Raw genomic sequence first — 69,870 nt, 5'->3', positions numbered from 1 at the left:
AGTCAAAAAAATGTAGTGGAGCAAAGAAGTACGATATTCCTTTCTTATTATTCTGGAGTAAAAGTACAAAGTGAAATCCAATAAAAGTACTCAACTTAAGTACAAATACTTCACAACTTTACTTACATGAGTAAATGTACTTGTATATGTATGTTCTTCATAGCACTTGCCATAAAAGTATTCGTGGACAGCCGCCACACAAAGGGGTTAACTTGGATTATTTGATGGCAGTATATATGATGAATAAATTAGCAAAAAACTGCAATACATTGTTCTTTTCGATCAATACACTTCCAAAGTAGGTTAGGTACTGGTGATAGATGGTAATTCATCTAATCTTTTCCAAGTTTTTCACAGTGGTGCATTCAATTTGAAATCATAGATCACAGTCGTAACTCCTTTCTTTTATTGCTTTACGCAGGTGACAAATACAGTCTAAATTTCAAACTGCGTTAACACTGAAAGGCAACAATAACCCTCCTTCCATAACAATAGCTCATTCTACGCAGTCGCTTGCGTACCAGCACTCGTGTCTCGTGATTAACATCTTTCAATTGTAAAAACAGGTGCTTGTTAAAATCCAGTTGATCCTGTATTGCTGGTTCTTCACGGGGTTTTCCTTTGGAACTTACGCACTCTGGTCCGGTGGCTCAGAGCAGCAGGAACTTATTTCACTCACATAAGTTACAAATCAGCGCACAAACAGGACAGAACCAAGAGGAATAGACATGTTGCACTTGCTGGGAGTAAGTAAAAACATCTTTTTACATTATCTTAATTACTTCATGTCAACTAATCAACGCTTTTGTTGACTGTTGACTGTAGTTTATGTTATTTTGACCAGTGTTTTCTTTTAACATGCTCAGGTCGTTGCTGGCCTTATCTTCATCATAATGTGCTTTTCAAAAGGACTCAAAGAGGTGAGTTTCTCTTGTGTATGATTTTCTGTTTAAAAATGTAATTCAGATAAAGAATTTAAAAGACAGGAACAAACAAAAACAGCACCAGAGCTGCTCGAGGAAGTGACCAGTGTTAGGAAGAAGGAAATAAAGTGTGATTCTCGGCAATGATGCATTATTTCCTTTGACAGGGAATTAAACCTCAAAAACTACTATCTGAAACATCTACCAACAACAAGAAAGTGAGTAACCATCCGAAGTTAAATGCTGGAATCATTTGGGATAATTGAGATGGTATATTTTACATTCATCTTTTCAACAGAAGGATTTGACAGAAGAAGATGTGCATTTATTGGCCAAGATCCTTTCAGTTGGATTGGTGGATGCAGATCCAAACTATCTCCACCATCTTAAAGGCTTCAGAGACCTGCGTGGTGCCTGATTCAACACATCAAAAATAAGGACATTAACAGAAATGGATGGACAGTACACATCTGGAATTTTGATGGCATCCAAATTCAGCATTGTGTTTTGGATTACCACAAGTCCAGTTATTCCTGCAGCCCGCAGATGTTTCATCATTAATGGAAAAATATGCACTTTATTACAGGTCAAGCATGACATTGGTAATGAATCACAAAAGAACTCCCTTTTGTGCAGAGAGGAACTCAATAGTGCTTATTATCGAGGGGATAATGTTGATGTTGGATCCTGTCTGCTTCCTGTATTGCTGAGTGGGTCATTTGTGGAAAAGAGCCTCTGATTGAATTCAACCTGCCTCTTTTTAAATCAGGAACTGCTTAAAATGAATATGATAATAATAATATAGAAAGGAGGATTACTTGCTGTTGCTGTCAGTGGTACTTGCTTTATTTGGCTTACTTTGATGTTTAAATTGCATTATTCAAGTGTTTGTGCAATGCAAATAGCCCACTCCTTTATTGAGCTGTAAAACTACACTCTAATATTTACATCGAAGTATAAGTGTTACACGATATAGCTGTTGGATGCAGTTTCATGACAGATTAACTCCTTTAAAGTGAAACTAAAACTCTGTAACATTTGTTTAACAGCCACTACTGTGGATAATAATGGAGTGAAAAATGATAGCTAATTTTAGCTGAATGCTAAACCGTAACGTTAGTTTACTGCTTGCTAAATAGGAGTTACGAACTACGAAGCTACTAATCATAGACCAACAAAGGTTGTAGCATCAAAACCCCTGAGTGTATTTATTTGAGCAATGTGGCCTTTTATTGCCTATAATTCTAACTTTTCATCTGAAAGAGGAAGATTGTGTTACTTCCTCTTTTAAAAGTTACATAGTCATAGTTTAAGGGATTATGCCTACTGTTTGATGATATTTATGTGGCAGAGATGCTGAGTTACTTTGCTTTTCTTGTCATGTTGTTCATGTCCTTACCTAGAGTAAAGGAGACAAAAGAGAGAGAAGGAAATGAGACACAAATTAACATGCGATCCTATGTTTGTACCCAGTGATTAATTCAATGCCTCTTACTCCAAACATGGCTGTTGAGCTGGTCTCCTAGCACGTAGAGCAATGTCACCACCGTCATGTTAAAAACGAAGAAGCCCACCAGACCAGCAGTGCTGAAGTACGCCAGAAGGGGGTACACCCAAATCCCAACTGACAAGTACACCCATATAATCCTGCAGAACATGTTTAGAGAGAAATAAATAAATAGTATCACTGTATCTGTCTGAGCATCTTGTACTGTCTTGTCTGTCTCAACGGCACATAGTTTCCACCCATTGGCACTGAGGACACAGATTATACTATTGTAACAGCAAAACACACAGCACAAAGAATCTCCCCCTGAACATCAGGTATATTTATGGTTTGTACCATCAGACACACAAGGATCTGTAGGCAGCATTGCAGTATGTGAGCCAACTATTGAAGGTTCAAAGGAAGTTTTTATCCCTCAAGCTTTTTGTATTGTGAAATAATAAACACTGCTGTACTGAACTAGTCTGGACTAGTTATAGTAAGAACATAGACACATTTAAACACTCATGTGCTTTCAGACACGTTATGTCAGAGATTGATTTAATCTATTTATGAACTTATATCTTTATTTTATTTATTTATTGTATTTATTTATAATTAATTCTCCAGTCCTCTTTATGTTAGTGTTTCTTAATTCCTTTTACCCCTGTTTAGGCTTTACAATTTGTTATTTTTTAGTCAAAGACATCTTTCAGTTTTATAATACTGGCTTATTTTTTTTTAAGTTTGAAGAGGTGCTGCACGTCTATCAATCTGCATCCATTATAGTGATGTCGAGTGACCTCTTATTTGTGCTTTTTATTGGTCTGTCATATTATTGGTACACCCCACTGACCAGTCCTGATGCAAAGGGTTTTGTTTCATGACTTTTACTCAGTGCAGTGCTGCTGATCAGTATTTCTACATCTCTCCGATTCAAATAATATTAGAAATTTGATCCCAAAAAATGATATATGAAAGATCCAGTCAGTTTCAAATGAGCAATATTAAATTAAGAAGGATTTCATTGTTTTAAAATGCTGTGATATTTGTATGTCAATTATATACATGAAAATTAAATGTTTCGTCATGATTCTGCTGCATATGCTGACTCGACACTTACCAAATTAAGTATGCCGAGCCCACACCTCCTAATGCTGCCAGTGCATATTTCGTCTGTGGGTAGATGTGAGGCTGCACCAGCACTTCTCCAAGTAAAGCAGGAAGGACAAATGTGTGCTGAGAAAACAGGATGAGAATAACTCATTATGAGTGATGGTTTATGACAGGAGAATTAGGATTATTACATTTTTGGCACATGTTTGTTGAAAATGCAGATTTACAAACCATAGCATGGTTTATCCAGGGAGGAAAGAAGGTGTCAATTGTAGCTGGGTAGACTAATTCTCTGTCATAGGCAAAGAGCGTCCAGAAAAGTAGAACAACAAACTAAACGAAATACACAGAACATGGAGTTAACGTAAAATTCTTATTTAATGATTAAAAAGATGTAGCATTTTAAAACATTTTTTTCTCACCGTGCCCACAGGGAAGGCAAAGACCGAGAAGAGAAGGTCTTTACATCTGTTTAGAGTATTCTCTGAATGTTTCACAGCTTGTAGATCATTCAGGGCCGCCAGTCCAAAGAATGACATTTGTAGTAACTAAAATGTTACAAGTAACATAATTGTTTTCCATTTTCCATTTTCAATTCTGCAATATACATTATTGTAAACTATTACTACTATTATTATTAGGTAATATGGTTGATGTTCTCACCAAATTCAAAAAAGTAAGGTACTTCCAAGGTCCTCCATAAACAAAGATTCCTGGTGGCAACTCCTCTCCCTCCTTCGCAATGAGACTCTTCACAACAAATGCATACCAGCTGAATGCTGCTACGTGGTACACTCTCCTCAGGGTTGAAGTCATTCTAGTGTACAACAAACAACCCAACAAAAATAGTTTAAACAATGGCAAAAACTACTCTTCTTGAGTTTCCCCCTCAAACTGAGGTACAGGGAAGGCAGTGAAGGTTATTTAAAGATTAGTGTAATTCAGCACAAGCTTAAGGCATTTTCAAGCAGCGGAGACAAGAGGCCCACTGTTTCTTATGAAGCATAGGAGTCCTTTCATAATCAAAGCCATGTAGCATGTGACTGGAGGCAATTTAACTTAGAGTGAAAGGATAGTGTTTTGCAAGAGAAGTCGTGCCACGTTAAGTAAGCTAATCAGTCCAAGTTAAGTAAGAAATGAAGTTCAAGTGAAGTGAATCATGATCATTTGACAAATACACTTGAATTGATCTTTACAGAATAGACTAGACTAGAAGGTGTGAAGCTTGTCAAAGAACGGGAAACATTTACCCAGAGTTGATTCTGAGCAGTCATAACATGTCCTGAAATCCTCAAGTGTCATTGAGCAACATACTGAATGTCCGCCAGCATCAGGTAGGCTGTTTAAAAGTTGACCGTGATTTTTATTTGTCAAATTGTGAAATTGAAAAAAAATGACAGCCATGACATGTATAAATCAGATCATAAGATACAAATACCATATCTGTTATTTGACAGATGACAAACAGACTCAATTTCGCTTTTTTTTAAGATCCAAGAGAAGAAAAATTGTTACATTTGTTTTTTTTGGATTTTGTGTTCTGGCAAGTATTAAAGTGTTCAGGGATTTGCATGATGGTCATGACAGATAATTGGCCTGAGGGTGGTTGTTAAAAAGGGTGTCTGTTGCTTCAGGGCTGTGTGGACTAAGGAGCAAATCACTGGCCAGCAGAGGGCGCTCCTCCTGATTCCTGTGAAGCAACAAAGAAGAACAAGACCAGCTTGCTAAAAGCATAAAGAGTAGCCAGGACACAAAGACAGGCGCTGTGTTTAACATTTAGAGCATTAATAAAGCCGCAAACAACGATTTGCTAAATAAAGATATAGTGGAGAAATGTCTACCGAAGCAGGGAATGTAATATGCTTACACAGTTCTTTTTTTCTGTTATATCTTCATGTTTATGAATGCAGCAAGTTAGAACAGTGTATTATAGTAAGATAGACACTAAGCTGGAGAGGCATATGTTATGTTTATTAAAGAACTATTATGTATATCATAGTAACATGCTGTATGTTTTGTTATCTGTATACATATTCCTATATTTTTGTATTGTTTATGGTTCTTTTCACAAACCACACGTCCCATTATTACAAGTTATATGCACTTTAAAATGTGAACTGCTCTCTGTAAAGGCAAACCCAGAGTTCTGACCAGACTTTCCACAGCGACTTCAACTATCCAATCTCCACCAAACACTATTTCTCAGTGATGCTAAAGGAAAGGTCATTGTGGTGAGACACAGTTAAGGGATGCCTTGTGTCGGCTTGGGAATTGCATGGTAAGTAAGTCATGCTTTCATTAAGCGGAAAAGAAATACATGCTCATTAATCCACATTGGACAGCTGATTTTCAATCACTTTGTCAATCAAAAAACATTTAAAATGTCATTCCTGTCTTATTTTGGCAGATGTTTCAAACCTGATGACTCACAAAACTGATGTTTCCCGGAAGTAATGTCTTTTGCGGAACATAACATTCAAGATGGAATTTTAAGGACAGATTAGAAAAAAAGAATGGGTGTTTTTCACAGAAGACATTTTGACATGTCACAGCAGGAAAAGCAGAAGTGTAAGTAATAAAATGAATGATGGCTGTATTCCATTTAGCTGCTTCTTCAGGGTCCTGGTTGTGTTCATGCTGCCTCACGGTCACACTGTCATGGCTCACTGGTACACTTGAACACCTGTACTTTTCATAGTATGACAAGTCAAAATGTCTGCTTTACAAAAATGTCTATATATCTAGAGAACTTTCTTTTACAAAGTCAGGCACACAAAAGCCAGAGAACACATTTTGAAAGAAATTTGCAAGTGTATTGTATTTGCAGTTTCGAAATTTCTTATTTCAGTGTACAGCTATGACGAGTTTTCATTGAAAAAAGCAAATAACTATGTAGTCAATTACCCCTCTGGCATCTAGTCAATCAGGTAGCTTTGGCTTTAAACTCATAAAAAGTAACATCTTTCCTTATGTTTGTTTGTTTCACAAATCATCAATTTTGCTGCAGTTCTGTTCATATTTTTTAAATTCCATGTTTGATTCAGATTACAAAGACTTAAAGCTATAAAGTATTTACACCAGAACACCACCAGTCCAGCATGCATAGAAATTTATATATTCACTGGCTTCACAAACACGTGCTATTAACGTCTTTGCTTGACATGGTTGTGAAATTCTACAATATAAACAACAGCATATTACAGCTTGATAAACTCTTGACTACTTTAGATGATCTATTACACGTTTACATCACATTTTGTCTTAAAAACAGTTAACATTAATGCAACAGCTGTCATTGCAGTAAAAAAGGCAAGGTCAGACCTCATCACAGACACAAACTGCTGCACACATTGCACTTGACCCATGCAGTCAGTAATACCATATTTGATCCCTCAGTCCAGATACTTTTCACACCGGTAGCAACTTGTTAAATCACCCACGGGAAGAAGCCCTTTGTTGGTCATAACACATGTAATCATGACATCAGGCTTGAATTCATTTATATTACCGGTAGTTTTACACTTTAAATTTCAGCGCCACCGATACAGGTCCCCTGTGTTTCTTCCTCACGATACGTCTTGTTTGCGGAGAACAAGTGGAGAGATCCTATTTCTATTAAATGTCTTTGGTGAGAAAATGTCTTCAGGTCATCATTTCAGCCTTCAATTGACTTTGCTTCTGTCTACACACACTATGCTTTGCAACTTTCTTTGGATCCCCATTAAGGTGCCATCTGTGAAAATAATGGAGACACAAAATGAGTTACAAGGGAAACACAAAGTAAATTTAAATAGGTAATGGTAAGGAGGTAATGTTAATGTCTTCATACCTCAAATCGGCTGTAAACTTTCCTCTCCTTCCTCATGCTCTGAATCCGCTCCAGCAGCTTGTCACGCTCCTCACTTGTCTTAGGCTGCCCTCTGTTAAGTGACCTGATCCCTCTTTCTTTCTCCCTTTTGGCATTTTTGTCAGCTTCGTCTTCTTTCTCGTCATCGGTGACAGGAGACTCTTTAGCAGCTTCGATCCGGCTTTGGCTATTAGCAGAAATTTGCTCCAAAAGCAGCTTTGTATCATCTCTGAGGTTGCTGCTTGACAGCACGTTGGCTGTTGATGATTGGTAGCGAGACTGACTTGATTTTGGCTGCTTGGACTGTGGTGATGCAGGAACAACTTCATCTGATGTGATCTCTGGCGGTTTGGAGCAGTTATTTTGCCCTACTTTTTCAGTTGTTTCCTCATTGCAGACGGACTCCTGTGTAGTAGTTTTATTTACCATATTTGTGGCCTCTGTATCACCAGTTTTTATCTCATCAGGGTCAGGCTTTTCAGGCTCTTTGTTCACTTCTTGTTCATTCTGTCTGTCCAGATGAGTATTTTCAGCAGATACAGGTGACTTTGAAGGGTGGGGTTCAAAAGTCACAGATTCAGGTGTTTTGCTAGGCATAGGGGGCTCTGTTGGGACTTTTGAGGTCAGCTCAGTTGGGCTAGACGTTTCTGTTGATGGAAGCATTGGAGTTTCAGTTGAGTCTGTTGCAACCTGCTTGGGAAGACTTTCAGTATCTGAGGTGCTGTGCAATGCAGTCAATGTTTTTTCAGTCTCAGGGGACAAAACTGATCCAACTGACTCTGTTAGAGGAGAAGAACATGATACGGTTTCAATAGGAGTGGGAGAGACAGATCCTGTCAGGTTAAGTTTGGAGGGAGGGTTCGCTTGTCTTTTTGACTGGGAAGCATTAGGAGTAAAGTCCGGGAGGACAGGAGAGCTTGTTTTTGCTGCACTATGCTTGGGTGGAATGTCTGCTGGGGAGGGGGTCGAAGTAATAGTCTCATTTTGAGCAGATATGGATTTACTTTCCAGCTCAGCTGCATCATGTAAACATGATTCAGCCAAGGAAGGGCTAAGGCTAGAAGGTGTGCTACTAGCTTTCGCATTCTTTGATGATCCAAGATCCTGAGATTCCTCTCCAACACCATTTGGAGCAGAGCCGTTTTCTGATTCAGGAGCATCTTTTTTTGAAGGTGTAGGACCACAAGATTGTTCGGAGTCTGTCTTTTCACTGGACTGTGATGAGGAGGGTGAAGGACTTGGATTGATCTGTGAACCAGAATCTGGCACAATGTTATTAGCGGAACAGCTTTGGCCTGATGGGTTAGAAGAGCTGAATTCTGATTCAGTGTCTTGTTCAGGTAGCAGAGGAGGAGAGGAGATGCTGGTTTCTAACTGAACTGATTCAGAATTTGGGGTGTTAGAATACAACGCAGCAAATCCAGAGGATGACGGTTCCTCCACTGAACTGGGAGTTAGTGAACCAGACTTCTTTGAGGTACAATCAAGGCTTGGGCTTTCATTTTCATCAGTACCTTGTGCAAGAGAAGGAACACTAGCAGGAGTAGCGATTGGTGGTGTGTTGTGTATGTGTGGTGGTGTAGGTGGAGGACTGGGGTTACTCTGTTTTACAGCAGGATTTGACAGCTTTGGCTCTTCCGGTGGTTTGCTCTGAGTTGCTTCCGTTTGTGCAGAAACAGGCAGAGTTTCTGCTGATGGACTGTTCTTCAGCTCTATCTTCTCTGTATGAGTTGAAACTCTGGTTTGTTGTTGTTTACAGCTTTGGGATGTATTGGGATCAGTCTTGACCAGACTGTTCTGCTTGTTAGCTTTATCACTGGCATCTAAAGATGGACTAACTGACTTGTATGGCTCTGTGGATGCTGTTTTCCCTGAGTCCTCTGCTGTAGCATTTTTAACTAATAAACCCTCAGATGTTGAAGTGTCAGTCATCTTTTCAGAGGTGTCTTTTAGTACAGGCTCCTCCTTTATAACAGCAGTATTGCTTTTTAGTTCAGTTGGTGGTCTCATCGGAGCCTCCTCTTTGCTTTTTTCAGCTTCTGCAGCCTTAGCGGCTTTGCGTTTTGCTGCCAACTCTTTGAAAAACAGGAGCCTTTCATCAGGATCACTCATATCTACATGTAAGGGAGTGGTGAGCAAAGATGTGGGTGGCTGTTCTGGCTGAACAGTGCTGGGCAACTTGGCTTCAAACTCCTTGGATCGGGGCATGCATGGTGAAGAAGTTGCTTGCTCTTCAGCTTTGACACCAAAGGACTTTTTGTCCTTTGGTGAATCTTCATCATCATGTTTACTGTTTCCATCATCTGGTTTGGATGGGTCTGTGGCAGAGTTATCAAAAGAGGCTGACTTCATGTAACGGCTCCATTCAAAAGGTTCTCTTGCTGAAGACCTCCATTGTCCTATACCCTGAGAAACAAAAGGTAGTTTTGTCTGTTCTGCCTCATTTTGGTCACTTTGATCATCCTTTTGGTCGAGAGCAGTTTTGGTATCTTGAGAAGTATGCTGCTTTTCCAGTGAGCTGAATATCAGAGAGGATCTTAACCTAGAGGTCCTTGGTACAGCTGCATTGTATATCCTACGGAACGATTCCTCCCTTCGAAGACCAGCAGTTTTGGGTTCCTTTTGTTCTGCCTCTATCTTTTCCACTTCGGTTGTGGATGATGATTCTGAAGGTGTTGGTGTTGTTTTGGTTTCTGTTGATACTGCAGTAGGTTCCTCAAGGAATTTCTTTGGCGGTTCTCGTGCATTGGTTTTGGCATAACTTGGCATTTGACTTGCCCTGGGTATTGCAGGAACCCTAAACTCCCTCACATTAGGGATTTTAGGGACTGATACATGTATGCCTGGTGTTTGCTGTATGGGGTTAGAGGGCTCTTCAAAAGTATCTGGTGCATCAAGTGGTGTCGATGGCAGGCCTTCATCTTCTGCATTATCATATGCACTGAGATATGAGCTAAGCCTCCAGTTTCTTAGCCCCCGTTTCACCGTAGGATCCTTGCGGTCAACGTCAGGCTGCTGGAAAAACTGCTTTTGATCAGTTACATCTGAGGGGGCGGGAGATGTTTGACAAGCATTTGGCTGGCCTAAATTCATTCTTCTAGGGTGAGATGACCCATATGGTAAATTTGATGCAGGTAGTAATTTCTCTGAGCCCTGGTCAAAGTCTGCATGTCTGGTAGATGGTAAATAGCTAAGCACAGGGTCAAAGTTATCAAGTGGTTCCATTTCTTGTGGTAAACCAGGTTCAGAGTACTGATCTGCTGAATAAAAGTCTTGGTTCCAGAACTTGTCATAGCCGCTGGAATCTGCTTCTTTTCCTGGACCTGGTCCAGGCTGCTGCCCCCTCTGGGACTGCCTTCCCTGGTTCTCAGGCTCTGGCCTTCCCTGCTGCAAGAACGGATAAGAGGATCTACCATGAGCGTCTTCAGCATAACTGTGACGTTTGAAGGCAAGGTTTTCCATCATAGGCATCTTCGAGGGACCCTGATCAAAAGACGGATCCATGCGAGATTGCTGGGATGTAAATCTACTGTACAGATCTGCAGGGCCGTGCGTGGACTCCGGCTTTTTAAGGGGCATCATTCTCCAAATGTCCCCGCGTTTATCATTGGAATGTCTCGTCCATTCCTCTGGATGAGCGGTGTCCATTGACTGAAATTTCTTTGGCTCTCGATACAGTGTTCTATCACCTGGATATTGCCTCTTTTTTGAAAGGCTAAACTCTTCCATTGGAGTGAAATCTTCAATCATCAGCGGATCGGACTGAGCGAACAGAATCCGAAACTCTTCATCAAAGGTAGATACAAGCTGTCCAAGGAAAAGGTGTGCCATACAGCGGTGGAGCTTCTCAAAAGACCACATGAAGCTGGACAAAGACATGACAATAATTAAGAATGAATAGAAGCACTTAATTCATGGCATACTTGTGTCTGTTTTTTTTATGCAAACAGATACAAACTAAATATTCATAAATTCACAAAGTGTGGAGGTATTTTTTGGCTTTCTATGGCAACATTAAATGTGTTCACCTGTAGTTCCCACTCAACACAGCCCTGCAGTCTGTCAACAGGAAGCGATCCATCATCTGACCTTTGAAGGATTTCCCTGAGCAACACTGATACGTGATGCCGGACACTGTTCTCACGCGTAAAAGCTGAAAGACAAGCAACAAATCACCCACAAATTAAAATGAATTAAATCAATGTTTTAATTGCAATCCAAGCTAAGTGTTGGTATTGCGCGAGCAAAAACCCTACCAAAACAGAGCATAGAAATAGATAGAAAAGATACCTTTCTATATGCAGTTACTATGATTTCTATCAATAGGAATTTCTATCTTTAACGTTATATCAATGAAATGACATATTATGTTAATTAACATCAATATGATAAAAACAAACAGGTAATATACAGCATGTAAATGATTAACAAGGAAAAACCACACACAAGGACAAAGCAAGATGAAGAAGTTTTAAAATATCTCGAGGACTGTTGTTTGCTAAAAAGCTTCCCAATAATAGTATATGCAGTTCACTCAAGTCAGTTAGGAGTGCAAGCCAGCCATATAATGTTCGGAAAGAAAATGACTGATAACTTTTCATCGTTTGTTTGATGGAGTTGCCCCTAGCAACAGCTGCACTGTACCTAACTGTACTTCTGCTTTTCTTCACAAGTTTGGTTAATAAGGACAGAGTGAGACTGTTAAAGGATAAGTCTGGCGATATTCTATACTTTTGCCAACTAATCCCATGACTCAAATCTTTGTGACTTCCCTATTCTGTCTTTGGCTCTCAGCCCCTAAGCCCATACATTCCTACTGAAGAGGTAAATCTTTAAAAGAAGGTCATAAATAAAGACAGGATATAGCTTGGCACTGTAGTTTTTAGCAAATGTTAATCAATCAGGAGTGCATTCGTTGTGGACTATTTTCAGCTGCGGACTATTACACAGTGAGTATTCACAGCAGCAAGACAGTGACTCAAAGTAACCTACGTGGTTATGTTAATCGGATAAAAAGAGAACATGACGCACAGTGAAACATTGTGCCTCAATATTACGTTTTCAATCGTTTTTCGAGCTCAATATCACAGAGGAATAAGCTTTAGATACACAGACAGTACTGTTTGTCGGATGAACTCATTGGTGTTTTTGGTCGTTTAACTAGATGTGTTGACAATAAGAGAATACAGAATATCACCAGACTTAACCTTTAAGAATTCAAAAGAAATGCTATAACATTGCATCAGCAGGTTTTCCAGCTTTTAATGTAAGCAGCCTTATCTGTTGTATAGATTTTTCTGAGGAATATGTACTCACTTGAATGTTCTGTAGATTGACTCTGCAGTTGGACACCATGTGGACGAAGTGATGTGCGTTCTGCTTGTCTAAAATGACGTAGACGGCAACATTCCTCATGGCAGCATCGAGAATATCAGCAAACACGTCAACGTCAGTAAACATGTCCATCACTATAGCAATCACCTGAAGAGACAAAAGCCACAAACAACACCAAATTTTAAATTGCACTGTCAGGAGAATGACACTTCTTTACTAGTTTAGCATGAGGTCTCCCTCTGTCAAGAAAGTGAAAGATCTACCTGCTGTGCATTCTTGATAAGTCGTCGGGCCTGCTCCTTAATACTCGGCATTTCAGGCTCAGGGGGGTTGACCAGAGTTGTGACCTCTGTCGGCCCAATGAAGGGGTGCTGCTGAGGCCAGCCGAGGTCCAAGCCCGGGGCGTCCTGGTCAGAGTGCATCGGCCAGTAAGTGTCTGAGGAGTTATCTCCTCCGAGCTCCGGAAACTGTTGCTCAGGGTTGTAGCTCTGCTGAGGGACCTGAACCGAGCTCTGAATAAACTCAATTTCAGGTGAGGACAGGAAGTCCACCACATCTGCATTTTGGAGGAACTGATAGTATCCCTCCAAGTCCTCCTCAATCAGTGCGTCAATAGCCACGCGGTACTCTTCCCGATAATGAGGGGGGAGGTAGTTGGGGTCCAAGGGGTTATCCCCAGCAGAGGAACACTGAGAGCGATGTGCCATTCTGTAGTCTAAAGAGAGGGCGATGGCAAAAGTAGTCATGTGATGAATAGTGTGAATCATCCTTTCCCCAGCTAGATCATTCTGAATGATCACTTACTTAGAGCTAAAACAATTGATTCAAAATGAACACTTTTCATAATTAGTTAACTGTTACGAAACACTTTTCAACAATCCCCAGATTTCTCTGGTTCCAGCTTCTCAAATGTGAATATTATTTTGTTTGTCCTTTTTGATAGTAAATTGAACACCTTTAGTTTTGGGACAGTTTATTGATCTTTTTTTTTTTTAACCAAACAATCACCTGATGAGAAAATAATCATCAACTGGAGCCTATCAATTTAGATCATTGTTTATCATCTTTCAGATAAATCATGTTACGAGATTGATCACATCCTGTTGTCATTTTACATAACTATAAACTCCATGTGACTGAATACTGCTGCTTTTGTTTTACATGTTGAAGTTGAAGTCTCAGAGCACAATAATGGTTCATTGGATTGTGCATCATTTTGACTTCTTCATATGTGGACTGATTTTTCCAGTCCAACCATGCCACCCAGCCCTACGGCTAGCTCTAGCACACTAATCTTAGATTTGCGTCTGTAAACCTGTACAAGCCACAGCACAATGAATGAGGGCAGAAGGAATCCAACCACAGGATAGATTAAGGTTATAGGGTGTGGCTCCTCCTTCTGGACAAATGCACGGCAAAGTCTCCATTTGCAAGTTCATGTAAAGTCACCTAAATGAAGTGCCGACAAAACAAAACAAACAAACAAACAAACAAATCTAAACACGACTGACATGACGGAATAAAGTTAATACATTTGACCCATTAAACGGCTTTCAGTCACTTTAAGTGTTGAAAGTCCTCTTCAGAATATATTTACGAACGTTTTCCGCCCACTGAGACCGATATGGCATATCAGAGAAACTTCAGCAAAGCCAGGTAGCACTGCAGAACAATATGCGATAACAAAACGTTGACGTCAACATGGTAAACTCCCGAGTAATACAGGCCACGACGGCATGAACTTACCTCACTGCTATTTACTCGTCACTCTTCATGTCGGTTAAACTTTAAACCCGTCATCTGCTCTTCGTCGCCTTGTTTTCCGAAACAAACTGCGACCTGCTTCTAGTCCAGGAGTCGAAACTTTTCTGTTTCATTACTTTTCCTCCCGGTCACCCAGCTCAACCAGTTTATTGTCACGCTTGAGGCATGTTTGCGAAGATGTTTGAGGCAGCACTCAGAGGAGCAAGACTTGCTGTCGACAAAGTTTCGCCCCGCCTCGACTTCAGCTCCACACAGACTGTTCCCTGCACGGCTCTGCTGCGTCCATGCTTGTCCTGAAGCAGCTCAACTCTGCCCATATGTGGACTCTGCACGTCTGTTATCTGGCGAGAGCCGAGTAACTACTGCTGCTATCAACTGTGGCGATACTAATTAACGTTGTATATCAGGCAATGGTTGGCCGTTCCATAAACCCCCTATTACACATTGTTTAAAGCATTTATCATAACTCATTGACATATTACTCTACATGCAGACAGTCTGGCTTGTTGCCGCCCTCCTTAAAATGATGTGTCACCCAGCTACATTTTGTAAAAGTCAATATGGTTTCATTCTTTCAAATTAAATAAAAGTTTAGACGGATATGAGTATAGAGCTTCACTGTCATAAGAGGTGACCAAAAGGGTACCACTTTCTAATGGGGCACCCTGTAAAAGGTTATAATAGCTGTAACTAATGTCTTAATTAATGGTTCATAAATAATTTCCTAATGTTTTTTAGATCAATTATTATCTATTAATGAGTCAAACTTGGGTTACCAGGTTATGAAAAATCATTATTAAAGCCAATACTAGATTACCAACAGGCTATAGGGCGCTATTGTCCCGGGGCCCCCAGATCCTGAAGGGGGCCCAAAGCCTCCACGTTATATGGCAAAAACGTTGCGGTAGTTTGACTAAGTGCAAATGTGTGTGATAATATACTACATTACATTACAGTCATTTAGCAGACGCTTTTATCCAAAGCGACTTACAATAAGTGTATTCAACATCGGTTTCCGAGAGAACTACTAGTCTACTACTACTAAAACACAGTGTAAACTAAAATAAGGTGACTAATCCCTTCTTGTAGAGAGTTTTAAAGCCTTTATAATTCCAGTTTATATTTTGCTTACATGGTGCATATTCCTAAAGATAATTTTGCTTAGTCAAATCACCAGAAGATAATTACTAAACTTTGCATATGGAAAAAAAAAAAACTGGGTCGTCAGTAGGGGCCCACGGTTGATTGCTTAATCAGTGCTGCTTAAATGTTGACTTATCGGATAGTATTTTGAAAAAGGGTGGCAGCTAATTATAAGCAGTAAGAAAGTACACCTTATGATAATTAGATTTTGTGAAGGAAGAAATATATCAATAGATAATTAGAATAGAATCATTAGGCTATAATAGACATCATTATTGTTGCACTGGAGATGTCAATGTAACTGGAGTTACTGGAAACAGTGAAAAACAGGTTACACTGTATGAGTCTCTGAATTTTTGCCAATTTATTACTCAGCCGATGACAGCATAGGGCCCATAGACCCTGTGCCATCTACTTATCATTGCATGGGGCCATGGCTAACCAAAACCTGATCAGATCGTCAAAAATAACAAAAACGAATAAGATGCCCAGAAGTGGCTAAGTAACAGCCACATAGTCCTCTGTGAGGCTTAAATGCCTGGAGGGTAACAAAGAAAACCTTCTAATGTATTAACCTTTGACAATTTAATGTAATGAGGAAATCAACAAACAATTGAGGTACTGGGTGAGGATGATTATTATAAAGACTGCATTGCCATCCTTTGATGAAGGTGCGGTCTGGTAACACAAACAGAAGAGAGGAGCAGCACAAGGTGGCCAGGACAAAGCATCCAAGTCCGCCAACATTCATTCTTTTGTTGCTTTGCATGGTTCGTTAACAATCCCCCTTCCCCTATACTAGCAATACTGTCCACAGACTGAAATGACATTACCTCACCAGACAGGCTGTGATGTAAATCTCCTGTGGTTTAGTGACTGTGCTTTGAATTTGGAGGAAGGCCGTCAGCATCTCCAGGATAGGACGTTGTAGCACATGTTTTGTTAAACCCTGAAAGGAGAGAAAGACAGACCAAATACAGTGATTTTCCTTTAATGGTTGCTTCGCTCTAGGACTTAAAATAGCCTCGGCAGCATGAAATCTGATGACTGAAGTAACGGAAGTGATGCAACGTGACTGATCAAGTGATGACTTGAAGACAGTCCCTCATTGTTTCCTTTGGGCACCACCCAAGACACACAGAGGAGCAGTTGTAATAGAAACTTCGAAAATGAATGTTCAATGATAGATAGTTGCAACACTACATACCTCTGCACTCCTAAAAAACTTTGAAAAATGTCGTGACTTGTTGGTTTTGTGTCTGACAGGTTGTAACACATGGACTTGGCCATTCACTGAACTTTGGCTGAATCCCTCCCCCTTCATTAAACACCTCCAGCAATGTATGAATCAAACACACAAAGTGTAACTGCTTTGATTTATGTGATAACACAATCTCCATCGAAGTGAACCGATTATTGCTGAAGGTGAATAAAGACGCAGTATCCTTTCTGGTAGAAACACAACAGAGTAGATTCGATTATTAGCTACTGATAACCGTGTCCTCATGGAGGCCTTCCGGAATAAGACTTGTTTACTCAAAGTATTAAGAGATACAGTTCATAACGTGTAAGCCTTTTGGGCAAAGTCTTATACACATGGGGTTAGTTTACAGTGTAAACAGTACATGTTATCCAACTGAAGGCTGAGCTTCCATTATGCCACATGCACTGTAGAAAAAGGCTACGACCCTGCTGCAGATGTGACAGATGCCAACCTTCCAGTGTGCCATGTCTGAAAAGCAAAACAGAACTATGAAACTCCCATGTAGCTGCTGTAAAGAGGTCAGTGGTAGATAGCACACTGTTCAGGTGAATGAACGGTAATGTTTGATTTTCAGCATGAGAGCAAACACAAGGATAACCGTATGACGTCTAAGCGATAGCTCACCACATAATGCTTTGATGGTGAACACTAAATGCATAACTTTAGTTGGAGGGTGGGGTTGAACAGGTGACAGCAAGTCTGTTTTTAATGTGGGCAAAAAAGGAAGAAGAAAACAAAGTTTAGTTTGTTTAGCCCTGCTAGCTGCATGGCTCTAGGGGGTAGAAAAAAGAAATTTCAGTTGGTTGGTCTTTGGTTCGGACTGAACATTATTAACAATGTGGTTTTGAAATTAAATGTCTCAACAAGTGGATTGATCGCCATTAAATTTGGTATCCACATTCATGTCCCCCTCAGGAGGAATTATAACAAAATCTTTGTGAACATATTAGCATGCTGATGTTAGCATTTAGCACAGCAGAGCGGACTCTATCTACAGATTATCAATGTGCAAATTGTAAACATATAATTGTTTGTATCTTTGGTCAGTATAACCACTGGAACAGCTGCTGTTAAAGTACTTTTATTCTGCAGTACCACCGCTTTTCTTTTGTTTACCTTCGGAAAGTACATGTTCATCTTTTGTTTAGACGATGTCTCAACGCTTCTGTCATTCTGATAGGGACAGAGCAGGAGGAGGAAGATTGTCACAGGAGAAGGAAGGGGATGGGAAAACAAAGGGAAAAGGACAAGCAGCAGCTGCAAAAGCCATTTGCATCATTTGATGGAGCGAACAGGAAGTCTTGGCAGTTCGCAAAGAGGTGAGATAATGCTTGCCTACAAGGTTGATGAAGGCGGAATTAAAGGGTCGCTACACCACGACTGGACTATTACTCGTAGATGGTGACTGGCCATGACACACTGTCCGTAAACACACAATCTACCAGCGATTCGGTTGAGATTATAAAATTCTTCGACATGATTTTAAAAAGTAGAGGAGAACTCATCTAATTTGATTCTAGATTAGTTATCAATGTGTGAGGAACCACATTTATCTTTTGAGGAAAATCGGGCTGCTCTATATTTGTCACTTGGAGAGGCCATAACAAATTCCACAGGTGATTATATTCCCATGTTTTGTGTCGCTACGAGATACTGACAGACCCCGTGTCATCGGGTCTGATGGCAGTGATCACTCCGCACAGCTTTGTCAAAGGATGGTGGGGGTGTCGAGCCAGGCGACACAAACACACAGGTGAGACAAAACCACAGCAGTAGCGACAACAGGCTCTTGTCAGTGTGGAATGTATAGACACACAGCACCATGGAGTTGTGGAATGGTTCCAGGTCCTGTGGAAACTAAAGTTGCATTTTGGGTGAGTTTTAAGCTGTATTTGGAGGCCGTGTTGGGGCAACTGGGTGCTGACATCGTTTCACACAATGTGCCAACTGCTGAGCAGCACGTGTACATTTGCATCTGATTTTGTATGCATGCGTTCATGCATGTGTGCACCTGTAATCACAGCAGCGTGCGCGCTTGTGTGTGCCTGTCATTGTGTATGGCAGGTTGCTACAGGAGTGGCAGTCGCTGCACTTTGAAAAAGTTGCCATCCAAGTTTCAGTGAGAGGAGCCAGAGAAATGCTACAAGGGGAGTAGGTGCAAAAGAAACATGAGGCCTTTACTGACTTGTGAGACACGCAAACAGTTCTGACCCCACCCAGACTCTTAGTAGTTAAAAACATTGTTTACAGTTTCATCCTTTCAAAGAGTACATTTACACAGATGGAGAATAGTTACCTACAATGATGTCATAATGGCTGCCAAACAATAGAAAAGAAGTAGAACAGGGAACAGCAACTTTTACTTACATTTTGCAGTGTTGCCTTCCTCCAATCATCTTTTTTTTATTTGCATAATTTCTTTCCAGTTCTATTGTATTGTATCCTGTGTCACATCCTGCTGCTACAGCACATACTGGAATGTCCTGCATTGACTCAGGGACACATGTCTCAGGATAGACATCACCTGCTGCTGAACTACTAAACCGTGCCAAGTTAGCTGTCATGGCTGCCTGGTATATGCTTATACGTTTGTATAAAATGTGGTACAGTTTCCCCTGTTCATGTGCTGCCCTGAAATATGGTAGGATTATTAGGATCACAAAGGATAACAGGTCAGAATTATGATGTTACTGCATGAGAGAGTGAGCTTAGTCTGTTTCTCACGCTGAATTTCAAACTTTTAAATAAGCTGTAGATATACTTGTCTGGTGGAGTCTTGTAACAAGGCTCCAACACCTCTCTGCTCCGTGGGGCCTGAAAAAGTGGCAGCAGCTTTCAAAGGGGCACACAGATAATGATGACAGCACCTTCACTTTTTACCCTCACAATCTCCATCCCTACAAAACTTTGCAATGTATAAAGGGGGACTAGGTAATCAAATTAAATACAATTCCAATGGTTTTATCAAATACACACAATAAATATATATTATTTTCTGTTTTATTCTTAAATATAGACTGGTAGAAACTGAACCAAGATATTTTTTTTCACCACCTGCCCTTTGTTTATTTGTTTTCTTCATACAGGTATTTATGTGTTCAGGTTGGACTGCATTGAGAAGATCTCCCTGATCATGAAATGCAAACAGCGCCACTCCCCGGACAGCCTACTCACAGCATTTCATTCTGTTGAGGTCATCCTCCCTGAGGCCAACGTTTAGCAGCCTAGCAACATAGTTTAGGCAGCTATTGTAACAATCACAGAGGCTAAGAAGAGCTTCGATTAGTTTTTATTAAAAAAAAAAAAGTGGTCCGGCCAACTATGTGCACAGTTGAAGATTGAAGATTACAGCGAGTAAGGAAAGCAATGCAAAGACAATTAACTGTTTCACGAAACATATCTGGAGTTTTTCATGTTTTTCAACTTTTTTAAAACAGTTCTGCCATGTTAGGCAATTCAATTTTGTAAGCATTTTTTTCTGCCCATGCTAAAGATAATAAACAATGGGAATTACCATAATGGGTTACATTTTCTGGTGGGAGTGAATCCACTTTACCTACAAACAATTTGGTTAGAATGTTGTACATGCTGTGTAGAGTAATATACCTGGAATCCAGACGTTTCATTGTGATGTTTTATACTAAATTCCTCAATAGTTCACAATTGAAAGATACAGTAAAACATTAACAATACCTGGACAAAAAAAAATGACTCACATTTTAACTGTACACACACACACACACACACACACACACACACACACACACACACACACGTTTGTACCTTTGTAGACCTTTGTAGATTAGATATTACAAGCTCATGATTATAAGATAAGATAAGATAGACTTTATTGTCCCGAAGGAAATTTGTCTTGGAAACATACATACAGTGTCTGCTGTTAAAACAATACAAATAACATATTGCATACATACATTACATACACAGACTGTCGCCAGTCCACATACCGCACACACAGTACCTACAGTACATGCAAAAGACTGCCACCAGCCAACAAATATATAATATTTTGGTATTTTTATACTGTGCCAGTGCAAAACATGCCTGTTCAGAATGGGCTACATGCTTGGAATGTGGTGCGGCAGCTTGCAGCTTTCTCGAAACACTGGTGTAAACGGCCTCTAGCCCTTGTGTTGTCCTGGGGTCATTTTTGACCCCAGGATAGCACAAAATGTTCTAAATAAATGAGACATCATATTTTTGGTTTAATATTGAATGACTTTTCCTAATTTAGTGGGGACAACTGGGTAAACACAAACTCAACATGTTGATATGTAAAGTTTTATGTAAAGCCATTAAAACACCCAAAAAATATCTCTTTCCAATTTTAGGTCAATCAGTGAGATTTTATGGTGATCTGCATATTTCTCCATAGTCCCGTAACAGGGATTCTGGATGTATACGGGTTTGGGTGTCGGGGGGGTTGTTTTATTTAAAGGGCTATTTAGGTAGTCAACAAAAAACTAAGTACCTGACACATAAACTTGTGTAGCAATTTTAATTACAATAATGCTCTGCAGGTTCAAATTGCTGGGGTCAAAAATGACCCCAGGATAACAGGTGTTAGTAAATTTGAAGGTAACAGGAGGGTTAAATGTTGCAGAAATGAATGTTGACATGTTTTACATGTCAGGTAATGACTTGGAATAAAGTTGACTAAGGAGTTGAAACACAGAGGTGGGTGATAATTTATACCGTATGCTTTATAAACAGTCAAACCTGACGGGGTCATTTTTGACCCCAGAGGACAACAGGTGTGATTATGTGCTGCCATTAGAAAAATTCAAATGATTCAAGAACAGCATCCTCACTAAACTTTGACATGTACCTCTCTGTGATCAGTCAAATAGTAAAAAATAATATGAAGTCAAAATAATTCATTGTTTCATTGTATTTTCACTCAAAAACAGGGTATACTTTTATGTAAACAAGGTCTATTGGCCCTAAATTCCAAAATGAAGGGAACGATTTGTGGTAATGTGTTGGACTGAAGTAAGACTAAAGGTGTAAAACAGAATTGATTGACAATTTATACTGTATGCTTTAAAAACAGTCAAACCAGGTGGGGTCATTTTTGACCCCAGAGGACAACAGGTGTATGGCAGTCGGGAGGACAACACAAGGGCTAGTCTAGTTCTCGGGGAAAAAAACATCAGACGTTACCGTTCGGCAAGATAGGCAACCTGGGCCTGGGGCCCCAACTAAAAGGGCCCCAAACAGCTATAGATTATGATGTTTAGATATGAAAAGTATTGAATTATGTTACTATTCAAACTCATTGTACCCAGAAATAACTTACAAAACACTTGAAAGTACTACTTAGCCTACTACTGTGTTCTTCTTCTTCAGAGGAAAACATTATAGTACTACATTTACCTGACAAATGATAAGTGTTACTGGTTATGTTGCAGATTTAGATTCTACTCACACAAACAATTAAATACATTATGATTCATTAAACTATCCAGCACCGTATTTGAATTGAAAGCTCCACCTTGAAGAGACGCACATTTAAGTACATTGTGCTGATAATGCCTCTTTCACTCTTCACAGGACTCTTACTGTGCGGTATTAATTGTTTTACTATAATAGTTAATAGTTCAACTTTAGGACGTTTTTGAGTATGTCTTCCACCACTGCCAATACCAACATTCCCAGTTGGACAAAAGCGTGAAAAGTAACGCAAAACAGCGTTTGCTTATAGATTATTGGGTAGAACTGGCCTTTTGTACTTTGATAAGATACTGTAAATGTGTCTCAAAGGAAAAGCATTACTATTCCATCATTGGGAGGCGCTGTGTATATTTCGAAGCTACAACGTTCCATCACTTTTACCAGAGAAGAAGAGTTTGAACGAATCACGTCCACTAGCAGGATGAGGCCCCGCCCCCAGGCTCTCTCCCCGCGCAGTGTCGTCAAAGATTGTGTATAATTGAGAAGATGAATCACTTGATCAAGAGAAAAGGGAAGCTGAAACAACATTGTTTTATCAACAGCCACGTATTACACAACATTTTAAACTCGTAATTTTGGCTTTTTTGCGAGGAAGGGATTATATATCTTTTTTTGACAAGTTATTGGTAAAGTTGAGGGAAGTTGAGTTGACTTTCACTGTACCCTGAGATTTTGAGGGAGAGTGAGAGTTCTACCCTTTTCCTCCTCTCTGATCCAATCCATGCTCTGTTTCTTGTACAAGCTGTGATGCTACATTAAAGCCTAAATATATACATTTTTAACCGTATTTAAGTGTATTCGCCGCTATTTTCTGCGGTTAAACTGCCCTGAATCTTAGTCAGCAGCACTGTAAACATGGCAGGAGTCATCCAGAGGCTCGACGAGACTGTTGTCAACCGGATTGCTGCAGGAGAGGTTATCCAGCGTCCTGCCAACGCCGTCAAAGAACTGATTGAAAACTGGTAACTGACTAGCTACATGGCACAGTTATGTTTCATAACGTGAGCTTAAGCTAGGTGTTTAACAAGTGGCTTAAATATCCTGCAGTGGGACCAATACAGGTGACAATATGGCACGACCGGTGTTTACAACACGTTTGTGGCAGAGCCGCTTATCAACAACACCTGTAACATAGTCTATGGTGACGTCATAGTCATGTGACACTGCGAACTGATGATTCAACTTGAAATGTAACAAGGCTGTATAGTAACTAACTTGTATCGTATGTTCCAGTTTGGATGCCAAGTCCACCAACATCCAGGTGACGGTGAAAGACGGCGGACTGAAGCTCCTCCAGATTCAGGACAACGGCACCGGCATCCGGGTGTGTGTGACAGGGGCAGCTGTGAAGGCCCACAGCTGTTTTGGATGGTTGGAAAAGTGTCCTTCAGATGGAAACTCATGCCATGCCATGACTTCCCTTTGTGATAACTATAGAGTTTAACCAAAAAGTTAAGACACAACAGAAAGGACCTTGTGCCCTCCCTAGTATCCAGTCTGGTCCTCTCCACCCCCATTAGTTCAGATTTAGTGGTTTGTTTTTGCACTGCCAAGAGAGTGTGTGTGCACACCACTGGTAGGTGGGTCTCTCTGTGCCACTGTCTTTTAACTACGCCGTCATTTTCTCTGATCAAGCCGTCTGTTCTATTTCCGAGGCAGAGAGAAGATATGGACATTGTCTGTGAGAGGTTTACCACCAGCAAACTCCAGACTTTTGAGGACCTCTCGGCTATTGCAACCTATGGATTCAGAGGAGAGGTAGAGCTCTGGAGCAGCAGCAGCAGCCTTCAGGTTATTACACGTTGACGTACATCTTGATGCGAGTACGTCACATCTGTTGCCTGTTCTTGTTTGCAGGCCCTTGCTAGTGTGAGCCACGTTGCCCATGTGACCATAACGACTAAAACAGCTGACGCCAAGTGCGCCCACAGGTATGCTAACATTTGAAATCATGCCTCACTCATCTACTGTCTCGCCTCCCTTGAAGATTACATGCACATTACAAGGGGTAGAAAGTAACCAGGCGATGTATCGATTGTCTGCAGAGCCAGCTACAGCGACAGCAAGCTGAAAGGTCCTCCCAAACCATGTGCCGGCAACCAGGGAACCCAGATTCTTGTGAGTTGTGGAGCACATCAACTTTTACTGACTGACGTTGATGGATGTTCAGAGACCTACAATAGTTTGCTCTCCCTGCCTGCAGGTGGAGGACCTCTTCTATAATGTGTCCACCAGGAGGAAAGCTTTAAAGAGCCCCAGTGATGAGTACTCCAGGATTCTAGATGTGGTCAGCAGGTCTGTGATCTTGGCTTCACTACGTGATTCCTGCCCTTTTGATGAATGCCACTGTGTTTGGATAACTCGCGTTTCCATGTTTATTTTGAAGGTACGCCATACACAATTCAGGAAAAAGTTTTTCTGTCAAAAAGGTGAGATGTGCTTTCTTGTAACGTTTCGTTGACCGTGATTGGCTCCACAACACCGGACACACAAAAAAAATCACCTCTGTATTATAGATGAGGGTGTGAAGAATTACTCTTTGCTTAAAAGGAGAATATTATTCATGGCCTTCTTTTTTCCAGCAAGGAGAGACTGTGGCAGATGTGAGGACTCTACCCAATGCATCTGTAGTAGATAATATTCGAGGAGTTTTTGGAAATGCAGTCAGCAGGTATTAAGCAACAAAGAGACAAAAAAAAAAAAAGATATGCTCTGATGCTCTCTGCAGTTCTGTGACCTCTTATCACCGAAACTCCGACTGCATCATCGGCTCTGTGGTATGTTCCCAGGGAGCTGATCCAAGTTGGCTGCGAGGATCAGAAGCTCGCTTACAAGATGAAGGGCTACATCTCCAACGCAAACTACTCGGTCAAGAAATGCATCCTGGTGCTCTTCATCAACCGTACGTATCACAGGAAAGTGAAAATGTGGCTCACTGGTGCAGATAGTTTAATCCTATTAGCGCTTTGTTGAATGGAGATTGTGATCTGTGATGTCTCAGATCGTCTGGTGGAGTCGAGTGCTTTGAAGAAAGCAATTGAGACAGTTTACGCTGCGTACCTTCCCAAGAACACGCACCCTTTTCTATACCTCAGGTAACTTAACGCGCATCTGTCTGTTTTCTACAACGCATTCTGTTACGGTCTACTTCATCTGATATCCACCGCTGCTTTCTAATCCCCACAGTTTGGAGATCGCTCCGCAGAATGTGGACGTCAATGTCCATCCCACAAAACACGAGGTGCATTTCTTGCACGAGGACAGCGTCATCGAGAGCGTTCAGAAGCACGTCGAGAGCAAACTCCTTGGCTCCAACTCCTCACGCATGTACTTCACTCAGGTATGTTGACGGCCGGATCACTATCTCTGCGAAGATGCTGGCATCGTCACCGCAGCGATAGATCTGACCTCTGTCTTTCGTGATGATAAAATATTTGCACTCCGCCCAGAGATCACCTGTCACTTTTACACTGTATCCATTTTTTTCCCCTTTTTAAAAAAACTTGAATTGTGACAGTGTCGAGATGATTCATACACTGCGTGTTCTTGTGCAGACGTTGCTGCCAGGGCTGTCGGTCTCAGGCGGCAGTGAGGTGAAGTCCCCCGGCGCCGCGGCAGAGTCTAGCGAGCGAGTCTACGCACATCAGATGGTGAGGACCGATTGTCGCGCGCAGAAGCTGGACGCCTTCCTCCAGCCGAAAGAGAAGCCGCCACCACCACCTGACCCCGAACCAGCCGGTCCCAGCAGCACGGGGGCTGCGACCAAAGCCGCCCGGCCCGACTGCGTGGAGATGGAGGTGGATGACGCAGAAATGCTGATGGCCCTCGCTGAGCAGGAAGCAGAGGGGTCAAAGGGCAACGAAGACGATGCTAACAGTGCTCAAAGGTGAAAAAAAGAATCCCGCCAGAGCTACATTGGGTGTGCCAGTATGTGTGTTCAGCAGAGGATGAAAGACTAAAGTCAGTGCCATCATGATTAATCCAGATCAGGACGGGACAAGTCTTGATGTGTGACTAATCCTGTAACATCAGCAAATCCGTACATTGACGTGCAGCAGAGGCGTTGAGTAAGAGGAAGAATGCAATAGTAAACATGTGTCATCGCTCATGAGTGACGTCATCTCCCTCTGGGCCAATCGGAAACGAAATATCAACTTGTTTTTACCTGTTGCTGACATTATAGCAGCTAATAGCTAGTAGCTGTTTTCAAAGCTTCACTAATAAGTATTTTATTTGTTACAATGATGAACCCTCTCAGAATGATCAAACCTCCACAGCTTTCTTTTAGCTTATTGTTTTAGTTTAGGGAATCAAATTAGTCTTCGAGTCCGACTATTCTCATTAATCCAGTTTTCTGCTAAAAGGTTTCGATAAATCCAGTGAACACCACCGGCTTAGGGGAAGAAAAGTCAAACATCCTGTCAAAGACTGAGATATTTCTCTCAGTAGTTGTTAGAAACCCAAAACTGGAAAACATTCATCAGAAGGCCACGACTCCAGATGAGTGTTAATGTTGCCCCGTCACTGCTGGATGTGTGATTTGGTAATTCTTTGCAGTCTCTCTACAACTTTAATAAAATGACCATATGGCAAGTTTATAGTCCTCAAATGTTAGATCTACTCTGCCCCCTTGTGGCTGAAAAAGTAACTCATGCCGCATACATTTTTCAGGTACTTGTTGCTTCTATTATGGCGAGGCAAAAAATATCTGCCGCCCATTAAGAGTGTGATTACATGCGTACACATTTTCACAGCCCGTTACGGGTTATAGTGTGTCCACTGTCAGCTTGTGTGACTTACTGTCTGGAGAGTACAGGTGACTGTAAACATGCAGGGTGCACTTTACGCTGGAGGTGTGTGTGTGTGTGTGTGTGTGTGTGTGTGTGTGTGTGTGTGTGTGTGTGTGTGTGTGTGTGTTTGACCCAGGAAGCGACCCAGAAAAGAGCAGCAGCAGCCGGAGGAAGAAGTAGACGAGGACCTGACGGCTGCAACTGTGCCCAAGAGACGAGTCATCAAACTGAACAGCGTTAAAGAGCTCAGAGCTGAGACCACTGAGAACACACACAAAGGTAAACAAAACATGCATCATCATCTATTATAGCTAAACTGTTAAATCCGCCAACAAACCCCGTCTTCCCCTCTCGCAACTCTATACTTCCCTGTGATTGTACTCTCTTCTCCAGGCCACAACTCATCTCCACAACTACTTTTATGCAACTTCATGTTCATGCCTTATCTTTAAGCATAATCTACAACTCAAAATATATTAAATCTCACTTGCTTATGTACTTTTTTTTTTTTTTTTACTCCAGGGCTTCAAGAAATGCTGCAGAACCACTCGTTTGTGGGCTGCGTCAACCCACAGTGGACTCTGATCCAACATCACACCAAGCTGTACCTGCTCAACACCACCAAACTCAGGTCAGAGCCACAGGACACGCACACTGCTATGTTACGTTGTTTCAGACTGCTGCTCTATGTCCCACTTCACTCTCTTGTTTCTGCTGCAGCCAGGAGCTTTTCTACCAAATACTCATCTATGACTTTGGGAACTTCGGTATACTAAGACTGTCTGTGAGTTAAGTCCAGATTGTGAATGGTTTGTATGAACTGCACAGGTTGTGATTTTAAATGGCTGATCATGTGCATTCAGACACCAGCTCCACTTTATGACCTTGCTATGCTGGCTCTGGACTCTGAGGAGAGCGGCTGGACAGAAGAGGACGGTCCTAAAGAAGGCCTGGCTCAGTACATAGTGGACTTCCTGAAGAAGAAAACCGAGATGCTGGAGGACTATTTCTCCATCGAGATAGACCAGGTCAGTTGGGACATTGTGGCGTTTGTCTGGGGGGGGGAGAGAGAGAAAGAGTTGTTTTTACACATGCTGTAAACCTGAGCTTTGTGCATTGTAGGAAGGCAATCTAACAGGGCTGCCGTTACTGCTCGACAAGTACACGCCCCTCATGGAGGGCCTCCCCATGTTCATCTTGCGCCTGGCCACTGAGGTGAACCGCTCTCCTCATTTATTATGAGATTCTGTAAACAGACTATCTCAAGGCTTCTGCTTGCTGGTGTTGTGCAGGTGAACTGGGACAATGAAAAGGAGTGCTTCAGAGACTTGAGCAAGGAGTGCAGCATGTTCTACTCCATCAGGAAGCGCTACATCTTAGCGGCCCAGCCGGGAGAGGAGCAGGTGTGCAGGAACACCAGACTCACGTTTAAAACAATGCTAGAGCTAGACACATTTTAAACTTCCTTTACAATAACGACAAATAATTGAACTGACGTGATTCTTGTTTCAGGAAGCTGAGGTAAACTCGTGGCGTTGGAAAGTTGAGCACTTCATTTTCAAAGCTTTCCGAACCCTCTTGAGTCCTCCGAAGAACTTCAGTGAGGACGGCAGTGTGCTGCAGATCGCCAACTTACCCGATCTCTATAAAGTATTTGAGAGGTGCTAAATCTGATCACCAAATCAACCCTACATGCTGCTCTTTTTTTTTTTTTTTTTTTAATACTTGATTTGTTCTGTAAATAAAATATTTGTATGAGAAAAGGCTTCAGATGTTTGAGTGAAAAACAATATTCCTGTTCTGAATAACCTATTTAAATGTGCCAAGGCTACACATGGTTTTCTAAAAGTAAGAATTGAAACATGCTGCCAGGAAAAACAGAATTGTGTCACGAGTCCCCTTATGAAACCTAAAATGTGCCAACACACTTGCTTGACTTTTATTACAGCTACATGTTCCCCGTCCGTCTAAAACACGTGAGACGTTTGGAGGAAGCAGAGCTCTGTGAAGGAAATGAACACCGCCACGAATGTTTCCAAATACCTTCTGGACAATTACACTTGAAACACCTAAAAGCATGGAAAATGAAACAAACCTGCAAATGTATTTCCATGACTTATGCTATAGTAACAGTCTCTTTATTCCAGTCACATGGTCTGTAACTAAAACCAGAGTAAGAAAAAGAAGATTCAGATGGTACACACTTTTGTAAATTACACATTTATTTTCAAGAAATCTTTTAAATATTTGAAAAATTTCAATGAAACCGCAGCAGAAACAGTTTGTTTTACATATTTTTCAAATAATGACTGCACCTTTTTAAATACATCTTTCTGTACCAGTTAAAAACAATTCTTGTTTCATTGAGCGGCGCGAACCCCCGGTCTCCTAGTGTGAAAAGGCACTTCACTGTGAGGGGAAGCTGGGAAGGTGCAAGGCCGGAGCAGCCGTGAGGGTTGAATAGTTTAAAAAGCATCATTATACTCATTCATGCAACTTATCAAAAACAAAAAAACAGTACAGCCAAGCACCCAGCCAGAGAGATAAGACATCTCATGGATAACATGTAGTACAAAGCTCTGAAAAATTAAGTAGCGAGTAGAGAAATTTCCTCAGATCCATCTCCCAGCAACTTTATAGTTTTATTAGTTAAGTTTCTGAGTCATCCCTCCAAAAACACTACCAGACAAAACACACAGTTCAGTTTGTTGCCTGTGCTACAGTTGTTTTTTTTGTTTTTTTTTAAGTGTTTTTGGTTAGCTACAATTCTTAAAGTGTTAACCCTAAAAATGGAAATGTGCTCCAGACGCAATATGGCAGTCAGAGGTCTGAGGGGCGAGTTTAAGGGCTTCTGTGGTGACGCTGCCTTGCCTCACTGCTGTGACAGGAGGGCGTTCCTGTTGGCTTTCATCTTCTCAAGGCGTTTTACTAGATGGTTGTTGGTCATCTCCATCTCCTCGGTCTTATCTAGAGCTGTGCGCAGCTGTGGGGGGAAAAAAGAAAAAAAAAAGAAAGAAAAAAAAAAAGAAAAGGTTTATATTTAATCTTAATTTAGCCTGGAAAGACCCATTGAGATCGGGGGCTCAATTTTGATGGCGCTGTGGTTCTGACTCCCACAGGCAGCACCCTCTACTGGACACTATGGGTAACACATTCAATAAGTCTTATAAATTACAAAACAATATAAAAAACACCAACCATCAATAATACATTGTAACATATCAATAATAACCAAGGATGTTATGGTTTTACTATTTTGAGCATTCATAGATCTCAACATCAAATCAATTCAACAAATCTTTGAATTTGCCCAAAAAAAAAAAAAAAAAACAAGGGCCTTCAACTTGATGGTCTCTTGAAACTTACTCCAGCTTCTTGGTGCGCAATATTTAAAAGAAGTTTTTTCACAGTTCCGTTCTGACTTGAGGGACCTCAAGAGCTAAACAACCCTGACTTCTTGGTCTGGTAGCCATTAGAACACCATGTAATGAGGGATGAATAGATGAGGGTCCGGTAGGAAGCAGGAAGTAGTTTGAAGCACAATTAACTAGAGAGCCGAGTACCCGATCACGATAGAGACAGGTGGAGACATTAATTAGCAGGAAGCGAGAACCTTGATCTCTGGAGAGGATACCGTCACATGCAAGGGGGAAATGATGCCGACAGCAGGTCAGTAGTGTTTAGACATTTGTGAATGACTGAACCAGCGATGGAGTTATATTCAGCCTTCTTCATTTCAAGTTTTATATTATAAAGCACTAGTCGGTGTCTTTACCTCTCTTTGAAGTTTCCTTTTTTCTGCTTTAAGTTCGTCCTCTACTTTCTCCGAGTTGTCTGCTGATGACTTGTACCTGGACACTTGCCCTTCAAGTCTGTTAATCTGGAAAATGGAGACAAAACATACTTAACTTCTTCATATCTGTATTAGATTTCTATAATTCACTACTACTATTATTTAGTTTGACAAGACATTTATTTTGAACTTACATTTTGTTCCATTGTACCCATTTCCTGTTCTGCCTTAGAAAGCTTGAATTTGTATTCACTAATCTGTCGGTTGGCATCTCCTACAGAGAAGAACAGAAACCAGTGAGTTTGAAAATACAAGTATTCAAACAATCTGTGATCAGGTACATAATTATAAGGCCAACTTACTCTGCATCTCTATAATGTGTAGGTCTGTACCGTTCTCCATCCTCTCCCCGTCTATGCACGTACTGTCCATCTTTGTGTGCTTCTGTCTCTCCTCCTCCAGCTGATTCCTCAGCTTCCTGATCTGAGCCAGCAGTTCATCTTTCTCCTCTGCCAACTTCCGTAGCCTGACATCTGCAAGACGGATGGAAAATACATTAAGCTGATGCAATTTACTGTAACATGGAGAATGCTGATTGTACAAACTGGAGTCGTCTTTCCCATTACAAGCTTTGGTGCTTGTAACCACTCACACCCCCATCAGATCAGTGTATTTAGCCTTCATGTGAAACGCTCATGTGGACAGGAGCAATATCCCCGACTCACCCAGCGGGCCCTCTCCTGCAGACTCCAGCACCTGGGCGGCCTCCTGGGAGACCACAGTGATTCCTGAGGACAGAGGCTCATGGTTGACATCTCCATTAGGAGTGCTGTCTGGGATGATGATCAGCCCATGTGTCTGTGGCGAGAGAACACACGTTTACTGAGGACCGGTTCCAGGATATGCACAGATTTCACTTTCTTTATATACTACAGCCCTCAGCATGCATGAGAGAAGACAAACAGTTCGATGAAAAATCAAAAACTTGAAAAAGTAAAAGGCCATGGTAAATGACAATGATCTGTAGGACGAACTGAACAGTCAGTTGTCTGTGGCTGTTCAAATGTAGGGTTGCACGATATACGGTACCGGTGGTTATTAAGGTTATTGGGCGATAAGCAAGAAAATGTAATTATTGTTATTGTACATCAGAGATTGAAACAGTCTTGAGGTTATATTTTACTCTCATCGAGTAATCTGCCAGTAGGGATGAACGGCTTGTGCGGTCTGCACGAGCCTTTGCAGAATTGTGACTTCTTCACCCGCCCTGCTCGCAGTAAACTCCCCTCTTAACCTGCAGCCATACGGGGGCTTCTTATGCCTCTAGCGTATCGCTATGAACAAGCTAAAAACTATGGCTGATTGTAAGTAACAGCCGAACACAATCAGCTATGCATCTTAAAATGAGTTCTTGTGGAACAGCCAGCCACCCCCCTCTACCAGACGGTGTTGATCTGCACAGCAGTGAGTGTCTTCACACCAGCAACAGAGCATGATGCCACAGGACTGTTGTAGACAAAAATAAGGGTCCCTGATACACATGTGTATATATATATGATGCGTGTAGCTTAACACTGGCGGTCTGAAGTTGCATTAACCAAAGCCTGACGGCACAAACTAAAGACCCCCGTTCCTATTCTAAAGCCGTGTCTGGATTTAAAAAAAAAAAAAAAAAAAAACCATTCTGAATCTCTCGTACGGTTATTTGCAAATCATCTCTTCGGCATTGTTACCATGTGATAAACAAAAGCAGATGTGGACTACTGTGTGTCTACGTACAGTGACATTACATGCACACCCATTATAAATAAGAAATCCACCAGTAATTGGATATAGTACACTGTAGTCATGGTCAAGTACCAAATGAATTATGGAAAACCAGCCAGTAGTGAGTCAGTTGTCAAGAAAATGAAATGGAAAGAAAAACAAAGACTGAGAAGTAAAAAGTGCGACACAATAGCAGGTCTGATAGCATCTACTGGCTTAGTTCCAACCAAAAGGAAAAGTATAAAAAGCAGTTTTGGGGCCACCAACTCATTCCTCTGGTCTTGTATTTTCTGCTGGGACTTTAGGAAGACCTACCTCTCCTGCTTTGGCCTTCCCCTTGATGTCAGCAAGCTCATCTCTGAGCTCGTCTCTCTCATTCCTAATGCAATCAAAGTACTCTTTCTGCCTCTCTAGGGCCTGGCCACACAGACGAGAAAAGACAAGAGAGTGGAGAAGAGGCAGAGGAGAAGTTTGATCCACTGTGGACAGACATGCAACACCACAAGCTACAGCAAGACATCTCCCATGCACAAACATGAAGTGACTGAACGTCACGCCAACAAAAAAAGACATAGAAACAAACAAACAGATGAGGAGATTAAGAGAGCAGGGACTGAAGATACAGAATCAGTGAGGAGGTCGATCTTTTTGACTTTGCACTTTGTGAAAACTACAAATAACTATGATGCTTTCATCACCAAGAGTCTGACTTCATGACCTAACCACAGGTGGAACATGCATGTCATGCTACAATAGTTATTTATTTTTAAGTTGACATTGCAAACTAAACAAAACAATTTCTATTCCACAGGCTGCCCACTGCAGACTTTAACACGGTGCCGGTGCACTTGCATTGTCAGCTGAGGTCGCGGGATCCAAACCGACAACCCTGTTATTTCGACATGCAAAATTCCATACTGTGAATGTGTCCAGGTATGTGCTAATGCCTAAAGGATCTCCAACATGCAGACACGGCATGAAAGGCAAAAGAGGTGGATGCACAATCATCTTTTGCCTCCCATGTTCTGTCGGAGCACCCCTGTGGGACCTCCTACCCCAATCTTTTTGTCCTTCCAGTTTATGGTTTCCTGCAGGTCAAACGCCTCTCTGGTGAGGGTGTCTAACTTAGTCTGCATTCGCTGGCTCTCCTGGAGCGGCGTTGGGAGCAGTGACAAGACGACAGTACAGGATAAGAACAGAATAATTGAATGGAACAAATACAAAAATGAGAGAAAAGGCACAGGCGAAACACGGTGAGAGGAGACTAATTTGAGGAGATTATGCTGAGACAGAAATGATGATTGAGAGTCAGATAGGACAATGAAACGGAGACAAACATCAGAAGGGACAGAGAGGACCTAGAGGCAGGCAAATGCCAATCAATCCTTATCAAGTTCCTGCAGAACAGAGCCTCCTCTGCAGCCTGCACAGAGGCACCAACACCTTTCAATGTGTTGACAGAATAGCAGTCCGATGTGCTCACGCTGGCAGAAACAGGTTTTTTTTTCCTAATGGGAGGGCGGCCTAACCTCTATCAGCTCATCTCTCTGGCGAATTCCCTCTTTCAGTTCGTCCTGTTTATGCTGCAGGACTGTACACGTGTGCTTTTGTCTTTGTAGTTCCTGAAACCATAGACGGAACATTTCAGCCACAACCCCACCATGTAAATATTTAGCATTTTTTACCTGCATGAAATAGATTCCTGACATGTGGTTTAATACTAAAATAAGCTTCGGATCTTTTCCTTTTAACAGGCAATTGCACCTTTGTCTTGTCTTCCAGCTCCCTCTTCATCTCAGCAGTTTGTTCCTCCATCTCTTCTATGACGTCCTTTAGTGTGTCCACTTGATAGATGAGGTTGCCTTTGTCGTTGTCCAGCTGTGCATTCGATACCATGGCTTTCTTATATTTCTCCTCCACCTCGGCAAGTGACTCCTGATAAGGGTGGGAGCATGTTAATAAACAGTAAATTGGTTTAAAGCTAAGCTCACACATGCAGTACATGCACCAGCTGGGCTCTCGGGTATAAAAACAATTCCTTTTAACAGACATTGGCCAAACATACTACACACGTCTTTTTTTTTTTTTATAAATGTAACATTGACTAAAGGTATAATTCTGTACCACATTTTGTGGAATTTGAAAACAGGTCATTTGTGACTAATATGTGGTGCTATTGATCACGTAATAATTAAAATGCGCTCAATCACTAGCAGGAGTGAAACAAGGCATTGGGGTGAAAAGGGGATCTGAAAGAGAGAACTACAAGTGAACAACCAGGAAACAAGATGGTGAAAAGTAATCTCGCTAAAGTGCATCAGCAGTATCACACTCTACCAAGAACACTAAGGGAGTCAGGTTTGTTAGTGAACTACTCTTATCAATAAAACATACAGTGTTCTTTCTAAAAGCGAGAAACCGCTGAAAGTGACTGCAGGAGTCAGCCAGAGGGTCGTCGTACACTGTGGGTGGTAGAAGAGCATCAGAATTGAAAGCATGGCTGTTATTGGTCAGCAGGAGGAGCATTTTAACTCTTCTTCTGAAACAATTTGAACCCAGTTGAATTGTGGGGATGTCTTCATTCAGGCCACGACCAGCAAGTTGGATCAAAACAGAAAGTGAGGGACGATCATGCAAAAGAACGACCATACGCAATTCACTCTGGGAGCATGCAAAGACACAACTGTGGATTTAGGAGCTACAGAGGGGTATGAGTGGGGAGGCAGGGGGGGGGGGGGGGGGGGTATTGACTGCTCCCAGAGAACAGGAGAAGGCATGCTGTGAGATCAAGCCCCTCTACCTTCAGCTCTTTAAGCCCTTGCATGTACCGCCCTTCTACATCCTGAATCTGGTCCTTTAGTTCATAGATATCCTGTAGAGCAGATGAAAGGAACGGTCGGGGTGAACTGGGGCATCAGAGGGGGGGATGGGTTCAAGGGGAGAGAACAAAGCACCCGTGCTGCCATCTCAAAAACAATCTAGCTGGCATACACCTGACCAGGGCACCCAAGTTTAAAAAAAGTTAACAAACATTAAAGCAGAGAGGGCAGAACAGAGAAAATGCTGTGGAAGGTTTATATGCAGAAGACATGTAGTAGCATCAAACTCTATAACAATGTGATGACAGACATCTGGTACAAGTACAATCGAATTCATACGAGAGCATTTTTTCGTCAGTATATACAGTAAACTCTATAGAAGTGTGACACCGTGTGTATTGTGCGCCTTACCCTAAGTTCACTCAGACTGGTGTCGGGGTCATAAGCGCTACCCGTGTCTGCGCTGCCCCGTCGTGACGAGGTGCCACCCAGTGATGCTAACGTGGCTGCCGAGAGGCCCGGTGTGGCACATCGGGAAGACGGCTGAGAACACAAAGTACCACAATACTCCAGTCAGGAAAAACAGCGCAGCACAACTCAGACAGGTTATTCAACACCATCGCCCTTAAGTGATCCTGCCAAATTCAAATCCTCATAGGATAGGCATAGAAATCAACTTATTGTTCGGTGTGAGATTAAACTTACTGACTACTGCATTGCTCAGTGAAGAATTTGAACGCATGAAGTAAAAAGCTAAATCATGATGCACTCACCCGACTAAAATCTGTATACTGCTTGTCACATTTGTCGTCCAGCTGAAATAAAGAGAAGAAATATTATAAAAACAGATCATCAGTATTTTGAGAAGACCCATCCTGTGATGTCATGCTTGGAGTCGTTTCCGCATCTGTAAATCAGGGAGTTAGTTCAGGAGTTAGTAGGAGTCTTGGATAAGTGCTGCATGTTCACAGATCATAAAGAGTTCACAACCAAACGAAACACTGCGAGTGAGTGAATCACACCACTATTAAAAGAAGATTCTTTTCTTTCATGCTGCTGCACACACTGCAGTCACATCCACTTCAGTTGAACTTAAACCACCTAACGTATTTATAGTCAAAAACACATGGTGGGATGAGTTTTGAAAACCAAATGTTATCTTTCACCATGCATCACTGGGGTTGCACTTCTCAGCCCACCGTTGTGAACTTACAGCGTCCAAATCCGGGATGCTCAAATCATCAAAGTCAGACACAATACTGCCTCTCCGGTTGGTGCGGCTGAAATAATCAGCAGCCGACTCACTAATGTCCGAGAAGTCAGACGACTGCTTACAACACACAGAGGAGGAGGAGGAAGGTATGGACAGAGAAACAAAGGACAACAGAGGGCCAAAGAGTGAAGACCATCAGTGAGGAAAGAAACGGAATATACAGTCAGAAGAGAGCACTGTTCAAAGGTCAAGGAGTTTAAATGGCTCTTGTGCGGTACAATAGAATGAAACAAATAGTTTGCAAAGCTTAGATTACTACAGTGATAGAGTAGAACATCAGTCTAGACTTCGTACAGCCCGGTCCCTACAGCTCACCACACTGTCCCTGCGGCCTCTGCTGAAGCGATCCTGGGACACGCTGCTGACAGTGTCATCATCAGAGGAAGACTGAGAGGAATACGCACACACACACACACACACGCACGCACAAGATGAGGAGTCAAAGTAACGTAGGATGGACACATGCCCAAGGCTTTCTACGACACACACACACACACACACACACACACACACACACACACACACACACACACACACACACGTTCAAAACAGCAATCCGTAGACATCCAGTAGCAGTCTCTGTATTGAACAGATTATTGGATTACTCTAAAGACTCTCACACTATACGGAAGGCTGATTCATGCAATTAGGAACATTTCGTCAAATACACGAACTGGAGCAAAGTTAGACAAGACAATCTTGCTACAACATCTTAGCCTGCACAGCACTCCTTAATACACACACTTTGATGTCAATCAACAATGCTGTTCCCTAAAGCAGGCTGTGGGTGATCAACACCGTCCCTATGAGGAGGGAGGCCTGCTGTTGAGAGGGGGCGAGGGGAAGCTTGTTAATAGCGGGCATCTGTGTGCGTGGTGTAATCTGACATCATGCAGGGGTGGCGGTGGTTTGAGGTGCTCACCACGGGGCTGCTGCGGGTGGAGCTGGCTCTAGAGGAGTAACAGCTGTATTCAGAGGGCTGCGGATGGGAGGAGGAGGACATCACAAGGGATCAACATGAGGACAGACTTCAGGCCACATGCACAACGGTTAGCTGCTGTGGTGGTGACATTGCTTTAACGCTGTTTGACAAACATTCAGAAGACTTACAGGTCTTGAAGTGTATCCCGAGCCGCTAAGACCGGCATCATTGCAAATAGAGGCCTGAGGGCACACGTGGGAGACAATGCAGGGCTCAGCAACACACAGAGGGGGAGCATGAATCTTTGGCGCACTAGCTAAAGAGACAGACTCTCTGGGCCATGCAATAAACAGAAAAACTCTGCATTTCAAAACATGAAGTAGGCCATTTGTTTCAGTGCTCTACAACAAAAGCCCTGGCTTCACGCAAACTTCTGCCTTATCTAAAGGAAGCACCAATCTCTGGCCACCGCCAAGAGCTCAGAGTGTCCAGGAGCTAAATATAAGCAGTCCCAGCCACCCTGAGCATCCTATCAGATGTATGTGGCCACGAGAGGGGGGAATGTTTACTTCTGAAGGCAACATGAGGCATACAGAGAGACGTTGGCGACTCAAGTGGACGGAAACTGACCATGCTGTAGCTGCGAGGCAGCCCCGTGCCAACGGTGGAGGAGGAAGAAGTGGTGGCCTGTCAGAGAGGAGGGGAGCCGGGAAATGTCAGTTTAGAGGACAGAGGAAAGCTGTGCTTGGAGTGTGAGAGACTAAAGAGCTGCAGAAAAGGGAAACAGGATGAATGTTTCGCTGAGCTTGTAACTTTTAGGGGGAAAAGTGTTGAGGAGCAGGGGGGGAGGGGGGGGGGGGTCAGGTGACACTGTGGAATGTTTTAATACTGGTGAAGAACCACCTTTGTCAGTCAGCAAGTAATCTACGTAAATTCAAATGATCACAAGAACTGCTTCACAGGGGTAAACTACACCAACCTCAAAACCATGATTTTCTCTTTGCCTTTATGACACAAACAATGTCTCTTATTGCAGTTATACAACACGTTTGTTATGCATATACGTAAATGTCCAATAAACTAGACCATGCAGATGGTAGTATACTGCTTCAACTGGCTCTGATCAGCCTGTGTATGAAAAGGGTTGAAAGTTGGACAGCACTGTCAGGGGGACCGACCCGAGGCCGATAGGTGGAGGTGGAGGGAGGAGGCGTTGGTTTTGTCTTCGTTAGGCTGGAGTAGTTCCTTTGATCGTGGTAAAGTCCAGTCTGGAAGGGTAGTAACATAACGTTGACCTCAAAACAAACACCAACATAACAATTTGTATCCTCAAGGGTCAGACTACCATCTTTTTCAGACACACTCAACATGGCTTGGCCAACATCTACGTGACACTTCACAAGACAATAAATAGTCAATCTTATCACGGGTAAAGTCGATCAGCAGTAAATCATCACGGCAAGCCACCATCATTAGTCGACACTGCCTCCATGCTCAAGGCTGCAGAAGACACACAAACAGGGGTACACTGACCAGCAGGTCTTTCTTCGAGGAGCTGGATGAGGCCCTTTTATGGCCATGCAGGTCACTGTACACAGAACTCTGTTCAACCCACAACAAAAATTAAAAATGAGGCAAAAGGACTAGAGGAAGAAGCAGCGTAGAAGCAGTGATACACAGCTGATCATCACATAGGTACATACAGTGGAGCGGGAACTCTTGAGGGTGGAGCTAGAGGAGAGGCCATCAGACTGAAGAGAGAACAGGAGTCACAAGAATTACGACGATTAAACAGCTGGGAAGCCGTTAGGTGCGCGCTAGCAGAAACACACTCCACGCGTCTCACCAACAATATGTTAGTTGTTCAACAGGCAACAAGTAATCCAACACGCAAGCAAACGCTGCATTTCTATATGACCGGTCAAGAACAAAAACATCTGTAAGTGTCACTCTGACAATTATGGTGGTTGTGTGTTATTATAATGTTGAAAACACAGTCAGCCTTGAGTTTGTTGTATCAACAGGTGCAAATGCAGACGCTGCCTACGTAATCCTGCTGAAAACAGCATTGAGTTTCTGTGTTTGATGAGAACTGCACTAAATGTCTCTTCAAGGTAAACATTCCCAACACTTTAAAAGCTGAACAGTCTATATCAAAGTTTAGTGTCAGCACATCAGAATCACACAGCAAAGCATTCAAAGATGATTCAGGGAGAAATTCATTGTAGAGAATAAAGTACAACAGACAGTGGCTTCAGTGACACGTCTCTCTCCAGGTATAACCTAATCTTTCGTAGGTGAATCGCCGATATGAAAAGAGAATAACTGGAGCAGAAGTAGATGAGCCAGACGAAAGGAAAGTGGAAACACCAAGGAAATTTGGAAATCTTAAATCAGCTGTTTGTATCCAAGCATATCCTTTTGAATCAGAGTGAATTCTGCTTTGCACGTTAAAGTTAGCCAGACATGAACTCCAGTTACATGCTGAGAATCAGTTCATCCAATCAATCAGTTGCCAAACTCCACATGTATACACATTGTGCACTCACAACGCACCAACACATCTTTTCTATGGGAACTGGATCGACTGTTAGACCCCAAGTCACGTGTCGCCGATGATGTTGACTTCAAATTAAAAACAAAAAGAAAAGCAAAGATTAGGAGAAATCTTCACGTTCCAACCATTTTATGCATTGATGCAAAACACTACCAAATAAAAGTATTTCACCCAAATGCATTAATTAAACAAGCACTTCCCTAACAAGAACAATGGCGTTTCACACATCTGTGTGACCCTGTGAGAGAGCAGTCTTAATAAAAAAAACTTCCAGAGATTTATTATGCATTACGCACCCTGTAGCTGCGGACTGACATGACATCATCATCCAGCCCCTGTTGGTGTGGAAACATGGAGTCACAGCAGAGAAGCAGACAGAGAGGAATATGTCTGATGAGACATTAACTGCAGGATTAAAGGAGAAAAGAAGAACGGAAACAAAGGCAGACAAAGAGGAAGCGTGTGGGGGAGATACAGACCCGGCGATGACGGCTGGTTATACTACTACTAGAGCCTCTGGCTTTTTCTGAGTCAGCCTGGAGTGAGGAAGGAAAGTTGGGAAAGATTACAGAGTGAAAATAGAGCGGCAAGGTCACTGCAACGCTCAACAGTTGCTAAGCAAAGACCAAAACATGCAAAACAACTTTGGTGATCATGTTTATAACCAAAAGGATGTCATAAACAATTGCAAATGTTATCCGCTTCAAGCATGGCAGCAAGATTAGTGATACACAAAAACAGGTAATATTGCACATTTGTGTCTCATCTGTTTTTTTTTTTTTTTTTTAAAGGCAACAAGACTGCACCCAATGAAACCTCTGCTTCTCTTTCTTGCATCAAAACACAGAGATCCATTGCATGCAAAAGTTGTTCATCAACATTCAACAGCCTCCATCCTTTCTGAAGCAGCTGGAGGAGTAAAACTTAACGTCCAAACCGCCTACTTGCTTGCAGACTCACCCACCCTAAATAAAGTCAAAGGCCAATGCATGCTCTATGAAAACACACAACCACAGATTACAGTGTCTCCAAAGCAAATACATATTTCTACAGTGAGGTGTAGTCTGGGAGTCAAGTGGAGCTAAATGGTCAGGCTTGACTGGGGCTCAATCCCACACAACAGGCTGGGTTAGTGGAGTGAGCGGCTGCAACCCTCTCATGCTCGCCTACCATCCACTGGTGGATCTGACCCCATTTTCTGGTGCTACTGCTGGAGGAGAAGTAAGAACGCTGGGCAGGGGGAGAAGTGCCAGGAAAAACCAAAAACATACAATCATACTTCACTCAAAACTGCTGAAACGTAAAAAAAAAACTGGGTGACATTCACTTCAGGAATAGAACTTTTGGTTTCATCTGTGGACATGCAGCGCTTTCATTTTTCTTCCTGTGGGTATATATTTATGTATATGAACCGTCAGATTAATCTAAAAATGTCTTTTAAGGCATAAGGCCAAGCAGCTCCTCTGCACTATGGAGGCAGATGAGTAGCTTGCCAACACGGAGTCAGTTAATGTGGCATCTGTCCCAAATAAATAAATAAATAGAGGCGAAAACAAGGCCAGTTTCCATATTCAATCTCCAGTTGATCTGTGCTGAGAGCAGCAGTTATGGTGCATTAGCTCCCTTGATGGGTAGACGGTGCATCTTTGCCGATCAGATCCACTTTTTTTTATTTTTTTATACCTCTTTCTGCTGCCGCTCAAGTTCCTTCATTCGAATATCCCTGGCCTCCGCTCGAGCCGCCCTCTTGGCTGCAAGCCTCGCCTCCGCCTGTAAGACACAACATGAACACACTTGTTAGCCATTACTGGAAACTCGTAAAGGTGCCTTTCTCTGGAAGACGCACCCAGTGAGTGCAAAGGAAAAAAAAACAAAAAACACACAATGAAGAGAATATCTTCAATCAACAACCAATCACACAGTAGGATGTACATGAGTCTCCTGTAAGAGAAAGGAGACCGTGGAAAATGTACATTTCTTCATGGTTGATAAGCCCAGCTTCTTTCACCAGCTGGAAACTAATTAATTAATGATTAGGTTGACTTTATGGAAGCGTTCCATGGTTATAACATTGTAGTTTATTGTTTAGATATATCAAACAAATCAAATTTAAAAAACAAAATGAAAAAAGAAGCAGAACTGCTTTGTTTTCTCATATATACAATCTAGTGGAGAGGACAGTTATGTGCAGCATCAGGATAATGTGTCATGTGTAGAATAAAATGCATTTACTTACTGTAGAGAATACTGCCTTTTAAATGCTCAATACAACAGAGCACACGGAGACTTGTTGGTGACCTCACACTAGGAATAATGCAGTTACCTACAACTGTACAGGTACCTCCGTATATGTTGGCCAAAAAGTAACAAGAAGCAGGAGTACAGAAATGCCAAAGATATATTTGAGGTCAATTAGAAACAGTTACTAAGTCACAGTTCACCCACTAGAGAGCAGTAGAATTGTTCCACTGAACACATTCATATGGTTCCTTATAAAAAAAAAAAAAAAAAAATGCTTGTTCATCCTTAATGTAAAAATATATTAATATTGGCTGATATATTACGATGATTAAATGTTTCACTCTCAAAAAATATTATAAACTTACTAAATCAACTATTGGTCAGGATAGAATATGGACAGCATAAATTCACCACAGAGTTCACACTGTACCGTGTGCCCTCAGCTGACCAGTTTAGTCCGTGAGCCACAGCGCTTGGGACGCCTCATCACCAACATGTGCTAACCATCAGTTCCAGGAGGGCTGACGTACAGACCTCACGGGGGAGATGCCAATAGTGCACAAACAAACTGACAGAGGGGATCAAGGATCAAGAGAAAACAGAGTGTGGTTCTGCACAGTCGATAAACACGGAGGCAATTTCAGAACTAGCTGAACCTATAGCACAAACAAGTGGGACGCAAAGACAAACTCTCCTCTGGGGGCCAGGAGCTCAGCACAAGGAGCTAATTTAGGCAAACGCCTCCACAGCCCTGAAGAGTCACACAGGTGACCATGTATACCATCCTTCCATCACTTCCATAATACCATTTATACGCTCTGAAACTGAACATCCCACCAACAAAGAACGGCACGCTTGCTTATGGAGCACAGGCCTTTATCTGTTGCTAAAAGACAGTCCATAAATACAGCATGTGGTGTACTGTGTACAGTATCGCACAGCAGACAAACACTGTCGGCATTCCAGCAACTTCTTATCTGCACTGCCAGAATAGAAGGCCGGTGTGCATAGGCTATTCCTGTTTCAATACCAGCCTGGAGTGAACAAACAGTTTTATAATAATGATGAACAACCACCCATATTCAGGTTATTTTTGCCTCCAAGCCTAGTGTTGCATAAAAGGAATAAAAGTAAAGTTAGGGTGATGAGTGAGGTACAGTAATACCCATTTAGTAGCCAATACATAAATCTTAAATTCCATCATCACTAATGACTTATATCGAATGATTTGTGATTCCTTTTTTGTGTACTATGTAAGATTTTCTTTTGTAAAACTGCATGAACACCTACGGTTAAATGCCCTTTTATGAACGAACGTTCATGCACTGTGGGGTAATTCCTACGGCCGCTCTGTGTGATTTTGGAATCTAACTGACGGCCAAACATTTACAAACTTGGTACAAGGTATATTAAAAATAAATAAATAAATAAATTTAAAAAAAAAGTACATATGCGAGGGTATGAAGAGAGAGCAAATGAGAAAGCAAGCGATACGGCCAACGCTGTGCTCTGCACCTGTTGAGCAGTCCGACAGTATGACCCGCTATGCACAGCAGCACAGCTGAGCGCTCTGTCTCTGTCCTATCTATAGCCCGGCCCATCCTGCCCCGGCTCCGGCTCTCTGACGGCGATATCATGAGGCTGGAAGGGTAACCTGAGCAGCCGAAAGTTCACCATCAAACACACCTACAGCAATCTGGGCAGTACGAGTCCAGCAATCCTCTATGAGCTCATCTGGAGTGCTCCCAACAATGAATTGTGTATACTGAGCTAATACCCCGGTTAGGGTAGCACCAATGAAATGAATTAAACTGGTAGGAAATAAGCTTGCAATAGGTATATTAAAAGGAAGGTGCTGATATGTAAACAGAATGCTTCAACATCAATGAAATATAATACAGAATTGTATCTAGCAATAAACCCAGGCAGGTTTAACGACAAATACACTGCTTATTGCTAAATCAACAAGTTACTTCATTATAGACATCAAAAAGTGAAGACATACTACTACACACAAATACAAAAACGTATATCTTCAGCTTTAAAAAAAATAAATAAATAAAAAAAATAAATAAATAGGCCTGCACAGTCACTCCATCTTATGTTAACAGCTTAACTTTGGTCTCTTTTGCAACATTAAAATGACACCAGACTAATCCTTGAAAACAGTCATTGCTTGCTTCTAATACGACAAAAACATGAAATTTTAAATGTCCAATAAAATTCAACTAGTGTTAAAAAGCTTGCATTGACAGGGGGATGAAGTCTGATCAAACAGGTAGTCCTTGTCCATCGGTTGTTCACAAACACTAAGATGTTCTGTCTGCCGACAGTCTACAGAGAGAGAAAGTGAAAAACTTTCCATTACAATAATGACTTGATATCACAAATCATATGAACTATGAACTATAGCTTCCACAAAAAACACACGCACGCACACACACACCCTTTGTACACTGACAAAAGTCAATGATTGCCTTGTTCAAGTACCATTCGCTCCCTTAGATCCTAATCTGAGGGACAACAGGAATGAGATGATCATCTAATTCTAACACATGGCCACTGTCAGATTACTAAGCAAGCTGCTGGTATTCAGAAGGACTGAGTGGCCAGAAATGGAAGAGGCCTCAGAACTGAGCTGTGGAAGGTGTAGGCTCAAATTCACAGTCATTCTCAGCAGTGATTGGTGCCAGGCGCAGGCAGGCAGTAACTCTTCCTAACCAGGCACAGACAACACAAGGCAGAAGCTGCAGTGTTTTGAAGATTTGTTTGAGAGGCTGGCGGGTTAGACACTGACCGCTTGAGCTCCCTGCACCGTTGATCCGATCTCTGCTTTGCTCCACAAAGAGATTCAAATTCAAAACCTGACTGGGAGGGTCAGATGACTCATGTTTCTATGACCGCCTGCATAACTATAAAGAGAGCAAATGGAGCCGTTGTGCTTAGTGCCCAAGAGTGAGAAACTGCACAGATAAAAAAAGTATTCTTAAAATGGGCCAAGGCAAATATTTAAGAGAAGACAACTTATCCAGTGTTACATTTCTACCTGTAAAAACAAGAAATAATGTGACCATATAGCTTCAAAGACAATCTGCAGATAATGTGGCTTTTTTTCCCCCCTTACACCTGCAATAAAAAGAGACATTAAAACTCTGAAAACTGATCTTTGCATTTCATGTTGTTGGCTACCTCACTCTGAAAAAAGGCAAAGGAATGGCAGCCCTGCTGTGGAACAAAATGGAATAATCCCAGGGCATGTCGTTACAGGCTAGGCAGCTTCTCTCCCCCAAATGAAAACACTACAAGTCAAGTCAATCTCTCGGCAGTCCAAACCAGCTGTCTCCACTCACTTGAGCTGAAATACATCAACCATGGAACCTGAATATCCACATTTAAGTATATGCGTCAGAGTCTCATTTGCTGACACGACTATGACCGCCACGTTTCAAATCAAACACACGGGTGTTGAATGGAGAATTTAGCAAGCAAGCCTAACACGCGACACATTATTTAGCAGTTTGCATTTGAATCTGAAATTGCTCCCAATATTCAAGAAATCTACCCAGAGCTGTTCACAAACAGTACAGACGACAAATCCTATTAAACTGCAGAGATAGTCAGAGTTCACTTGATTACCAGAACTGCTTATGTTTACGCCATCACTTGTTAGTAGTCCCAATATATCCCTGTTGTAATGAATAGTTTGGTTTTAAGAAGAACACAAAAGAGAATCACAAACCACTAATGTTTGAAAGATACAAATATAGTTGAATAATTTACCCAATCTTTAGAAAAACAAATTACCTGGACATGATAAAGAATAATGTTTTCTGCAAATATTAGGGAAAAAACAAACAACCTGTCTGGCACAAAATGCCAATCCCAAATTGACCATATTTAGATTTTTTCCAATCCATTTATTTGAGTTATTCAGAGTCAATTTCATAAATAATACTTTCGTTTTTTTTTTTTTTTTTAGAAAGGTATCACAAAATAGAAACGCTTAACATTTAGAAGACGGTCAAAGCATTTTTTGTGTAGTTAATGATACAACATTGACTATAGATGCAACTGAAAATATCCCATTTAAACATTAACGTTTTCAAGCTTTGGCAATACATTACATTTAGGTTTTAGCTAATAAGGGCTCACTTTCAGCCCCAGTGCAGTGTCAGCCACTAATATTCATTAATGCATATAATGGTTTCATCTGTATAGTCATGATCCCTGTGTTTTAAACAGAATGGTGCTGTGATGGGGCTGCTGCACAAATTAACGACATCCGAGACTGACAAAGCAATCTTCCACCTATGCTTAAAAAGCCCATCATCTGGAGAAGGATAAACAAGACAATTTGAGCAGGATAAAAATTACATTAGAATTGATTAAACATTGCATGAATAGAGCAATGTAGGGAGAATATAGCCTAGATCCATTCCACTTTGACCCAAATTAGAAAAAACAGGGTGTATATGATGGAGTTTGAACTTACCTCCCGAGCAATGCTACTCAAAGCCTCATCCTCTGCTGAGAACCGGTCTTTCACGGGGGCACGCTTTCTACCAGAGCCTTGTGTCCCCATGTTGCCTCTGCAACTGTAGCTCCACCAATGATGTGCAAGGCCAGAAAATACACAGAAGCGTATGTCGACAGCTGCAGGAAAAAAGCAGAGACAAAAGAAGCGTATTCTAATAGTCTGTAAACAAAGCTAAGTTAGGGAATAATGTGATGTACATTCTTCAGTTTCAACTACATTTCATAGAGTATGATTTTATTCACGCCAATCTCACTAACAACCCATACACTCCCCATCTCCCATGAACCAGCTTTAACGTGACATGCAGGACCACTGCATCCTTATAATTCAGCATTTGAACACAGCATTCAAATAAACAACAGCTACTGATGTTTACAGAGGGAATGAGTATATAAAGCTATACATTTGAAAATGATCTGAAACCACGATTGTTTACTGGCTTGCATTAGCTGGCATTATAGTATTCTTCATCATCGACATGATGATGTATTTGAGGAACATCTTGACAATATTGGTGACATCACAGTAACAAAAGAGCACTATAGCTTGCTGGTAAAGACAGGGGGAACACGCCTAGTTTAGAACCCAGCTGAGTCAGAAGACACAAGAGAGACATGAGCACTCATTGAAGACGTTTGATGATCTGAACCCCGTGGAGCCATAAATCAAATTTAATAGTTTGACCACCTCAGCGTCCCTTGCTAACAAATCAATGATAAGTCATGGTCAATATACAACAAGATGATAAATTACGTAGCTTACGTTATTCAACCATCTTCAGCTAACTTACTGAAACGTTAACTCGGGCAGTTTTCCAACCACAGACAAATCTAACAATATACCTAGACCATGGCCATAGGAAAGGGATAGAGTTAGGTTAAAAGGTATCTCAATGTACTGCTCTGTGAGCGTTAGCTAGCTAATTATGCTAACATTTACGTTGACTAGGGTTAGCCAGCTCAACTGTATGCTAACTAGAGGTGCTAGCGTTAACTAGCATTTCGTCCTCTCGGAATTCTCGTTAAAGAGTTAGCTAGCGTCACCTTTTTAGGTTATTCCTCCGCCACCGCTGAAGCGAGCGCTTTACAAAAACGAGAACTATCCACACATGTACTTGCCCCAGCAATGACCCCCAGCACCGACGACTATCTCTGGGAGCCAACGCTGATCTAGCTGGGTAGTTAGCTTGGCTAGCCAGTGGGGCTAACCTCGACTCTCCTGAGAGGCAGACAGGGCAAACTGGCATTGATCCTCCCGTCATATTCCCCATCCCAAATATGTAACGTTACCTCCGCGACACCTTCAAATCAACCGCGACACTGCCAAGGCGTTGTCCCTTTCTCCAGGAGGTTTAGGGGAGAGCCATTCAGAGATTGGTAGTGTTTTTGTCCACACTGACAGCTGTCATCAGTCCGCCTTTCCAGCGCTTTTCACTGCCCGGTGGTTAGATACAAAGGTCCCGGATGTTGGGAAAAATTAGGGTGTGATGCTGCCTTCATGGCCCGTCAGACACGTCGTAATGCCAACAGTTATACTCGACTGGGAGAGAGCGGTTTTCCATTGAGTGATAATGAATAGGTCTGGTATAATAACATGCTGAGTGACTTCCCACTGTTTTAGATTAAGGGGCTGACAGCATTGAAATTGGAAACAAGTAATGACGTTAACTGCTGGTATTATTGTGACTATATGAATACTCGACTGTAATGCACAATTATACTTCGTGCGTGGACCCATATAACAGACTTATATTAATCTTTTTTAATTCCATGCATTCACAAACAACACAATTCATTTTGTATTACAGGTCGCAAAATATGCCTAGTTAATCAATTATTATATCACCTGTTATATTGTATAAAGCTTAAAATTCTATATTGCTGATCAACTTATCTTGTTTATTAAAGATCCATATACCTTTGACACTAAATCAAAAGAGGATGGCAAAAGCAGTCTGCTTTGTCGGCTAATTACATTTTGTCCAGAAGAGGGCAGTAATGGATAATGAATTATTCTTGGTGGCATACTATATTTAAACAATGTCGTTACGCCTCATTTAAATAGATATGCTCAAAAATAGAATTGCAATCAACCACCACAATGAAGCACATAATCCAGTGTGGACTGCTGGTTTCCTGATGATGTTGTTAAGATTTTGCTTTTTTATGGTGGTGAAGTTGAAATATTTAAAGTAATCTATAGTAGAGTATTTTGGCAAAGAAATTAGAGTCTGACATTTCTACCAACATGTATGCGTGAGTGCAGTACACCAGCATAACAATGCAAGCAGTACAAGCATTATGTATGCCTCATCTCTTGTAGATTTTGTTTGTATGTGGTAAAGGGGGGGGGGGGGGTTCATAGGAAGACCTATAGGACCTGCATGGGAATCCCCTGGTTGACACCATAACACAGGTTACATTTAAACAATTCCAGACATACACTCACAAACCCACTCAGTTGCTGTATTATTCTCCCTCATCATAGGAGGCTAATGACTGTTTTGTCTCTGATCACCCCTCTCTGTTTGCTACCGTGCAGACAGAGATTACTGGAGTCTTAACCCAAAGACACCATCAGCCAAACTGTCTCCATGCTGCCACTCCTGGTAAACTTTCGATGTAGTCATCATTTTAAGCTCTAATTAACCATTGTTTACAGTCATAATAATAAACGATCTCATCTAAATTGGCAACAGATGCACAACACTGGATTCAGTTATGCAGCTGCTAATCAAACTGTAATAATAGTAATTACAACTCTATGGCCTTTCAGTTGCAGTGGTGCCTGAACAGACAGTCCTCGTTTAAAAATAGGGGAAAAAATATTTTATTAACATACATAACATTATGAAGTTATTTTTGAAAATTGGTACTGGCTCTGTGAATATTATTGGATAAGCTATAGTGGAGAAAAACAGGAGGCCTAAGGCATCCAGACAGTGCTTAATTGTGTTTGTCTAGGTTTATGGCCCTTTTAACTCATAAACATTTGGCTTGTTTTCCTGGGACAGACAGGCATGTACTCAGCTGCACCAAACCTGAAAACTCTCCACGTCTTTCTCTTGAGTATCTTTTGTCTTTGTTAATGTTCTCCTCATCTGTTACAGTCTCACCATAAACAGTGGGCTTTTTGTGTGAGCATAAGGGTGGATTTGTATAATTTTGGATGGCATGCACCACCGGTGGTTGGAAACGCCTCCCACTGCGCTAACAGGACTGGCTCAATTGTTAACTGGTCTGTCTTTAAGCCTGACTCTCCACAGAAAAAGGAGTAGAAACCATGGAGCCCCAACTTGTAATTACCCCATGGAGGGCAATGCTCCCTCTCTCCATCTCCTCTGGAGCCCTTTGAAGATGCTCCATAGGGAGTTGGTTGTAATCAGGACACATGACTCATTGATTACTCCTTTTCAGTCTTCCAGGAACACAGCATAAGGAGTGGACGCAGCAGGGGGAGGGTAGTCCCCTCAGACTGTGCAGATAGACCGGAGGTGCAGATGCAGGGAGAACAGCACGGACTGAGTCTTGGACACAAATTAGATGCTATAAACAATCGGATGTGCTTTGTTTTTCTGGTGGTTAGCTCAGTTGGTCTGTTAAACTGGCTATTCATTACTGTCTGGAGTGAGGATGAGCAGCTATATGCCAAGGAAGGCTATGAGTCTGCAGGTTTTCATTCCAGCCAAAGTCATTAGTACACCGTCAGCCAGGAAGAGGAGTAACTAATTAGTGAATGCACCTGGATTCAAATAAAACCCACATAGTGAAAAAATATACAATTTCTACTGTATGTGTTCTTCCCAATGTTTGTGCATTTTGTTTTACATGATTATGACCGGCATGACATACAAATAATACAAAATATTAGCAGTATATTTTTGGTATCGCACTTTAATATCACATAATTCACTGTTTGTACTTTTGTACCTAGTAATTCTCATTCGTAGGGAGAATGCACGAAAAATGAAACAGAACTTTTTGTAAGATATTATACGAACCATTGTATGACGATACATTGCATAATTATACTGGAAACACTATGAACATGTAGAAGGCAGGTTAGCCTTAATAAGCTGTTGAAAACTGGCCATTGTACACAAAATTAGTTCACATAGCTCTTCATGGGAAATGGTTGCCTGTCCCTAAAACATATAATTTGTCACATAACCTGTATTTTTGCTTCCTTCTCTTTTCCACAATAGTTGTATTGTTTCCCTGTAGTTAAATGTCCTAACACAGGGTAGCTGAATGTTTTACACATTTTAAATTGCAAAAGGTTGTTAGAAAAAAAGAGTTAAGGCATGTGATAAAAACAATACAACTATCTCTTGTTGTGTGAAACCAAAGGCCGGTACAAAGTTTTTATCTACATAGCAAGACTTGCAATAGATTGTTAGAAGATGCTTCGTTTAGCATTGAGAAAGACATCTCTGGTAAACAGAACGGGCAAAGCAAGTAGACCATAAAAGAGATCATAAAGGATGTCTTTTGATGTTTCTGGACTTGCACTCTGGACACCTGTGGGGTTGAACCCAGTGACTGGCTGTCCTATGTGGACATGTTGAGTAGAGGTAATTGGGTCATTACTTGACAAGAAGCTGAACTAAAGCCTGAGGCAATGCTTATGATGTATTAAACGTGTATTAATTGCACTTTGCAGGGAGTATAGATTCAATGCATTCTTGCACAACCACCCGTTGTTTTTTGTTGAGAACTTAGAACAAGTTTTGTTTCATTTTTTTGTTTGCAAGTGTGTCTCTGACCTCTGCTTCTCCCTCAGCACTCACAAAAAGAGACCTGTATCGTGTCCATTAACAGTCATGAATCATAGGGCATGGTTTCTGTTTGAATTGCATTGTCTTTTTGGCAGTCAAGCGTTGTGGATGTCTTGGTTTTCTCACACAGGTCTGTGGCTGATGTCTACTGCCTTCCCTGGGAGATCAATAGTAATGTGGGGTGTGTCGTTCAGGCCTGTTCAGATGGCAAAACAAGAATCAGAGGAGCGTGGAGCTGCATACGAGCTACACACACATACACCCAGGTCATTGTTGATGACCACACTGCAACAATAGTAGTCTTGGAGTAGCAGAAAAAGCCTGCAGCAGGGAAAGTTCAAAAGCCAAATAAGGAATGCTGTCTACTTACCAGAGGCTAGTGGAGAGGCACATTGGTCATATTGTGCCTTTATCTTGTCAGAGATGAGGATCGTTTGTGCTGCGGATGATATGTTTGTGTCTGTCCTCCACTCGTTTGTCTCCATTTATATTGTGATTGCTGGATGATACCATTTCAAGCATTCAAAGGCTTTTTGTGTAAAGAGCAGACCATAAATAAGACAACTGTCATGCAGGTAGTGTTTGCGTGTCTGTGTGTCTTCGTCTGCATCTGTGTCTTTGCAGGATTTCAATTATTATTATATTATTGTTTGACGCAGCAACCATTTAAAGGTCTATAATTCTTTATTTGTCAACATTTAGCATCCTCAGGCCCTTATAAAGAGAATGGTTAGCCTAATCAGGGTCTTCTTCGGGGGTGGGCTGGGCTTATTTGCCAATTGACATTTGGTGAAAGGGTGTTAGCTGAAAAAAAGCACCTCACACCATGAGGTAGAAGCCTCACGCCAAAACTCATTTCAGACGTGTTTTGTTTGTGTGTAAAGAGGAACTCGCTTCACCACTCCCTACTCAGTGCACAACACAATCTCTCTGAGATGTGTGAAGTGTGTTGCGGCCCGTAACCCTTTCTTTAAACCTTTTCATGTAAGTGAATCGGTCAATTTGCCTATATCCTTCTTCTTCTTCTTCTTCTTCTTCTTCTTCTTCTTCTTCTTCTTCTTCTTCTTCTTCTTCTTCTTCTTCTTCGTTTTGACAGCATAATGGATGTAATTGCATGTTGATATTTGGGACCTGTTATTTCAGCATTATCATTAGAACAGCACCGGCTGATTACATTGCTTACCCTGTAATTACTTTAGGGGGACAACAAAATGGGTGCAATTGTGCAATATTGATAAGTACAGGTCAGGTCGCTTTAGTGTTGGACATGCCTATAAATTATAATAAATATGTAATATATATCTGTAATCTAATTAAATAAAAGCTTTCTTTAGGATATATTTGGCTGCTTCAGAAATGTGTACACTGACCTTTTTTGGTCAAGTCCAATTTTGGTATCTGCCTACTTTGATGTGGCAAACCTGCATGATAAATCTACAGTGTGATGGAACATATCCCTTTCCTTTATTGGTTAATTTTGATGATAATGTATTGAAACAAGGTCCTCCTATTCCTGCATACTTACACGGACAGCAAATCGTGTTAAATCAGGAATTCAGCCAGTTCAGTGGTGTTATGATGTGGCCTGAGGCTAATAAAGTTCAATCTCCTCTTGCATCACCCTGTGAAGACTCAACAATACTCAATTTATAATGACTAGGCACTTCTGAGTGTAAAGTGACTCCAGTTTGATGTGCGTGCTTTGCAGTCCACTTTGAACAGTAAAGTAGAAAGAAGGCAAGAGCAGAAAGGCTGAACAAAATGATGGGAACGACAGGCCCTGGACAGTGGTGAAGTAATGGGTCTGAATCTAAGCCCCTCATTAGACAACAAACTCATCCAGGGATGAACTCTGCATGGGGCTGCGATGTCAGATTTGCTATGAGGAAAGGGCAGAGCACTAGGAATGTGTAGTGAAGTAAAAGTCAGCTGACGACTCTTTGAACTGAATTTCTTTCTCTTCAGTTCACACTCTTCTCTTTATTTTCCTCATCTGACTTAGCTTCTATACTATCTAATTGGCATTACTTTCAGCATTTATTTTCAACTCTGTACACCCATAAATACACTAGAAGTAATGCATTGTGGAGGGTTCCACACATAACTCTCTGTCGATTGGAAAATGATCTGCATTTCACGAGTGAAACGGATGCACCTTTTAGCTTCTGTTGCCAAATACCACACAAAACAAGCCCCAGATACGTTTTCACAAATCTTATCTGTGATTGTGACGCCTTCAATTGTGTCTAACAAGCCAACTCGCAGTTATTTTTGGATACATGATTCAAACATTTCAAATAAGAGTCAATACAGCCATGCTAGCTAGCAGATCTGTGAGACTGTACTTAGGCACAGTAGTGCCTTGAGCTAAAAGCTAACATCAGCATGCTAACATGCTGATGTTTGGCAGGTATAATGTTTATTGTTGATGCTAACAACAAAGCTGATAGGATTCATCCTCTGGGGAACATGAATGTCATTGCAATTAATCTAATAGTGTTAAAACTAAACAACAAACAGGCATTGTCATCCCTTGAGCTACACTGCTAGCTCAAGGGAGCTCCAAAATGTACATTTGTGTTGGTCTTCCCAGCTTGAGCTCGTTTTGTCTTTATCAAGGGTTAAAATTTTGATTTAAAGTGTGAAAACAGATGATTTATGCTAGTGGAAAATATACCAGTATGACACCTGTAATCTCACAATTTTGCAATAATATGATGCAAAACAGACAAACTGAAGGCTTTTACCACCCAGCGTTTACCTGAGAGAAGACTATTTTACTAAAATGATCAAAATCATTATAATTCTTTGCAGTCGAGAATTTATTTTGTTTTATTTACACAATAAGAGAGAAACGAATATCTTATCCATGGTAAGAATTTCGTCTAAGAGCTAACAAGCCACCATATTGACTCGAGTGTCACCAAAATGGCTCCCAGTAAAGGTCTTTTCATCCAAAAATTAGCAGGTCTGGCCTTTCATTACGCTAAACACCAGCACACATCACTTCTTAATTGAGCTGATGTTAACAATAGGTGATTAATGACAATAGTTACCCCACCACCACTCGAGCAAGCTCAATGGAACATCAAAGATTTACAGTGGCCCATTACTGGTGAATATGTGTTCTTAGTGAGAAGGAACATTTGGGAAGTTGATCTCACACCTGGAAAAGCCACTTACACCTCCAGCCCAGAAAGCTGTTGGCTATATTAGCTGTCAGGCTAAAACAGGTCAGATTACTGTCCTCTGGCTGATCCTTCTATAAATACAGCCCGGTTTCCTGGTTTACAAATCCACTTATGGCACAGAGAAATGTCTTATCCTCTGCGTAAAAGAATGTGCCAAATGTCGAGTCCGGCCTACTGATGTGATGAGGAAGAAGGGTAACAACGAAGAGCATTAGCATTCTAGCCAGTATGAAGGAGAAGTGACATAAAAGCTCAGTCCATCTAAGATTAGCTTCCCTTCTCTGCCTGTATGTTGTTCCTCCATGGAGGAACCAAAGACTTCACTGCTGCCATTGTGGAGACCAGCATCCTGTGCCTCACTGCAGGATTGCCCAAGACACTTGGTAAACACAGGAAATACAAAGCCCCTAAACACATCCCTACTGTGCTTGGAGGACTGCCATGACAACACATAGTGGATCTCCTGGAGAGCCGGGGTGTTTGTTAGGTGGATACACACTGAGATATGCCCAAGCAGTGCCCTTCTGTGCGAGGTCGTGAAGCTTTAGCTTATGCACTGTCTGTCACACCACCAAAATAAGAAGTCTCTCACTGCAGGGACACAGAATCCATGTGAGACAGGAATCCACCCTTGGCTCGAACAGCATGCCTAATTTTGAAGGAATGTCAGGATAAAAATCTCAACTAAATGTAAATAGCCTAATCTGCTCCACAGACCTTTACACTGGAGTCTTGAGATAAGGCTCGGAGAACTCATCTGTGGTTTTTTTACACAGCCTATCTGCTCTGGCCTTAACGTTGCATGGCCGAGGAGGATCTCCAGACAGTTTAAGATTACCCCTTCACAAGAAACTCCAGAAACAACTGTCAAGACTAATCTGCTCTGCAAGCACAGGTCATCTGGACGCCAGATCCACACAGAGCCGTCATCAAAGCTGGACCTTTTTTCTCCCAAGCTGTCTCTACCTCATCCCTCTCTTTCTTTCCATCTTTTTTTCTTTTGGCTTTAATAGCTTCAATGACCAGAGAAGAGGAAATCCACATCCATATGCCCATCCTGCAGCGGATGTCTTCGCTGTCATCGATCTCACTGAGGGGGGATATGCTTTTGGTGCAGATCGTAAAGAGCAGTGAAAGAACATGGGCATTGATCCAACTAGAGCACACCCAGCACTAATCAATAGAATAGATCCGCTGTTGAGCCATGAGTGGGGTGGTGTCAAACTGTACCAAATGAGGGCCGACGGCTGCTGGAGAGCAGCCTGACAGGAGCCTCTGAGGCCTGTGTCACCCAGTCTGTCATCTTTTGTCTTGTTTATTTAATGATTATGGCATTTGTTAAGTGGCGCCATGAGGTAGCGTGACTACATAATCCTCACTGAGACCATATTGTGCAGTGTTCCCATGGAAAGTATAATTGTTGGTTTGTACTGAGAACAACACACTACCTTAGCATAAAGAATCACTGACCTATACTGTTAGAAATTAGCACCTGGAAAAATAGAGCTGCTTTTTGCTGATGTTTGCTTGATATGTTCAAAATGTTCCACAAGCCTCTGGCATTCAGTACTTTGTACTAGCAAGTGTTTTATGGCTCTTTTACACACTTTTCTGCTGATTTTATCAATACCATAAAATGAACATATTCTATTAATAACCCTGTCATGTAGCCGCTGATTCTATGCTCACTATGTACAGTTTTAATAGAGCAGCTTATATATACTGTTAGACAGCATCCGTTTCAGCAGGGTTAACTACACATGCTGGTGGAGGTACATTTAGAGTGGATAGCCATAAAACAACTAACTTGCTCAGATACTTCTGTATGTTGATGAGCGTAAGATAGCTTTGACTTTTAAATGCAGCATTCTGTTTGGCCTTTCTCTGGAGAAATTAGTTTTGTTACGTGGGTGTTTTACTGTGAACTGTGGAGATAGCCAAGGCTTATCATTGCCAAATCAGCACATGCTTAACTAAAGTAAGACAGAGTTTCAACAGTGCTTTGATGTCAAACCTTGACCTCATTAGTATACGGGTAAAAACACACTCATATCTATTTTCCAAAAGAATGCTCTTGTGATTTATATGAACCTCAGCTGTTTCTATTTTAATGTAAGACATGTGACAAAGAGAAAAAAAGGGGGATCCCAGTTGCAGTCCGTTTCTGATATCTTCGAAATCCTCTGTCCTTCATGTGCAAATCCCTCAACAAACTGGCCTAGAGTGTCACCCTGGGTTGTCCAGTTCAAAGGAACTCCGGGGTCAAACCTGCCAGGTCATCCTCTCTCAAAGTGACAGAGTTTACCCCCAAACTAGCCCCCTTCTCTCTAAAAACACATGTGGCCCCAGATAGACTGTCACCCTCCCTTATACTGCAGGCCTGTGGTGATTTACTGCCTCGGTACACACCACATATCAACATATCATCCACATGCCATCATCCAGGCCTCTGGGGGCTTTCACAGAGCTGTGGTCCAGATTTTTGAAGATTTATCTCATTCTCTGCTGGCTGTTAACATGATGAAATATTAGCCATGGCCAGCTTGATTTCTTCAGAAGTCCCTTCATCTTTGCCACTGGAGCAAAATACTAATTTCTGTTTATCTTTGAGCACATTCACTGTCAGGTGTTAATGTTTATGTTAAGAGCCATAAAGGAAGTTCAGTTGCCACCCTTTTAACATATTTATGCCAGGAAGCTGTGGTGCTAACAGCCTGCAGCAGATAAAGGAAGGCTTGCCATATGTTGCCTTTAGGAACCACTGTGAAAACACAGTCCACCCAGTGAAAATCAACAGCATTAATGATGAGAATGGTATGTTGCATTGCCCTCTACTGAGAAATCTTATCTTTTTAGTTTTTATTGCAACACCAACTAATTATAGACAATACAACAGATTGCCAATTACATTTTAATTGTTCAACCCAGATACCCCTCACATAAATCCTTTCTTAATACCTCTTACCCCTGCACACAACAAGATCCATTTCTTGTCTGTAAGCCTTCCCCTTCAACTTTCCCTAATGCCCCTGTACAAAGGGTTAAGGTCTGCCCTCCCCCATCAGTTGCTTTTGTTTCATGTTTCAAAGACCCATTCATCAGTATAACATACACAAACGACTATACCATGCATCATTTCAAACTTTTGCCCTCTTGAGCTTGAAATTATCAAGTTTCACATGACATAGACCTCTAAACATTTTGGTGTAAAATGTCCCTCCCTGATAATGACTTGGTTTGCATGCTTGCCAATATTAACGTCCATGTGTCGAAGCATGCCTTTTAAGCCATGCATGCTTTTATACCAATTATGATCAACTAAACTGGTCCTGGTTAGTCTCACGGTGACAGCTGTTTGAACCTGTCTGTCCTCATTGTGTTTCCTATGGGTTGAGAGAATGATACTGCATGGAGGATCAGTCTGTTTGCCGCATGACCCCTGACCCCTGTGCAGAGATAAGACCTCAGGGTGTCCCGCAATGTGCTAGTGGAGCCGGCTGAAATTACATTTGCCTGCGCTGCAGTTTCGTGTTTGTTTGCTTTTTTTTGCCTTGACATGCCAGAACAACAGAAAAACAACAGCTGTGAAACAGAGACTAAGATAACAAAACAGGATCGAAAGGAGATAGACTGTACTTCGAGTCAGGGTTTGTTGAGGAAAGAGCCTTATTATCTTCCACAATTCCTCACCGTTGGATCCTTTCCACAGCATCTGCAAGCTGGGACCTGTCTCAGATGGGGGAGCGCAAGTCAACCACTAACTATACCTGGGAGACAAAGGCAAACAAAAACATACAGCAAACTACTGACCCCAAGGAAATGCTGCAGTTTGCCCCATAATAAGCCATGTCCCCCAGCTGAATAAGATTTAATTGGATGGCCCAACATGCTTTGGAAAAAAGAAAGTGTACATGTGATTTTTTTCATCATTTTCACACTGATTATATATATTTTTCCTACTTCACAATGACGCAATTAAAGACGCTTTTTAAAAATGAAAATCATGTAAGTAAAAGAGGAGGAAGAGGGGCCATAAAACTATGAACCTGCTCAACAGTTTTCTTCTCATAAAATTAATAGAATATTGACCCTTTCAGACATGCCAGCTGAGCCTGTCTTTTAACTGGAGCACACGCAATAGAAATAGACAAGCGTGACTCTTTGCCGAAAGTCTAAAACCTTTTTTACGGCCGTTAGACTAGTGTCCATTAGACCCGTAGGAAGCCCCAGCTTTAAAGTGGTCATTGTGAACACACTTCCAACGGGTTTATGACATCTTGTAGAGGAGAGCAGTCGCACATGAAGGGCAGGCAAATATTGCGGAGGTGATAAGTAGATAGCTAGAAAAGAAAGATAGAATGCTTGTGTAGCTTTATAGTTGAAGAAAATAAATACATGCTTTCAACTGAAACAAATGCTGTAGATTCTGATGTTCAACTTTTAGGAGGCAAAGGGGAGTCAAAATGTTGGTTGGTGGGGGATTTGTTAGTGGCCATATGGGAGCAGCAAGGAGGGTGCTGGAGCAGGAGGGAGGTACCTGTTGGGTCCCATGTTCTCCTGTCACTCTGATCTTATCAGGGGGCCCGACCAAGAGGAGGACCAGCTGTCACTCTCCACGCTCTTTTGATGTCCCCCTTCAGAGCTCACACCACTTCAGAGTCGAGGCTTGTTTTTGTTCATAATGAGGACTGGTGGCTTTGTTGGTGAGCCAGTTGACAATCCCCACTGTAGAAAAAAAATCAAGATAAAGCAAGATAGTTACAGCTCTCAGAGGATATGTGGGGCTGGGGCAGTTCAATTTAGTAGTTTAGAGCCTGAGGCTTGACAAAAGAGAGCCAGTCTTCTGAGCTGACACAGGACATCCTGCTCATAAAACAGCCAGGACGTCCTTACAGAGACACTGGGACTGATAAAAGGGGAAACACCATGTATTCATCTGAAACTTCCTCACAAATGCACTTGCCACTGTTCCGCATGAACTCATGTCCTCCTTTGGAAATTGCACACTTTGGGTAGAATCCCAGTGAGCTTCAGGGAGATTGCAGAGTAATTATTTTTGCATACGAGAGACAGCTAGACTGTTTTTATAAAGTTTGAGGCTAAAGTAGCACCAACATGTTTCAGCCAAATAAGAGTAAATTCACACATTTTGAGGATTACCGAATTACTACAGTTATTTTTTTCAGATCCCACTCATTTCTCTAATCATGTAGCTTAACTGTTTTAAGTTGTGAGAGCATGTGTGCCTCCTGTTTTCTGCTCTTCCTGCTGTCTTATCGGTGAGCACTCATATAATCAAACACAAGAGTCATTTTTAGCTATATATATAGAGATGGTGTTTTGAACGGACATTCCTGGTCCCCAGAGGATGAATTCTAATCACTTAGGTGATCCATTGACATTGATCCTTTCATCCACATCAACAACTATTGTGATAGAATTTGTACAAACATTGATTTTCCCCTCAGGGTGATAATAATAACTGTAATGACATTGGTAATCACCTGGAAATCAAAATTTAAACTTGTTTAATACTTTGGTTTAGAACCAAATACCTGCTAAATAACTCACATCAGCCCCAGCTGTGTTGCACTGTTAATAAGCCAATGTCAGTGTGCTAACACACTGAGCTAATATGGTGAACATAGTAAACATTACACCAACTAAAACTTTAGTGTCACTGTGAGCATGTTAGTATGCTAATGTTAGCATTTAGCTCAATTATACCTAGCCATATTAAATGATGTGGTATTTAGAATAGGCAATGATTCAAAAATCAAGTTGCATTCTTTATAACAGTATGTTGTTGTCAAACATGTGTGTGGATTAAAATGAATAACACTTTCTTGTATTTGTAATACAGGGTATATTACAGTGCACTGTAGTCCAATTATCTGTCCCCAAATATTAGTTTGGTAATGTCAAATAAAGTAACTGATGGTGGCCTCAAAATCTAGAGCCCAAAGACTCCTTCACTTGCATGCACAGGGATTTCTCTCTGCCTCAGACAATTGCTTGGCAGGAGCGAGCAAACTCACAATGCCCTATGCTGCAGTGAGTGCGTGCTCCCCATACACTGCGAACTTTTGAACCACCTCTTGACCACAGCTTGAAGAGGGTTGAGACAATGGTTAGTAAACACAGTGGAGTGAATGAAGGGATTAGGCATTAAATGACAGGATGTGCTTAAAGAAGGGCAGGTGGTGGTCGAGGAAGGGCCAGCTAAGCCTCGCAAGAGTTGAACATCATGTGTCTCCCTGTGTCTTTTTCTCCATTTTGCTCATCTTCATGCTCTGTCTTGCTCTCAATCTTTCACCCTTGTCCTCCAGTAGCTCATCTCTTCCTGCTCATTTCCTTCCCTTTCTATCTCATCTCGCCGTTCTCTATCTCTATTGTTCTCTTCTGCACAACCAGAGAAGCCTGCTCTTTAACTCAGGCCTCAGACAATTGACATTCATGAGGTTGGACATTCCGGTCCAGCCCCATTCATATGTACAGTAAGCAAAGGGACAAAAGCCACCTCACACACTATAGAGCCCATCCCCCATGCAAAGGGTTGCAGAGGAGCTGGGTAAATCCTAGTTGTTTCACTATAGACTAAAGTACTATATTGTTGGTGTAGACAATATAAATTCAATACACTTTGCCATGTAGTTTACAGTCCACAAAAATGCTGTTTAGCCGCTGTTTGTAGCTTCATGTGCCAACGACTGAATATGTCTGCAACTCAATGTGTCTTCCTCCTCAAGTAGCCAACCAGTCAAGTTACAATGTACATTCATGTCTTTACAAAATGCCATCACCTAATCATTTTATCCTATTAAACATTCTAGTGAAATTGGCAGAATTAGCCAGTTAATTTGTAAGTTATGATCAAAAACATGTTTCGTAAAGTTACAGTGACCTTTGACTGCCGGCCTATAATCAGTTCATCTTTGAGTCGATATGGACGTTTGTGCAAAATTTGAAGAGGCGTTCCCGAGATATCAGTTTCACGAGAATGGGACGGACGTGAGATCACAGTCACCTTGACCTTTGACCTCCAAAATTGAATCCGCTCACAACTAAGTCCGAGTGGACATTTGTGCGTAATTTGAAGAAATTCGCTCCAGGTGTTCCTAAGATATTGTGTTCACGAGGGTGGACCGGACGGACGGACAACCTGAAAACATAATGCCACGGCTGTCGCTGGTGCAGAGGCATAAAATCTCTGAGTATTACATGCTGCTGAAGGCCGACCATGATGAAGAAAGAAAACACAGGAAGCTTGATGAGGTAGTATGTGTTTTGAGCATGGAGACAGAATGAGAAGGGCTGGTGCGTGATGGGTTTTAGGATTACCTCATTCACACACAAGAGGAGAGCCCCACCTCCAACTGTGACCTAATGTGAACCAAGCCAAAGTTTAATTAACGCCCGTCTGCGGCACACCCATTGTTATTTCAACTCCATTTTCTGCTCTCTCTTTCGTTTGTTTGCAATGTTTTTCTTGTTTTACGGATGTCACATTGTCACAGAGACGTTAATTCTACTACTGGATTTGTTATCAGGATACAATTTGATAATTCTTTTTCCAGACTACTTTAGATTTAGAGACCTGAATAAATGTTTTTCAATCATCAGAAGATTCATGTCACTAGTAGAAAAGAGGAGCACAGTGACCTGACATGTAATAAGATGGCTCAGAGGCATGCATTTGCTGTATTACATCACTTTTTACCTGTCCCACTACTCAGAGTAGTTTGGCATGACACCTCCACCTATTTATATTTCCCTGGACATTGAGAAGCATGTTTTACTGCAGGCCGCTTTAGACGGAGCGGGAGAGGAAAGCTGTGTGTGAGTGTGAAGCCAATAGTCAGTTATTTTTTGTTTGCTAGTTAAACCATGCACTCTCAGTACCTTCATTGCCTAGATACTCCACATTTCCCTTTTTCTCTCAGGACTATGGTGTAAAATGCAAATGGTATAAAAGTAAAAAAATAAATAAAATAGAACTGTATTCATGGGTCTCTAGCCAGGTGAAAAATTAATCATGGCTGAGTCTTTGTTACGGTTGAAAGACCTCAGTTAAGATCTTTTATCAGCAGGTGTGGTGTCAGCTGAAAATGTTTGATCTTGATTAGCTGTGACCGTTTGCCCATGTATATGATGTCAAAGTCAGAGCACTTCTGTGTAATGAGATCCCACGCGACATCTGTAGTCCTTCAGTATGACTTGAAAGCCATCCATAGGGAGTGTGTTCAATTACGCCCTCAATGCACTCAACGTTATACCCTCTACAATATCATGACCAAATCCTATTTGCAGGTGTGAACCTGTACACCTGCTGCACAGCTTGCTGCTTCCAATTCGACCCCCGGAGGTTTCATTCCCCAGCCGAATTGGCTTTATTCATCATCCAATTACATTTTGTAGTTAAGGCACTGCTTCTGCAAAAAAAACATTCAATGTATTTATTCTGCAAAGAACTAATTTTAGTCGGGGCCTAGCAGGTGGACTCACCTTCTTACAACAGACTCAAACAATGAGTCTTATGGAAGTAAATGGCAGACAAGTTGAACACAAAAAGAGACAAGCCCAGAGACTGCAAGGGTACAACCAGGCCCCTGACCTCTCTTTTGTGGGGAGATGTGCCCTCAGAGACGAGCCAGCTCCACAGCTGGAAAGGTCAGCAAGCACACAAGGTCAAGCCGACACGATCCCGCCATACTCAACATCAAACACAAGTCCAGCACATGTCATGCTCCTTCTGAGCCGGGTTGAAAACAGCAGCACTAATCCCACCGACAGCTCGCTGTCGCTCTTTCGGTGAGGACAGAGGTCAGCTGGCTGTACAAAATCCTAATGAGTTGATTCAATTGTAGCAACTCTCTCAACTAAAAATCCCTTTGATGTGTGGCGTTTGTGCCCTTTAGACCTGTCTTATGTTCGATGAATAGAGAAAAAAATGCTTCTGAATTAACACATGCCCTTTAGTGAGCACTTATATTCAAAGAGTGATGCCTTTTCTTCCTCGATGGCAAACTGAACATTTCTAGAAAGGAGAGAAAATTAATAAATTAAGGATCCATGGGTCTTAACAATAATGGTCTTCACTGTGATTAAATCAGCAGGGAGAAAAACTTCAAAGTAACATTTGATGAAATGCTGAAATTGTTTGTCGGCCCTATAAGCTTCTTAGTTGGGAACTTTTAAGGGCAGAGTGGCTTTCTAATGAGAGAAAGCATTATGTATGACCACGGGAGAGAGAGTGCCGATGTGTGGAAGGCCAGTCACTCCACTGCTTCATGAGTGCCCTTTTGCTCACCTCTTCTTTGAAAGAATTTTAATGGAAAGATATCAAGACAGATTTTGGAAATGAGATTATTGGGCAACTCTGTGCAGCTGCCCACTGTTTAACCTCCTCATTACAGCTCAGAAATGAGGAGCCTCTTATCATTCGTCATTCCTTCTAAATCCTTGTCATATACACCAACTGTTTTAAAACCTCTGGTCTCTCCTCAAAAACCTGAGCTTCTGCTGCCATCATCTTAATGTCTGTTTGTGAAACTGTAGGAGTGTGACTGTGTGTTTTAGTGCTTCAGTGCAAGTGTGTTTACTTAAAATTTAAATGACTGAGACTGATAAGTTTCACCCTCTAATTAAACACGACGGTCTGGGGGGATTGTTGAAGACGCACCTTATTAAACAGACAGCTGGGCAGGAAACCAGATAAGGAGCCGTTAGCGCTATCTGTGCTAAATTAGTCTGCCTCAGTGGGACGTTTGTGAGGATTAAGTGGAGTTTTTTTTCAAACATGTCAGATAAATCGTCACCAGAAGAAGGGAGAAGTTAACAGATTCAATTTAGTAAACATTTCGAACTCACTGAAAAGTAGGGTGCTAATAATACCAAAGCTAGTGCTTAGCTCAGTAGGCTAACGGGGAAAAATTCCTTTAGCTGTCTAAAAAAGAAAAAGTGAAGATTCATAAACACTCAAACTATACCAATATATATTAAATACATTTATTCTAATAAGAAAACATGGATGGTTTTAACCAATGGGCAAAATTAAGAAATGAACAGAAAATAAACAATTATTTGCAATAAGAAATTGGATTGGTTTTATTTCTTAGGTACATACAATTATATGACAGATGTCCATGAAATTGTCAAATGCAGCCAGATGATATGACAAAGCCTAATTACAATATAAATATTAACAAATTAAGTGGAATTGTGTTATATTTGCTTTTATACAGTGCACTTTTGTGTACAGTCTCATGTTCAACCATTGCAAATTCTTTTAACAAAACAATCAGTGCACAGACGCAGTCCTGTTTAATTGCTGCTTCTCAGCGATGATTAAGGTGTTGAGGTCAAAGACTCGGTTTCCAAACAGTTTTGAAGGCGTTTTCCCTTCAAAACACAGCCCTCTGTGTTGTCCCAACAGTTCTCTGCCCAGGGGGAACTTTACACCAGGGTCATGACCTTCAGAGAGGCCGGCTGGAACCGACGAATCTTCTTCTTCAGGGCCCGGGAAGCTTTGATGCGGCAGGCTGATGGCTCAGGGCGTGGGAGCTGCTGGAGGGGCAGTCCAGCTGCGGTGGGCCCCAGAGCAGCCTCGGCCCACACCAGACCTTTCTCCTCCTGGCTGTCTACCTGGTCCTCCTCGTCCAGGGACAGGCTGCTGTCAGAGTCTGAGAAGGACTGGGAGCTCTGGCTGGACTCGCTATCTCCAAAGCGGTTGGTGGTGTTATCACTCATCTCCCCCTCGCTACTCTCAGCAATGGTGGAGTGAAACAGTGAGGCACATTCGGCCGAGTACTCGGACTCGCATCTGGGTGGGTAGTGGCTCAAGATGTTGAAAGCTGCTGGAGGGTATCTGGCATTAAGATTGTGGAGAAAAGGGTTAGAGGACTGGAAGGAGCGAGGAGGTCCTATCCACTGGCCTGACTTGGCACTCATACTGCGGACCATCTGCATGCTCCCTGGTGCCTGAATATGACGCTGAACACATGAGGCCTGGAACATCTCCAAATCGGACGGCCATTTGGCAGCCCCCTGCCTCCTCTTCCTCTGCTCTACAGGCTGATCGTACCCAAGGCACTGCAGTCTGCGGCTTTTGCTAGATTTCGAAACAGCAGGGATGGGATGTGGCTTAGAATGGACCTTGTGGATGTACATGAATCCTGGGCTACAGTGGCTGGAGTCAGAGCCTGAGCCCTGTCTGCGCTCTTCTGTGTGACAGGGGGTACATTTCTGGGTAGTTTTTCCTTTTCCTGATTTTCTCTGTTCCCCCTTGGTTCCACCACTGGCCTCTCTGGTCCTTTCACCAGAGGAGTAGCCATGTTGCTGCCTCATTGCTCGCGGCTTCTCACTGCCTTTTCTTCTCAGTTTCACGGCTTTGGTTTTACGGTCTGCCTGTCTCACCTTGACTCTCTGAGATCCAGCAGGGACAAATTTGGCATGGACAAACTCAGGGGAAGCTGTGTGACCAGCGTGAATCTCAAAGCTTTGACTCTCCTCTGTGCTGGAGCTGTGGGCCATCACCGATCTTTGCCTATAGCCCTTTCTCTCTTGGGGCACGGACTCTGGATTGCCTCTTGCTACACTAGCATATTCTCCTTGCGGTTTATCATTCTTCCTCAGAGATAAAGTGGTGACCTCATCTGCGCTGTAATCCCTCATGGCAGTAGGATAGGAGTATCGGTATGAAACCTCCGGGGCTCTCACTGACTGATTGTGATTCGCCTTATCAGCTGGCTCTTGGCTGGAGAATGTCGTGCAGTGTCTCTTCTGGTAGCTATCTAGTGGGGTGATGTCTGTGGTTGGAGCTGGAAGAGGCTGCAGCACAGACAAGTCTTTCTGAGACACTTCAGGAAACACAGTTAAAACTTCAGTGGGCCTCCTGTGATAGTCACCATGTGTCTGCAGAGTCTCTGTGCCCGTGTCACTCTGGATTTTGCTCAAGCTGCGCAGGAGAAGGTTGTCAATGTAACCCAGGGTCTTGGTCTCATAACCCATTTGTGCCCTTTGGAGGGTGTCAGAACGGCTCACTGCAAGGGCTCCTTGCCCTTCTAGAAGTCCAGGTGTGGCTGGGTCGCCCCCAAGGGAAAATATTGGGCTCTGGAGAGCGACAGCGTGCAGGGGGCTCGGGTAGTGGTACACTTCCGCCCCACTGCGGGACACCAGGTTGCTGTGGAACTTGGGGTCCATAGTGGAGGTCTTTACGTTTGAGCACATTGGGGGTTTCTTTGCATCCACAGATTTGTAGTAGCTTGGTCCTTGAGCTATCATCCTATCAAGATCACCTAATGAACACAAAGACAACACAAAATACAGATTAACTTTTCAAATCACTGAAAAATGTTATGCAGCAAAATACAAGTAACAGCAGTTACATGGTTCGCATTATGACACGAGAGACCTTAAATTATCTTAAATTAGAGATTGAGAGATTTGGTTACCTGTTGACACAGGTCTTGGTCGAGCCTTTTCGGTGCTCGCTCGGATCCTGCTGCTGCCAAGATGGAGGCCTGTGGCCCGCAGAGGGTTGGTCTGGGTAGTGCTCTCATCAGCAGAACGCCGGCGGCATCCGTCTACTTGTGATGGCGGGCTGATGTGGGAATTAGCAGGCCTCATGGGAGAGAGGAGAAGGCTTGTCTGGGAGGATGACAGACACTCGCTGTACACAGAGGTGCACGAGTTGGACAACGAGCAAGAGCCGCCATCGCTGAGCTCATAGAAACCTGGAGAGAGCAGGAACAATTATGCACATGAACGTTTTTCTTGGTATCTGTGATAGTAGCTTTGCAGGATAATTGTATACTTGTTAAACAACTGTAGGGCTTTTTGTACAAGTGTTAGCATACACACCTGAACTTGGCCTGCTGTCACTCTCCAGCTGCTCTGTGGAGGCCTTGCTCACATCCAGCTTCAACTCACTGATCTGTTGATCCAGCTGCTGCAAGTGAGTCTTCAGACCTACATCCTGTTTCCGAAGACGAGACTGTAAAACAGACACCACATCCCATTTTAGCCGACCCCTAAAATGTGTATGGTATATCCTGAACCAAAGGACATGTCTTACTGATTTCCTCAGGAAAGGAGTTTACGCACACCCATGCATACAGTTACATAAAGTATCTGTACAGGTGAATATTAAGCAGAAAAGTCATGATGAAGGTTGGCAGTGCTTTAATTTCATTTAAACGAGGCCTGTTGTTCAGATAAAAGATGCTCTAATGTACAGCCATCAGAAAAACAAAGGCGACTCAGCTGTGGCTGATGATTAACCCCAGCAGGACAAGGGGGAGCATAAAAGAAGCAGTGGTGGGTAACTCATTTCTCCCCCACAGCGAGGGCCTGGCCATTGTGTAAACTAATAGAAGAGGAAAGCTTGGGGGTTGGGATGAAAGACTGTTTGTTTTGCAGCTCAGGCTGGTCATTTACAGTGGATACAGTGGTTCTTAAAATGAGGACTCTATTTAATTAAAGTCTTATTCTCTTGTAAAAATCAAGTCAGTTTGGTTGAGTTCTTTTTAAACTGTGGCAAAAAAAGAGAGTTCTTGTAAAGTGTTTCTGGAACATTATGTCTATATGTAGATGGTGGTGTCTTTTAAAATATGGGGTGTTGTGAGTCTGCAGCATTTTGCAAGATTGTTAAACACAATTTAAACCATATATTGTCCTATTACTTTACATTCACCCAATTCTACTTAAAGTCAAGCATATCACCTTAATCCCTGCTCTTCCTGTGAAGGGTTACAACACTAGCCCACATGGAAAAAGCTTGTCATGGAAAACTCAACACAGCCAGTTGTCTGCAACACTCAAGGGCATCTCGTGACTATCATTCACAGCAAATTAACCACTTTTGAAAAACACACCACCATATATATTTTTTTAATACATTAGTGGTTAATGATTGCGGTATGCACCCCCCTGCAGTCTGCACATGCACTGTGTGCGCGCACGTACACAACTCAGATTCCTCTTGGTCCCGCAGTGAACCTTGATTTATGACACCTATCCTACTTCCTACCCCCAGCTGAGAGCATGAAAGTGTGTCTGCTAATAATTAAAGACGGTATGCACATGAGCATCAGCTGACGGCAAGATTCAAAAGGGACGATTTTATTCCCACGACAATAAAAATAGTAAATGAACTATACTAAAGGTAAAAAAAATATTATGGCTGACACCAAACTACTGCCTGCACAGTATGCCCCCGAGAGGTATTTTAATGATTTTATGGCTTTTGAGATAAATTGCATCCTACCAGCTGTTGCTTTAGGGTTGTTAAGGTTGCCTCCAGCCGCTGTTCCTCAGCCCCCATCATCCTGGGACTCTCCGGGCCTGCGTGGACTGCAGTGACCGGCTTCTCTCGGTCCATCCTCAGCGCCCAGCTCACCATGTCGCTCTGTCTGTCCTTCAGCAGATGCAGCTCCTGCAACCCGGCCAGGGCTGCCTGCAGCCTCTCCCCGACCCTGCTGCGGTCCACTCCGGCCGCAGCACTCATCATCCCCGCACAAGACCCCTTCCTGCTCAGCATGTTGGAGGGGGACGTCCGGGCATATCCTGAAATAAGACCCTTTAAAGAAACGTCCTTGCTCATACTTCGTTGGTGACTGTCTTGTTGCTGCTGCTGCGGCTGCTGTTGATCTGTTTGGTTTTTAAACTACCTGTTAGAATAAATCTTGTGCTCAGAGGAGAGACGGAGCTCCTCCCACAGTCCAAACGGACCTCCTCCTTATTGGCTGGCCACTGAGTCCCAATGAACATCTGGTTTTAATCCTCCTAATTCAAGTCCTCACTGGAGCTGCCGAGGCATGTACTAATCCATCTGCATAATACCACATGGCATGAT

The 69,870-nt window shown here is 42.1% G+C and overlaps 5 protein-coding genes across 16 annotated transcripts; 1 reads left to right on the top strand and 4 right to left on the bottom strand.

The window, feature by feature from the left end:
- Window positions 1–471: 471 nt before the first annotated feature.
- On the bottom strand, window positions 472–4,340 carry LOC116377483 (androgen-dependent TFPI-regulating protein). Its single transcript, XM_031839126.1, has 6 exons — window positions 4,189–4,340; window positions 3,948–4,073; window positions 3,757–3,858; window positions 3,533–3,648; window positions 2,419–2,570; window positions 472–2,322 (listed from the first exon to the last, which is right to left on the bottom strand). The coding sequence occupies exons 2-6, from the start codon at window positions 4,062–4,064 to the stop codon at window positions 2,285–2,287; spliced, it is 525 nt and encodes a 174-aa protein (XP_031694986.1). The 5' UTR covers window positions 4,065–4,073; window positions 4,189–4,340; the 3' UTR covers window positions 472–2,284.
- Window positions 4,341–5,475: 1,135 nt separating this feature from the next.
- On the bottom strand, window positions 5,476–14,763 carry fam83ha (family with sequence similarity 83 member Ha). 2 transcript variants are annotated; one of them, XM_031840755.1, is made up of 6 exons: window positions 14,453–14,763; window positions 12,970–13,421; window positions 12,689–12,853; window positions 11,401–11,525; window positions 7,355–11,237; window positions 5,476–7,258 (listed from the first exon to the last, which is right to left on the bottom strand). In XM_031840755.1, exons 2-6 carry the CDS (start codon window positions 13,411–13,413, stop codon window positions 7,247–7,249), a joined length of 4,629 nt encoding a protein of 1,542 aa, XP_031696615.1. In that variant the 5' UTR covers window positions 13,414–13,421; window positions 14,453–14,763; the 3' UTR covers window positions 5,476–7,246. The 2 variants fall into 2 exon arrangements, with proteins under 2 accessions (XP_031696615.1, XP_031696608.1); XM_031840748.1 differs by lacking the exon at window positions 14,453–14,763 and having other exon boundaries at window positions 12,970–14,442.
- Window positions 14,764–23,012: 8,249 nt separating this feature from the next.
- On the top strand, window positions 23,013–29,690 carry mlh1 (mutL homolog 1, colon cancer, nonpolyposis type 2 (E. coli)). The gene is made up of 19 exons (XM_031875609.1): window positions 23,013–23,311; window positions 23,583–23,673; window positions 24,009–24,107; window positions 24,207–24,280; window positions 24,395–24,467; window positions 24,553–24,644; window positions 24,736–24,778; window positions 24,932–25,020; window positions 25,139–25,251; window positions 25,351–25,444; window positions 25,536–25,689; window positions 25,904–26,235; window positions 27,276–27,418; window positions 27,662–27,770; window positions 27,860–27,923; window positions 28,003–28,167; window positions 28,262–28,354; window positions 28,432–28,542; window positions 28,652–29,690. The coding sequence occupies exons 1-19, from the start codon at window positions 23,205–23,207 to the stop codon at window positions 28,805–28,807; spliced, it is 2,202 nt and encodes a 733-aa protein (XP_031731469.1). The 5' UTR covers window positions 23,013–23,204; the 3' UTR covers window positions 28,808–29,690.
- On the bottom strand, window positions 28,225–48,524 carry lrrfip2 (leucine rich repeat (in FLII) interacting protein 2). Of its 11 annotated transcripts, XM_031875514.1 has the most exons (27): window positions 48,338–48,524; window positions 47,004–47,164; window positions 41,954–42,040; window positions 41,441–41,500; window positions 40,750–40,806; window positions 40,567–40,605; window positions 40,270–40,338; window positions 39,417–39,464; window positions 39,247–39,315; window positions 38,892–38,981; window positions 38,344–38,400; window positions 37,902–37,955; window positions 37,714–37,770; window positions 37,107–37,178; window positions 36,732–36,845; window positions 36,292–36,333; window positions 35,930–36,061; window positions 35,500–35,571; window positions 34,464–34,634; window positions 34,229–34,321; window positions 33,755–33,847; window positions 33,015–33,116; window positions 31,658–31,790; window positions 31,295–31,465; window positions 31,127–31,206; window positions 30,915–31,019; window positions 28,225–30,122 (listed from the first exon to the last, which is right to left on the bottom strand). In XM_031875514.1, the coding sequence occupies exons 2-27, from the start codon at window positions 47,091–47,093 to the stop codon at window positions 30,012–30,014; spliced, it is 2,268 nt and encodes a 755-aa protein (XP_031731374.1). In that variant the 5' UTR covers window positions 47,094–47,164; window positions 48,338–48,524; the 3' UTR covers window positions 28,225–30,011. The 11 variants fall into 11 exon arrangements, with proteins under 11 accessions (XP_031731374.1, XP_031731392.1, XP_031731383.1 ...); XM_031875532.1 differs by lacking the exon at window positions 35,500–35,571; XM_031875523.1 differs by lacking the exon at window positions 37,714–37,770.
- Window positions 48,525–64,942: 16,418 nt separating this feature from the next.
- dact2 (dishevelled-binding antagonist of beta-catenin 2) lies at window positions 64,943–69,649 on the bottom strand. Its single transcript, XM_031879773.1, has 4 exons — window positions 69,283–69,649; window positions 67,878–68,010; window positions 67,469–67,750; window positions 64,943–67,312 (listed from the first exon to the last, which is right to left on the bottom strand). The coding sequence occupies exons 1-4, from the start codon at window positions 69,616–69,618 to the stop codon at window positions 65,472–65,474; spliced, it is 2,592 nt and encodes an 863-aa protein (XP_031735633.1). The 5' UTR covers window positions 69,619–69,649; the 3' UTR covers window positions 64,943–65,471.
- Window positions 69,650–69,870: the final 221 nt, after the last annotated feature.

Source organism: Anarrhichthys ocellatus, unplaced genomic scaffold (genome assembly GCF_004355925.1).
Source record: "Anarrhichthys ocellatus isolate YVR2014 unplaced genomic scaffold, GSC_Weel_1.0 scaffold3, whole genome shotgun sequence".
NCBI classification, from domain to species: Eukaryota; Metazoa; Chordata; class Actinopteri; order Perciformes; family Anarhichadidae; genus Anarrhichthys; species Anarrhichthys ocellatus.
Note: the sequence above shows the minus strand (reverse complement) of the source record. Positions and strands in the feature narration are given on the sequence as shown.

Bases quoted from the DNA above. Each gene is read 5' to 3' on its own strand.
- dact2 (XM_031879773.1), bottom strand. From the start codon at position 69,618: ATGAGCAAGGACGTTTCTTTAAAGGGTCTTATTTCAGGATATGCCCGG. The intron at 67,751-67,877 runs GTGTGTATGCTA...TGCTCTCTCCAG, and splicing joins TGACAGCAGGCCAAGTTCAG to GTTTCTATGAGCTCAGCGAT. The intron at 67,313-67,468 runs GTAACCAAATCT...TGTGTTCATTAG, and splicing joins ACCAAGACCTGTGTCAACAG to GTGATCTTGATAGGATGATA.
- mlh1 (XM_031875609.1), top strand. From the start codon at position 23,205: ATGGCAGGAGTCATCCAGAGGCTCGACGAGACTGTTGTCAACCGGATT. The intron at 23,674-24,008 runs GTGTGTGTGACA...TTTCCGAGGCAG, and splicing joins ACAACGGCACCGGCATCCGG to AGAGAAGATATGGACATTGT. The intron at 28,355-28,431 runs GTGAACCGCTCT...GGTGTTGTGCAG, and splicing joins TCTTGCGCCTGGCCACTGAG to GTGAACTGGGACAATGAAAA.
- fam83ha (XM_031840748.1), bottom strand. From the start codon at position 13,473: ATGATTCACACTATTCATCACATGACTACTTTTGCCATCGCCCTCTCT. The intron at 12,854-12,969 runs GTAGATCTTTCA...TTGTCTCTTCAG, and splicing joins TTATCAAGAATGCACAGCAG to GTGATTGCTATAGTGATGGA. The intron at 11,238-11,400 runs GTGAACACATTT...GTCTTTGTCCAG, and splicing joins GTGTTGAGTGGGAACTACAG to CTTCATGTGGTCTTTTGAGA.
- lrrfip2 (XM_031875514.1), bottom strand. From the start codon at position 47,093: ATGGGGACACAAGGCTCTGGTAGAAAGCGTGCCCCCGTGAAAGACCGG. The intron at 38,401-38,891 runs GTCGGTCCCCCT...CCTCTCTGACAG, and splicing joins CCTCCACCTATCGGCCTCGG to GCCACCACTTCTTCCTCCTC. The intron at 36,846-37,106 runs GTGAGCTGTAGG...TGTTGTAAGCAG, and splicing joins GAGGCCGCAGGGACAGTGTG to TCGTCTGACTTCTCGGACAT.
- LOC116377483 (XM_031839126.1), bottom strand. From the start codon at position 4,064: ATGTCATTCTTTGGACTGGCGGCCCTGAATGATCTACAAGCTGTGAAA. The intron at 3,859-3,947 runs GTGAGAAAAAAA...TATTTCGTTTAG, and splicing joins TTGCCTTCCCTGTGGGCACG to TTTGTTGTTCTACTTTTCTG. The intron at 2,571-3,532 runs GTAAGTGTCGAG...CATGTTCTGCAG, and splicing joins GGCTCGGCATACTTAATTTG to GATTATATGGGTGTACTTGT.